At 60.7% G+C, this 60818-nt stretch overlaps 1 protein-coding gene across 1 annotated transcript; it reads right to left on the bottom strand.

The window, feature by feature from the left end:
• Positions 1–47465: 47465 nt before the first annotated feature.
• On the bottom strand, positions 47466–58632 carry SLC17A9 (solute carrier family 17 member 9). Its single transcript, XM_077756812.1, has 14 exons — positions 58510–58632; positions 56959–57106; positions 55708–56146; positions 55201–55340; positions 53559–53658; positions 52409–52539; positions 51747–51843; positions 51461–51557; positions 50791–50878; positions 49883–49917; positions 49430–49545; positions 49152–49207; positions 48970–48999; positions 47466–48437 (listed from the first exon to the last, which is right to left on the bottom strand). Exons 1-14 carry the CDS (start codon positions 58630–58632, stop codon positions 48274–48276), a joined length of 1764 nt encoding a protein of 587 aa, XP_077612938.1. The 3' UTR covers positions 47466–48273.
• Positions 58633–60818: the final 2186 nt, after the last annotated feature.

The raw sequence follows: 60818 nt of genomic DNA, 5'->3' as shown, positions 1-60818 counted from the left end.
CGCACACAGCCCCACCCAGCACCACACAGCCCCACACAGCCCCACCCAGCCTCCACCCAGCCTGTTCCCAGCCCCACCCAGCCTCCACCCAGCCTCCACCCAGCCTCCACCCAGCCTGCTCCCAGCCTGCTGGATACTTGGCAGTTTGCGATTTCCCTTAAGAGGATGAAGAAAACAAGACATCGGAAGGCAGGACACTCTCTCTGGCGGGAAGCCCGCACTTAATTGAGGACGTAGCTATTTATTTTCTTCCCTCTCTGGTCCAGACCATGAAATATTTATTTTTCCTCATTGAGCCTCTGTGCTCAAACAGCCTCGGACAGGCTCCCTGTGGGACCAAAGAGAAAATTGTTAGTCGATAACCTCAAACAAGGGAGCCGAGGCGATGCGAGCTGCCGGCTCCCGCAGAACCCCAGGCGGGGGGGGGGGGCCACACAGCCCCACCTCCCCAGGCCTGGGCAGCCCTACGCACAAAGCACTAGGGGCACTGCCCTTCAGGGTTCCGTGTCCAGGGGGCGCATCCGCAGCCAGGTGCAGCCACAGGGATGTGCGGCTGGGGAGGGGTCGGGGTGCGTCGTGCAGGTGAGGCGCCCGGACGGTGCAGGGGTGCGTGCAGGTGCATCTGTGGTCTCGGACTGGCAAAAGCAGAGGTGAAGGCCCGGGGGTGGGAAGCATTGGAGCCTGCACCCAAGGGGAAGGAAATCATCACAGAGGCACCAGCATGTCTGTGTAAGCAGGGGCAGCTTCTTACTGGCGGGAACCCACCTCCCCACTTACTCTGAGAATCAAGCTTCTTTAAAATGCGGGAGCAGGAGCCCCTTCCCTGGAGCGGCACACGCAGGCGGGAAGCACCTGCTCAGGGAGAGCCGGCCAGGTGTCACCTCTCCTGCAGCATCACGTGTCACACCTGTCAGGGCCCGGCCCAGCCACAGGGACCCCACCCACACTCCCGCGGCCCAGGACCCCATGCCTGCCAGGTGGCCGAGGCCCTTGGAGAAGGGGGCGCCCCAGAGCAGGAAGTGTGGGGCGCCCAACCCCAACACCCCCATGCTCCGAGCCAGGCAGGTGGACGGAAGCGTGGGCTTTCCAGGGCGCAGGGCGGAGGGAAGGAGGGGAGGGGCGAGGAGGCTGGACTCTGCCCAAAGCTCTCCCCACACAGGACTTCATCACAAGGAGACAGGAAGGAGAAGAAAATGGAGATTCTGCTACCGAGTAAGATCCCGCTTTAATTTCATGCCACATTAGGGCAATCTGGCAGGCGGAGCCCCCGGAGAGAGGGTGCACGTGCGTCGTCCCCCAGGCCACCAGCACCCTCTCTCATTGTGAACCTGATTCAACAGCGTTGGATTAATTCCATCTATCTCCACGGCCAGACCAGGACTGCGCACAGCCCCTTTCGGGGCTCTTCGTCTCTCTTGAGAGGGAAGGGGTGACACCCACGCGCCCAACCACACACCCTGAAACTAGGAACACGGCTTCTCCCCAAAGAAATGACCCTCTGCCCGGAGGTGGGGGTGCACACCGCGTGGCGTGTGGGCTTCGCCAGGCGGTCAGCGGATAAATTACCACACCAATAAGCTGCCGCCTGGGATTCACCGTCCTGGGCCTGATTTCGGTCGTGTGGCCTTAGGTGAAACTGTTGCGTCTGCTCAAAAGCTACGCCACGTGGAGACCAAAGGTCCCATATTTGTGCCATTTCACTTACAGGAAGTGCCCAAAGCAGGCAGGTCCACTGTCGGGAAGTGGGTAAGTGGGTGTCAGGGGCTGGGGAGGGGCTGCTGACGGAGACGGGCTTCCTTCTGGGGTGCGGGAAGGTCTGGAACCACGTAGTGAGGGCCGCACAATATTGAAAGTGTACTAAACGCCAGCAAATGGTCGAATCGCACAGAACGTGCCCACAGTACGTTCACTAACACCGTAACGAAACGAGACGCACAGCGCAGGCAGGGGTGAGGGTGAGGGGCTCCCCGATGGGCAGCATCCCCCCAGGTGGGCTCAGGTGGGCTGGCGGCTCCCGGGCTCCACTCAGGACGGCGCCGCTGTGTGGTCACACAGCGTGGGTGCTGAAGAAGGGCATCTGACAAAGCCCCCTGCTTGACCAACCCTAGGCTTCTGGGTCCTTCCCTGTACCATCCACTTCCAGCAAGAACCCCCAGCTGGCCTCACAGGCAGGGTCCTGGGCCATCGCTCCACATTCAGTCACTGGGTGCTCCGAAGTTTGGATGCTTTAATTCTCCGCAGTCGCGGTCAGGAAATTCTTCACAATCTTTGAACAAAGGCCCCGCATTTCTATTTTGCACTGGGCCCCGCAAGTTCTGAGCTGGCCCTGCCTCCGTGGGGGGAGAGACAAAGGCTGACCTCTCTCCCGGCCTTCTGGGGGGTCTGGAAGTGAAGCCCCGCGGATTCCTGGCCCTGCCAGCCTCTAGCAAGGCACGCCCGCCCAGAGAGGCAGCTCTGGGGACCAGGGGCTCAGGGCCAGCGACTATGCAGGCGCAGGACCCCCCCAGGTTTCCTGGGCCCTGGCCGCCCGGCCCTGCCCTCCACCGCTCTCAGCTCTGTGAGCCGCAACAGCCAGCAGGGGGCCAGCACGGGGTGGGCCAGGGGAATGGCGCCTGCAGGATGAATGAATGAACAATGGGGCCGTGCGCACAGTGAATGAATAAAGGGGATGGTGCACACAGAATGAATGAATGAAGGGGCCTGATCGTGTGGCTTGAATGAATGAGGGGGGGGACTGTGTATGAGGCATGAATGAATGAATCAGTGAATGAATGAAGGGAACCACACATGCAGCATGAATGAATGAATGAATGAATGAATAGAACTGTACATGTGGTGTGAATGAATACATGAAGGGGACTGTACATGCAGCATAAATGAATAAATGAATGAACGGATATCAGCACCTGACATGAATGAATGAATGAAGAGAACTGGACCTGATGCATGAATGAACTGATGAATGAATAAATGAATGGGACCACACACACACACACACACAGCATGAATGAATGAATGAATGAATGAACGAAGGAGACTGTGCATGAGGCATGAATGAGCGAATGAATGACTGCTCTAGAAGCTGCATGGGGAGCCGGGCAGGGGTGGCAGGCGGGACCAGAGCATCAAGGGGCCCCATCTCTGCCCGTCGCAGCTTGGCTCCCCCTTATGAGTGAAACTGTGTCCCCAAAGTTCGTCTGTTGAGGTCCGAGCCCCAGGACCTCCGAACGTGAGCTCACTGGGAAGCAGGGCGGCCGCAGAGGGTCTCACCGGCCTCTGTCCTCTAGGACGGGGACGTTGGGACACAGACGCACAGACAAGGCCACGCGCTGCCGTGCGCGGAGGCGGAGACCCGCCCACAGCCCCCCAAGGACTCAGACTCGGCCCAGCGCGCACCTTCCTCACGGACGTCCGGCCTCCGGAGCCGAGACAGGACCCACGCCCCGGGCTGCCCACACGCCGGCCCCACTGGGCGCGCTGGCAACACGCACGCAGCCACAGCAAACCTGTGGCAGCAGATCACACTGGGCCCCACCTGGCACCTGGGTCCATGCGCTTCCTCCCCTGGCCCCCCGTCCACTGGGTTCAGTGGCTGGCAGCCTGGCTGGGCTGAGAGCGAGATTTAGTGACCAGAGGATCGCAGCCCGAGGAGGGCACGCGGCAAGCCGGCCGGCGGTCTCCCTCGAGGCCCCACGTCTGCACACGTGCTGGGCCCGCAGGTGTCCCTTCCCGGCCCTGCAGGGAAGCCCGTGCCGTGGGTGGTTCTTCCTGCTCCCCGGCCCCTCAGCTCTGCGCAGCACTCTCGAGGCCCCTGGGGCTCTGGAACGTTCTTTCCAGAGCCACACAGCGCGTGAGCACCCTGGGACAAAGGTGGAGAACGGACAGCCTCAGGGGGTGCCCGAGTCCCTGCGCGGAGGGCTCAGCCCCGGGAGGTGGCTTCCGGTCTGAGCACCTTCACTTCCCGAGCAGATGCCCCGCCCTGTTCTGAGGGGGTGACGTTGCACGGTCTCCGCAGAGTGTGACGCGGCCTCCAGGGGTGAGCGCGGGCAGGACCGCCGGCCGCGGGTCCCAGGAGCTGACGGGCCTGATGAGCGTCTGGGGGCCTGAGGCGCTGAGGGGTACCCAACACAGGGCCTGGGGCGCTTCCGAGCCCCACGTTTTCCCCATTGGCTACTTTCGTGGCCAAAATATTTCAAATGGTTACTCCAGTTTTAACTCATCTTAAAAATTTTAAATTTCTCCAAGGCCACTTTGTGTTGTGCTCAGTCCTCAGTCTCTTACATGAGAGCGTGGTCCCCGTGACCCCTAGCAGCCCCTCCCTCCCACCGCAGCCCTACCTGAGGACCGCAGCCGGTCCCCTGCCGGCCACACAGAATCTGCTGGAAAATAAGGGGCCTCTGGAAGGAAAATGGAGTCGAGGATCGTAAGGTCACAGCCTCCACTCCCTGCGGTGGCTCACAGCCTCCGGGCAGGACCCCTGCCCCGGGCGACAGTGTGAGAGTGTGACATGGCCACCATCCCAGCCGTGGGCGAGCAGCGACACGCAGGAGTCAGCCGTCCTGCCCCATGAGGTGTGCAGGGAACAGCCCGGTGGCAGTCAGGTGGGCCCCGGCCAGGAACACAGCACGAGGGTCGTGGGCCCAGGGGGTCTCGGCTCACAGGGCCCCCCGGAGAGGAGCAAGGGGCAGAGGACACAAAGGAGGACATTGCAGACACCGGAGCTTCGTGGTCACAGCGTTCAGCTGAACACACGCATCAGCACGGAGTTCTGGCCGCGAGCGCGGAGCAGACAGCTTTCATCAGCTGTGCTGCCTCTGCGTCAGTGCACATCGGCATCAGATACAACCCAGTGCAGCCTCCTCCAGGAAGTCTTCCTGAGACTAGCACAGCTAAGTGGCTCTGCTTTGCAGACGGGGGCAGGCCTGCAGGGCACCCACAGGGGCTGCTCCGTCTAGATGGGGGTGGTCCCAGGACGGGACCAGGTGCTGGTGCTCGCTGGGCTGCACCCAGCTGCCTCTCCTGCGGGAGGGGGAGGTTCTGAGGGTGCTCATCTCTTGGGTGGGGGTGGGGTCAGCCAACCAAACCACAAGGACCAAGGGTCGGCAATGACACTCAGGACGCAGCGTCCCGGCCAGGAGAGAGCAGGTGCCGGCAGGGACGTGAAGGCTGCGGTGCCGCCCTGGGGCTGCCCGCCGGAGAGCAGGGCAGAGCCGAGAGTGCAGGAGAGCCCCCTGCCCGCGTCAGACACCTAGATCCAGCGGTGCCTGAAGCCGTCCTTTCGTACAACTGAAAACCCAGAGGTCCCTTTTTTCCTTAAACCAGTTTGGATTAGTCAAGATTCCTTCACTTGCAAGTGCTGGGGCCCCAGCTCCAAGGAAGGTCAGAGCTGGAAGAGACGCCAGACGGGTGTGGGGTTGATACTGGAGGCCACCCCCGAGTCTGCCCTGCACACGGGCCTCCCAGACCCCCAGCCGGCTCTCCCTCTGCTGCTCGGACGCCCTCCCCACCCCACAGAAATGGGGGAGGGGCTGTGGGCAATGTCAGAAGTGTTGCTCATGCTCGTGGGTCTGGCAGGAGCAGAGATCCCCCCCCCCGTCAATCTCACCTTCATAAACAGCAAATGCACTCACGGAGAAAGCGGGCTGGGCCATAGGGTCCTGCAGGCCCCTCGCATATCATTCATTTGTCATAAGCGATTGTTTAGGGGCCTGGAATACCTCATTTTTTAATTTCTATGTATTAATATTTAATCTTAGCCAAATACAAAATCATTTGAGCAATAACGTGGGAGCCATGGGAGTAAGCATCAGTGACAGACACGCTCCATCTGCTCTCAGTGTGTCTCGAGGGTCCCTGCCTGCTCGAGGCGTTCACGCCTTCTCGGACACGCAGGCCGCCCAGGACACCGCGGCCGGGGCGGTGTCACGGGCTCAGGGCAGGTCGAGGCCAGCCCCCCGGGCCAGCTGTGAGATGCGGAAGGGGCAGCTGAGGTGTGACGGCCCCTCTCCTCCACGGGCCCAGGCCCCCAGGTCTCTACAGACCCCGTGCCCAGCAGGACCCCCACAACGGCTGGAGCTCTGACACAAAGCTGTCACCACATCCATCCGGAGAGTCGGGTCACAGGGATGGGGGTGGGGGCGGGAGAGCCAGGTGCCCTCGCGGCCCCCAGGTAAGAGTGCAGCCCCCCCAGCCCAGGACTCTGGACCCTGGGGCCCCAGGTCCCAAGCCTGGGGCTGGACTTTATCCCGCCTGCCTCGAGACAGATGCAGCATGTCCCTGGCTCTGCCCCCAGGGCCACGTGACCCTGGACAAGAGGACCCTCTGGGGGAGGGGAACAAGGTCACCGAGTGCCTGGCAAAGCTCTCAGAGCGGGTGCCTCCCCCGTTCAGTAAAAGTGACAGACTCGGAAGCCCCAGCTCCTGGGCAGCGGGCTGGGGGAGCAGACATGGCAGAAAGACCCGAGAGGACCCGGACCACACGGGACTGTGACCTTTGAGGGAGAGAAGCCCGTCTCAGGGCCCTTGGCTACCAGCTCGCTGGCGGGGACAGTCCCCAGGCTGCGGCTCAGGACGGGCCACGGACCCAGACGCCTCTCTGAGCCGAGGAGACAGAGGCCAGAATCAAGGAGGCCAAGGCAGTGGGAAACCCAGGGCCAAGGACCCGAGTGCCATCCGGGGGAGCCCAGAGATCTGCACAGGGGCCCTGAGCTGGAGCGGATGTGGGTCTGCACACGCAGGGCGCGGCGCCCCCAGATGAGGACACGGCGAGACTCAGGCGGCGCCGGGGCAACGTGCACCTCCAGCAAGGGGCACCGGGCGGCGCCCCGAGGGCCTCTCTGGGGTACGTGCCCCAGGGCTCCCTGTCAACATGAAAGCCGGCCGGGAAAGGGCTGACCTGACCCCTACGGACTTAGCTGTGCAGCACAGCCACCTCCCCCAAGCGCCATGGCAAACCCCGCACCAGCAGCCCAGGACCCCCAGAGTCAGGGGCCCAGCCAGGTGCCCAGGGGCAGGAAGAGGGGAAGCCTGCCCCGCAGCAGGAGGAAAATGGGCGGCGGCCGCAGGCCCCGAACGGCAGAGGGACTCGGAGCGTCAGGAGGAACATCACTGCGGGGGCAACGTGACTCCCACACGTGAGAAATGCCGCTTCCAACGTGACAAACACAAGGGACAAGATGAACAGCAAATCGCACGTCGCAAAGGAAAAAAAGGAAGCGTGAAGACAGAGCTTCCGAAGGGAAGCTCAGAGGGGGATAAATGGACTCAACAAAGAGTATCAGTGACACGTCGGCCACCACAACAGTGGAGGGACAGAAAAATATGCCCTAAAAATAATGGTGAAGTTTTCCAAATCTGCCGAAAATCCAGAGCTGGAGGGAGTGTCCCGCAGAGTGAACCCTGCCCAGAACCGCGTGCGGCGGCGCCCCTGAAACTGTCGGAAACCGGCCATAAAGGGAAGCGCAAGCGCCAGGAAGACAGACAAATCACACACCGCGGGACAACAGGCTGCTCGGTGACACCGTACGGGCCACACACAGTGAGGGGACGGCTCTAAAGTACCAGCGAGAAGGAAGATCTGTCCCGCTAAACCTGACTTCGCACAAAAATATCTTCACAGATAAAACATTTTTAAACAAATAAAGTCAGGATTTATCACCCGCAGCTTTCAGGGAAAATCCGTCAAAGTTCTCCAGGCACAGCGAGCGACACCAGGCTGTTCTACACAGACGAACACGGTGGCCAGACACGGAAAACACGTGGGTATATAAAATACTGTTTTATTTTTCATTTTTGGGAGGTAATCGAGCATTGGAAGCAGACTGATTAACGATGTGCCGTGGGCTCCTCCCGCACAACGTGGGCCCTGCGGCGGTGGCTCGGTGGCTGGGGCGCGAGCCCACAGCTCCGCCCCNNACCTCGGCCCCGGGACAGAGCCACCGCTAGCGGGCGAAACGCAGCCGCATCTGATATGCTAATAGTAAAGATAAAGATGGCATCGCTGTAAACACCCAGCGCTCAGCGACACGGGAACGGGAGAAAGCAGCTGCCGTGTGGGGGGCGCGTGCCCGGGAAACCACGTGACCTGGAGACAGGAGACGCGTCAGGGGAGGCCCGGACACCTTGTCCAGGGCCAGAGGCTAGTGGATCCGTGTGTGGATCCGGGAGGACGTCCCCTCGCCAGCGATGACAAAGGGACATGCCCGCAGGACTCCACAGGCTGGGGGCAGTGAGGCTCATGGGACACGGCCAGACAGACGTCCCTCGAACCCCGGCCAACCGGCCACAGCCCAGCTGGGGCCACGAGCCTCCAGTGGGCGTCCACACAGGGGACTTCACGCAAACACAGCAGCAGTTGTCGGTGGGCCCTGGGCCAGGATGTGGCCCGTCATCCAGACCGGCCGGTGACCCAGGGCTGTGTCTTGTTGGCCGTGAGGGGACCAGTGGGAGACAGGCTCCTGTCTGCTGCCCTGGGGACAGTGGGCAGCCAGGGCGCAGAACGGCCACACCATCTGACTCAGTGCCACGGTGGCGGGCCTCAGAATCAGGTCCAAAGTGCTGCGGGCTGAGCGACCAAGGAGACGGGACACCCACGTGGGAGGCCAACCTGCCATCGTCCCTGCAGGAGCCCTCGGCCTGGCTAACCCATTTCACAGATGGGGAAGACTGAGGAAGGCCTTCCTGGACGGCTGGGCAGGCCCCGGGTCCACACTGCCATCATCCCAATAAGGTGACCCACTGAAGTGTGTGAGTTGCATGGCACCCACGGGTCCCGTCTGTACACACGGGCCCCGTCCCCACTCACAGGCCCTGTCCACACACACGGGTCCCGTCCGCACATTTACCTAAAGTGCACAGCACCTGGGAGTCAGGTGCCATGGCTGGGCCTTGCCCGGGTGAGAAGAGAGTTGGGGGTCTGGCGTCGGCTGCCAAAGGCCTGGCCTCAGGGACCTGGGCCCTGAGCGCTGTCCGCCAAAGCCGTTTTCTCCTGCGTCTGGGGCCATCCTCAGCCTCCTGGGCCCGGATCCCCCCCGCAGTGAGAGCCCACCGTCCTCGGGCACCGGGCTGGACCCTCAGCATTGCACGGACGCCCCTGCACCCCCCCGCAGCCCTTCCCTGTCCCTGGTGCTCCCTCCCGGGCCCAGAACAGCTGCTGGTGCCTGCAGCCCCCGTGCCCGCTGGACCTCACCTTGACGCAGGGCTGCGGGGGGCAGGGTAAGGGGTCCGGCGCTGTGTCCTGGTTAGTCCAGAGGGCCCAGGGCCTGAGGTCTGCACTTGGACTCCATGCTTCTGCCGCCCCCAAACCTGCCTTGGAAGTGGCTGCTGGACCCACAAACCCAGGGGCTTGCTGCCCCCTGGAGGCCAGAAGTAGAACTGCCCCTAAGGGGCCACCTCCTCACCCCTAGTCACTGGAGGTGTGGCGGGGGTGCTGAGCCACACCCATGCGGAGCCCTCACTCCCGCCCACACTCTGCAGGTGTGCCCAGAGGCCCAGGGCACAGTGACCTCAGGCAACCTCAGCAAGTGATGGGCAGCCAGTGCCTGATCTCTGATCACCAGCAGAGAACACGAGCGACAGGGCAGCAGCTGAGCTGGGGCCAGCACCAGTAAGCTGGTTAGCAGGGGAGGAGTGGGCCGGGGGCACAGAGGACAGAAGTTGAAGCAGGACTTGGGCAGGCCCCCTGGGAGGGGTGCAGGGGGCGGAGGGAGTGGTCCCCCCGCAGGGGTGCAGGGGGTGGAGGGGAATGGCCCCCCAGGGAGGCGTGGGGGGGAGGAAGGTCAGGCCCCCAGGGAGGGGTGCAGGGGGCGGAGGGAGTGGCATGGCTCTTGCAGGGAAAGTTCTGCCGACAGGTGTTGGGGGCCGGGGGCGGGGGGATGAGGCTGCTCTTCTCCCCAGCTCCGAGCCGCAGCCAGGGGCCCTGGCGAAGGGCCACGTAGGCCACAGTCTTACTCTGAGTGCGGGCGCGTCAGGAGGGACGTGCCTGACGTTCTTCACCAGGATCTGCCTCGTCACCTGGGGGAGAACAAACATGGGAGCCCACGCGGCCGCGGGAGATGCAGGGGGCTCTCAGGTTCTCCTGCTGCGCGGTCCCGAGTGCTGGGAATCGGAGCAGGCGCCACAGAACAGCCCGTCTGCTCCACATGCCGTGGGCTGGGCGGGGCCAGGGGGTCCAAGGAGGGCCGCCAACTCCCTGGGCCCTCGCTGCAAGCAGGTGCCAGGCACGTCTCTCTCCCAAGGACAATGTGTCCAGGGGCCAGAGGCAGCGAGGGAGCCGAGGCAGAAGCACCACACACACGCACGCACGCACGCACGCACGCACGGAGCTGATGCAGCCCCCTCTGCGGCACTGCTGGAGACCCATGGGGGGGTGGGGGTAGCTACAGAAACCTCGCCTCAGTGAACGCTGAGGCCAACGGGCTGGACGGGGTGGGGAGTGGTGGCAGTGAGCAAAGAAAGGGGTGACTCCAAGCGCCTGCATGAGCAGCAGAAGGAAGGAGCGAGGTCTGTCTGTGCTTCCACAAGCTTCCGAGAGCGGTGCCTGACCAGGACTGGAGGAGCTGGCTCGGATCCCCCTCCCCTCACAGGTGGGCCAGAGCACAGCCCTCCCCATGGAAAAGGAAAGAAATTGGGAGAACTCTCAGGACGTTCCGTCCTAGCGCCCCTGGTGAAGACAGAAAGGTGCCCAGGAGCCCTAGGTGGCATTTCCACACTGCCCCACGTTGGTATTACAGAGACGCCTCTGCCGAGGGAAACCTGGGGCCCACCAGCCTCTGATCTAGTTTCTAACCTCTGCAGGCTCTGCCTCCAGGATGCCAGCCCTGTCATTGGGGTGCTCACGGCCCTCCCCTGCCACCCTCCCTGTCAACTTCAGTCAGCATGAGTGTGACTGCTCAAAGCCAGGGATGGGACATTAGAGGCCTCACTAAGCTTGGGCCCCAGAGTGAATCATCTGCCAGCAGCAGGGAGCACAGTCCAGCTTCCATTTCCTCAAGAGTCTGAGGCCAAGGCTCTGCCCACTTGTTAATCAGTTTGTGTTTTTTGCTAATGAGTTGTATGAGTTCTTTACATACTTTGGATATTACCCCCTTATCACAAATATGATTTGCAAATATTTTCTCCCATTCTGTAGGATATACTTTCATTTTGTTGAAAGTTTTCTTTGCTGAGCAGAAGCTTTTTGGTTTGATGTAGTCCCAGTAGTTTGTTTTTGCCTTTATTTTTGGTGTCAAATCTAAAACAAATCGTCACCAAGACCAATATCAGGGAGGTTACTGTCTGTGTTTTCTTCTAGCAGTTTTATGTTCAAGTCTTTAATGTTTAATGTTCAAGGTCTTATGTTCAAGTCTTTAATCCATTTTGAGTTGATTTTTGTGGATGGTTTAAGATAGGGGACCAGTTTCATTCTTTTGCATGAGGCTTTCCAGATTTCTCAACACCATCTGTTGTGAGACTGTCCTTCCCTCATTAAATACTCCTGGCTCTTTTTGCCATAAATTAATTGGCCATATTTGTGTAGATTTATTTCTGGGATCTGTGTTCTGTTTCACTGGTCCATTTTTCTGTTTTTATGCAAAAGCCACATTCTTTTGATTACTACAGCTTTGTACCATGGTTTTAAAGAAGGAAGCATGATGCCTTCAGCTTTGGTCCTCTTTCTCAATGCTGTCTTGGCTACTCAGGGTATTTTGTGACTCCATACAGATTTTAGGATTGCTTTTTTTTTTTTTCTATTTCATAAAAAAAAACCATGCCATTGGAATCTTGATAAGGATTGCATCAAACCTATAGATGGCCTTAGACAGTATAGACATTTTAACAATATTAAATTCAATCCATGGGCACAGAATGTTTCTCCATTTATTTGTGTCATCTTCAATGTCTGTCATCAATGTCATGGTTTTCAGAGAATAGGTCTGTCACCTCCATGGCTAAATTTATTCCTGGTTATTTTATTCTTTTTGATGCAATTGTAAGTGGGATTATTTTCTTAATTCCTCTTCTGATGGTTTATTGTCAGCATACAGAAACAACTGATTTTTGTATATTAATTTTGTATCTTGCAACTTTCCTGAATTATTTTATTAGTTGTGACAGTTTTTTTCATGGAGTCTTTAAAAAGGGTTAGAGGTTTCTATACAGACAATCCCCTACTTGTGATTATTTGACTTTACAATGGTGTGAGAGCAATACACACTTAGTAGAAACCATACTTTGATATTTGATCTTTCTCCCAGCTAAAATAATGCAGTCCAATCCTGCCTTGTGATGCTCCCAGGCAGCCACGTGATCAGGAAGGTCAACAACAAATACACTTACAGTGATTCTGCATCCAGTCAACCATTCTATTTTCACTTTCCATACAGTATTCAATAAATCAAATATTCAACACTTTATTATAAAACGGGCTTTACGTTAGATGACTCTGCCCAACTTGTAGGCTCATGGCAATGTTCTGAGCACATTTAAGGTCAGCGAGGCTAAGGGGTGCCTGGGTGGTTTAGTCAGTTAAGCGTCCGACTTTCGCTTAGGTCATGATCTCGCGGTTCGTGGGTTCGGGCCCCGCGTCGGGCTCTGTGCTGACTGCCAGCTCAGAGCCTGGAGCCTGTTTCAGTCTGTGACCCCCTCTCTCTCTGACCCTCCCCTGCTCACGCTGTCTCTCCCTCTCTCTCCTAGAAATAAATAAGAAAACATTAAAAAAAAAAAAAAAAGGTCAGCGAGGCTAAGATGTGATGTGTGGCAGGTGAAGTGTATTAAGTGCATTTCCTACTTGTGATAGTTTCAATTTATGATGTGTCTATCAGGATGTGACCCTCTCCTAAGTCCAGGAAGATCTCTGTGTAACACCACATTATCTTCACACAGAGACAAGTTTACTTCTTCCTTTCCGGTCTGAATGCCTTTTATTTCCTTCTTATCTTGATATTGGCCTGTAATTTTCTTTTCCTGCAGTGTAATTGCTTGGTTTTGGTATCAGGGTAATGCTGGACTCAAAAAATGATTTTGGAACTGTTTCCTCCTGTTCAATTTTTTGGAAGATTCTGAGAGGATCCATGTTAATTCTTCCTTAAATGTCTGATAGAATCTACCCATGAAGAAGCCATCTGGTCCTGGGCTTCTCTTTGTCGGGAGGTTCTTAATTACGGACTCAATCTCCTTACTAGTCATTAGTCTGCTCAGGCTTTCTCTCCCTTCATGACTCAGTCACACCGGCTTATGTTTCCAGGGATTTGCCCATTTCTTCAGGCCGTCCGACTTGTTGGTGTCCAACCGTTCACAACAGTCTCATGATCTTTTGTATTTCTGTGGTGTCAGTTATAAGCACACGGGTGTTTATAGCAAGTTCCTTCATAATTGCCAACAACTAACAGAAGAAACAGAGATATTTGTAACCATGTAGACATTTTTAATGATACGGTGAATTTGACCAAATGAACTTATATAAAACACTACATACAACAACATACTTTCACACACACAAAAATTAAGCACATGAGATGGTTATAGCAATTTAGGGAAAGGGAGGGAGGGAGAGACAGCTAGCGGGGCAGCGGAGAGGGGGTTTTTAAGGCATTGTAACTGTTCTGTGTGATGCATACGTGTCACTACACATCTGCGCGAAGCCACAGAACCCACAGCACAAGGCGACAAGGCTGATGTGAACTACGGACTCTAGTTAATCATAATGTATCAGCATCGGACGTCAACCGTAACGCCTGCAGCTCCACCTGCGCAGCTAATAACGGAGGACTGGGGAGGGGGGAGGGTGTAAGAGGAAACACTTTCCCATCAGTTTTCTATAAACTTTAAAACTGTTCTTTTAAAAGAAACTAAGGGATGCATTAATGTCTTTAGAGAACATATTTTTCAGAGCAATCTTGACGCACCAGCAGAATGGCTTCACGGACGGTTGTCTGCTCTCCTCTGATACAGTCCAGTTACACGGGGAGAGGCCTGTCACATCTCAGCAGCTACCAAATACACGAAAAATAGGAATAGGAAGGATTTGAACAACACAATACATACACTTGACTGAATTTAGGTAAATGTATATATATGATTTCAACTGTGTCCAATAAAATTCCCATCTTTTACATGAGCCATGTTTACCAACCACAATGTAATAAAATTAGAAATCAACAAAAAAGGAAAACAAAAAAGGTATTCATATATCTAAATATTTTTTTAATGTTTATTTACTTCTAGGAGACAGAACACAAGCAGGGGAGGGGCAGAGAGAGGGACACACAGAATCTGAATCAGCTCCAGCCTCTGAGCTGTCAGCACAGAGCCTGATGTAGGGCTCGAACCCACAAACTGTGAGATCATGACCTGAGCTGAAGTCAGATACTTAACCGACTGAGCCACCCGGGTGCCCCACTTCAAAGAAATGTAAAGGCTTCTTACCTAAATGTTGGGGATGAAGACTGTGTTCCCAGAGGGAAATGCTGAGCCTTGATTGAATGTCCAGAAATCTCTTGGCCAAGCTCATAGCTCCTAATGAAGTACAAAAGATGGACACCTTGTCCACCTAGGGGCTGGGGAGAGGGTGTCAGGAAGGCTTCCTGGAGGAGGAAGTGCATTCAGCCTGAAGGGATGGGCAGGGGTGTTCCAAATGGGAAGATGTCTAAAGCCAAAGCACTGAAACCAGGAACACCCCACATCACACATCCCTGGCACCAGCACCAGGGGCACCGGGGGTGGGGCTCAGCATGGGGTGCAAGGTGTGAAAGGCCTGGAGGACCTCCAGGTGGCAGGGACTCTATCTTGTAGGTGAGTGACAGCTACTGGGCATTGTAGGTGGAAAGAGATGAAACTGGCCAGGAATCTGTCTGGTGATGGAGAAGAGGGAGCCGGGTGGCGAGGGTGAGCACGCACCGAGACCCTGCCCAGGCTGCTACACTGACTCACTCTGTTTTTGCTCTAGGTCAGTGGCTGGGCCACAAACCAAGGAGACAATTTGAGGAGATGAATTCATACTGATGCATGCTGCACCTGCCTCCAAGACATCCTTCCCGAACACCCAGCGGGTGCCCCCTCTGCGGGCGATCTGAAGGTCCCACTGATGCGACAGGATCTGAGAGTCGTGAAAAACATTCAGGAGGCAGTCGGGAACTGGCTTATATGTACCCTATCAAGGGGCCACAGGCCACTAGTTCACGCTGCATTAAAACCTCCTCTCCCACGATGGGGCAGAGCCTGAGAGCAGCATCTCAGTGAGAGAAGCCAGTCGGAAAGCCCACAAGGTATGATTGCAGTCACACGAAATGTCCAGAAGAGACAAATCCATAGACACAGAAAGGAGATGGGTGGTTGCCAGGGGCTGGGGGAGGGGAGGAACGGGGAGTGGGTGGGTGAATACAGGATCTCTTTTGTGGTGTGATAAACGTATCTTAAAATAGATTGTGATGAGAGACACATAACACCGTGGACATACAGAGAACCTCTGAAATGTGCACTTTCAGTGGGTGATCTGTGTCGTATGTGAATTATGCCTCAGTGAAGCTGTTCTCATCCGCCTGGCTCAGTGCCTGCTGAGGGGTCAGGGGGGTCCTTTGTAAATTTCCCAGTGCCGTAAAAATATCAAAGGTGGTAATTCTGCAAAGCTTCTAACAACACCTAGACCAAAAACAGCTTCTTGGGGGCGCCTGGGCGGCTCAGTCAGTTGAGCTTCCAACTCTCAGTTTTGGCCCAGGTCGTGAGCTCACAGTTCATGGGACTGAGCCCCATGGATCTCCATGGGATCGAGCGCTGACGGTGCAAAGCCTGCTTGAAATTCTCTCTCTCCCTCTCTCTCCGCCCCTCCCTCTCTCATGCTTACTCTTTCTAAATTTAAAAAAAAAAAAAAATTAAAAAAAAAACCCAGCTTCTTGTAAGCAGACCAGGGCCAGTCTATCTCCTCTCCCCAAGGAGGGTGCAGCGACACGGGGCAGAGATAGGTAGATGCCAATCGCAACCCTTGGCACTGCAGCACAGACCCTGAGGCTTTGAGGGCGTATACTAAGCACTAAGCACTGCCTGCCTGGGACACTTGGTAAGAGGCGCACACAGCCATGTGCCACTCTAAGCTGAGCTAAGCAGCACTCCCTCCATCACCAGAGGCCCAGAAAGACAATGGGGGCTGAGGTCAGGGTCCCACTTGAAATCCCGGAGGAAGCACCCGGCCTCCTCCCCGTCTGGGCGAGCCGGAGGTGGGCCGAGGAGTCATCCACACAAAACAGCAAAGAGCTGCAACCTCGTTTGGCCTCTCGGACTGGAGAAATATCACAGAAAAAGAGGCACAATCGGAAAACAGGTACAGAGATGTAAAAGAAAACCAATAAAAACATTCAGAGATGTGAAATAAACATGCGTTCGGCATCTTTCAGAGAACGTCTGTGTGTAAACCCCCCACGCCCCCATCACGGCCGGCGCGGCTTCCCACGTGAAAGATGCTATTCGTTAGTGGTGTTTGACAAGAAACAGCCGAAACGTCACGACTGATGTAGCAGTGAGGAGGACCCTGCGCTAGGAGACAGGGACCTCACCGCGCAGGCTCCTTTCCAACACTGACGGGGGGGGGCTTCCGCCCCTGAGGCTGGGAATCCCCCAGGAGGCCCACACAGTGTGTCCACAGCAGCCACGGCCGCTCCTTGGCCTGTCTCCACGCCGCTCCATCTGCAGATGCGGAAGTGGGGCCTCCAAGGCCACGCAGCGGCCAGCTCCTCTCCCCCCGCCCCGGCCTGCCCGCCGGTCCCCCGGTGACGGTGCTCTGCGTGGGCGCCCACCTGCCCCGCTGCCCCCCCTTCCCAAGCCCCAGCGAGTCCAGCCAGGTGCAGGAGCGGCCAGCGCCATCCCTGCGGCATCTGACTGTCCCAACTCAGCTGCGGCAGAAGGGCCGGCCTTGCACGGGACCATGGCTGCACCCAGAGTGGCTGCCTGGAGGGGGAGGAGCCACTGTTCAGAACAACCTTCAGTTACAAACAGTCCCGCTTTACCGATGGGGAGACAGGCCCAGGGAGGCCACGTAGCCCCCGCAAGCAGCCGAGTCTGTGCAGCCCTGCCTCCCCCTCTGCCGTCCCTTCCTGCAAGGATACAGGGCCCAGAGCTGGGGAAAGCTGGGCCGAGGACGGACCTGCGACGCCAGGGCGCGCCTCGAGCCACCGAACCGGGGCCAGCAAGCCAGGGACCAGCGTGACAGACAGCAGGAAGCTGGGAAGCAGCCTGGGCCACCGGGGAGCAGGCGCTGGTCAGGGGAGAGCAGGAGCCCAGAGAGGGGGAAGAAGGAGCCCGGGAGGGAGGGGAGGGGCTGGAGCCCAGAGGGCGGGAGATGGGCACCGGCCGCCCCCACCTCCGAGGAGCCAGCGAGCCCGGCGGCCGAGCGCAGTCTCCTGGTGGCCAGCAGGTGGCGGCGTCTGACTGAAAAAAGGTGGCGCCTTGCAGGGATTTGCGGCTGCTTTTCCATCCATGGGGGGGCAAACCCCGTAAAGGCCGTTTCAGGGTCCTGGGCTCCACATGTGGGCCCACCCCTGCCTCCAGTCTTTCTCGGAGCTGTTGAAGGTGCTTGCTTACGGGGCCATTCAGAAAACAGCCTGCAGTTTAGACATCCCAACCTCCGTGCCCACCAGCGCCCCCTCCCTGGGCTGCGCCATAGAAACCAGCTTAACCTAATCTCCGGGGTGACGCCGACCTGCAACCATGGCTGGGACTCTGCTCCAGGATGTTTTCTTCAGGGTTAAATCTTTCATTTCCATTTTTTAAAGTTTTTATTNGGAGCTCAGGAGTCTGTTTCGAGGCTTGTCTCTCGCTCTTTCTTTTTCCTTTTCTTGTTTGTTTCTTAAATTCCGCATGTGAATGAAATCACATGGTCTTTGTCTTTGATTTCATTTGTTCAGCATGAAACTTTTTAGCTCCATCCACATCAGGCAAGATTTCATTCTCTGTGATGACTGAGTAATACCCATTGCTTATCTATATCTATCTATACCTATGCCTGTATCTATATCTACGTGTTTATATATCGAGGAAGAGAAATCAAGGTCATGTCTGGAACGTCAGCCTCACCCATACCTGCACAGTTCCTATGCTGGTTTCCATAGCGTTGCGCTGACACACCCCCAGGTGATTCAAACGCTCCCGCTGAGTCTGTAGCATCTTGTCCCCTCAACCCCGTCGTCTCCAGTCGGTCCTGAGCCCCAGAGGCAGGACGTCATCTGACACACTTTTCCTGCGGCCTCAGGGCCCCTGTGGACTTGGCCCACCTCTCCGTGTCCGTCACCCCCTTGCCCGCAGCTCTGCTGGGCCTGGAGGGACACCCAGGAGGAAGTACCTCGGGGTCCCCAGCCCCCAGTGGCCAGTCAAGAGCGTCTCCCCGAGCACATTCAGCGAGTGTTGTTCTTCCAGCCAAGACCAGACTCCCCCGTGTGGTCAGTTCCCCAGCCCTGGAGCCCCTGGCCCCCCCACGCTGGCCCCCGCTGCTGCCCCCCAACGTGCCACACTCCTGTGGCAGCCTGTATGCGCCCACCCCAGCCCCCTGGTCGCCCCCCAGCTGGGAGAAAGTCTGGGGTCCTGGCCTCCACCCCCTACTGGAAGAACTGAAAAGGTGGGTGCCGAGGCTGGCGGGACCTCCACCCACTGGGCTGGACCCGAGACTCCTGAAAGGCCCCGGAAGCCAGCGTGCACTCACTACCTTGGTAGTTTTCCGTCTGGCGGCGCATGGCCACGTGCCGTGCCACTCCCGCTGCGCATTCTGCAAACAGGGACCTGGCGTTTGCGGAGGGAACCGTGATGCCCTCAGCTCCTTACCCTCCCCCGTCTGAACAGCTCCGGGGCTTTTCCAGCCGTGAGAAACTCCATGGTTACTCCCACCCCCTCAGACCTTCAGACAGCTCTGGCATTAGACCCCACCCCTCCCCTCAGCCACCAGCCCTTTCCTGGGGGGGGGGGGGAGGCTCCCAGCTCCGCCCACCCCTCTCCCCGAGGAAGCTGAGCCCAGTGACCAGCACAGCCCCCGCCCCACTGCAGGCTGCTGGGGGGCTGCAGAACAGAGAACCCTACGTCACAGCACCCGGCCCCCAGGCCACCACCCGGGTCTGGCGCCCACGGGGGATGCCACCACGGCCTTGGCTGAGACACAGTCCACCCTCCCCATCTCCACCACGGAGGTCGCACCCTGGCAAGAAGAAATGAGAAGACCCCCTCTGCCCCTGGACAAGTGTGAGAAACGCTTACACCTGACATACCAGCGAATCGAAACAAGACGTGTGTCCTAAACAAGTTTTGTCCCCAAAGTCCAATCCCTGCTTTAAATCACTATGACTTGTGGGATCGTGGAAAAGGACGCACTTATCCTGGGAAAGTGCGGGACCGCAGGCCCAGGGACGGCCAGATGGTGCCCCCCCGCCTGGCACCACAGGGCGGACGGCCAGAATGATTGGTGTGCAAACTTGTAACGCAGCTGTGCGTGAGCTGAGCGTGGGCTCCCCGAGGGCACCTGCCCCCACCCCCAAGACCCCAGAGGAGGCCCAGGCCAGCGGGGCAAGGCGTCCCGGGCTGCGCTGTGCGCTCCGGCTCCTGCCAGAGGAACGGACTCAGCCGCGGGCGTTTCGGGGCGGGAGCCCCCGCAGCCCCCGGGTGGCAGAAGGGCACGGCCAGACCCGCGGAGAAGCAGGTAGAGCCGCCGCCAGACCGTCCCCACGCAGACCTCCGGCTCCCTGCGTCCAGCGGCCCCGCCCCCGCCGGCCGTCGGCAGGCGCAGCCGGTCACCAAGTCCCCCTGATTGGACGGCCGCGAAGTCCCAGCAGGCGCTCCGCACCTTAAAACGGGCGCGGAGCGCGTGGGANGGCTCACCCCGGGGACAAGCTGGGCGGCGGCGGCTTCAAGTCATCCTCGTCCAGCACGTCGTCGTCCACGTCGTCGGCGGCCGCGTCGTCCACCAAGAAGGACAAGAAGCAGATGACGGAGCCCGAGCTGCAGCAGCTACGCCTCAAGATCAACAGCCGCGAGCGCAAGCGCATGCACGACCTCAACATCGCCATGGACGGGCTGCGCGAGGTCATGCCTTACGCGCACGGCCCGTCGGTGCGCAAGCTCTCCAAGATCGCCACGCTGCTGCTCGCCAAGAACTACATCCTCATGCAGGCGCAGGCCCTGGACGAGATGCGGCGCCTCGTGGCCTACCTCAACCAGGGCCAGGGCCTGGCGGGCCCCGTGGCCGCCGCGCCCCTGACGCCCTTCGGCCAAGCCGCCGTGTACCCGTTCTCCGCGGGCGCCTCGCTGCCCTGCCCCGACAAGTGCACCGCCTTCTCCGGGACGCCCTCGGCGCTTTGCAAACACTGTAATGAGAAGCCGTGAGGGCCCGGCCGCCCCTCCTCCCGCCGCCTCTGCGCTCTGCCCTCCCCCGCGATCGTGTCACCCTGCCCGGACTGGCCCCTGCCCACCCGGGGACGGCGCCCCAAGTCACTTCCAACCTGTGCACGCAGAACCGTGCAGCGCGGGAGGAGCTCAGAGCACGTCTGGGCATAGGATGGAGGCGCCGAGCGGAGGACACCGGGCTCCGCGCTGGAGCGCACCCACCGGCAATCTCCTGACCTCCTGCCCCAAGCCCTGGACGACCCGGCGCCGCCACCGCACCCTGAGCAGAAAACCAGGACTCCAGCTGGAGCTGGGGCGCTGGCGTGACCCGGGAGCGGTCCTGCTTGCCGCCAGCCCAGTTCTCACCCGGCGCAGGGAAAGCGATCAGCCCGCTGGGCGGCTGGGGCGCAGCCTCCCAAGGCGTCTGCTCCTGTGGGCGTTTTCCCGAGGCCGTGGCGCCTGTCCGAGGACCTCGGGCTTTCAGGCTCCACGACCCCAAGCGGCCCCGTTCGCCCGGACCCAGACCCAGCCGGCAACTCGTTTGAAAGGAGGCGTTGTAAGAAGACAGGCCAGCAGCTTTGGGGCTCCCTGGAGTCCGAGTGTGTTATGTTTGGATCCCTGCCTGCCTAGAGGCGCTCCCCTCCAGACGTGAGCCGTCGCCTACCCCGGCGGTCTCCAAGTCTGTGGAATTTGTGGCCCGAACAGCCCCTGGGCTCCCCAGCCACCCGGCCACCGTAGCTCTCATCAGATGGTCCCCGCTGTGGCCCCCGGGGAGTCGGATGGAGACGGCAGGGCGCCCTCGCTGACAGGCAGCCCCGTGGAGGAGGGTGCTCACTGCTCATGACCGCACTTGACCTGGAGTGTCAGGGAAGGGCCCGGTCTAGCTCCGGTGACTGGTGACCGGCAAAGCCCCCTCTGCACCAACCCCCACTCGTTTCCAGGGGAGGAGGCCCGGCCAGGGGTGAGTAGGCTGGTGCCAGGGGCTGGGCCTGACCTGTGGAGAGGTGTGGGGGGTCTGCCTCTTTGATGTCAAGGGCACAGCGCAGAATTCTGCCGCCACAGGGGTCCCTGCGCCCGGCTCAGCCGGCAGCCGCCCTGCGGTCCTGGCTGTCCGGTCCCATTTCACCCCAGCTTTATTAACCCAATTTCCTTGGCTGTCCTTAATGCTATGCTAATGAGGTGAGGACCGCGGCCCTACAAAGCGGCCTGTCTGAAGCATTTAACTTTAATTAATACATTTCAAAAGGCCCTTTTGTATTTGCAAAATGAAGTGTGTGATTAAGCCTTATTCATAAAGACATATGCTTAATACTGGTTTTTGCTAATTTCCATATTTATTTCTTCACTGTGTTTTCTTCTCCCTAACACACTACTTTATCAGTTTTGCACATTCAAAAAGGGGAGTCTTAGAAATGTTTCCAGTCCCTTTTAGGTAAGGAGGGCAGGACAGGACCAGTGCGCGCGACTTACCCCCAGGGTCGTTTCAAAGGGAGCGTAAATTAACTTTGTAAATGACTTATCCTAATCTGAAACAGAGTTGCTGATTCTGGTTAAAACCAGACATGTTTAGCACGACTTTTCTATTCAGAACAAAGTATTTGATTTCAAGATTTTAGAAAAATTATACAGTTAAATTTTAATATCAAATTAAATATGTTCATTTGTGACTGAACTCAATTTCAACTTTCAGATAATTGTGTCAACCTGGGTCACACGCTTCTAAATCACAGAGGCTAAAAAGTCCCTGACGTGCAGCCGGTCTGTAAGCCGTCACTCAGCGAATATATGACATACTAAGAAAAAAGTGAAGGAAAAAAAATCCCTCGGCCTCATCTTGGATGAAAAACAATTTTTTAAAAAGACCGTTTAAGTAATCTTGAGTTCTTCCAGTTACTTGGTTTCAAAAACATTAAATTGAATGGGTGTTTTTAGACGCAAAAGCTGTGTATCCACTGTTCTGGAAAAGATCAGCCCGTCTCACTCCTGGGCTGAAGTGGAGTCGTTTTTCAAAGCGAAATTAGGCTGGCTTTTCAGCTCCGCTAATGAAGAAGTCTGGTGTATCGAGTGCATGTCATTTGACCTCCCCATTCTTCTATTTTTTTTTAATGTTTATTTATTTTTGAGAGAGAGAGACAGAGTGAGAGCAGGGGAGGGACAGAGAGAGAGGGAGACACAGAATCTGAAGCAGGCTCCAGGCTCTGAGCTGTCAGCACAGAGCCCAACGCGGGGCTCGAACCCACAAACCGTGAGATCATGACCTGAGCCGAAGTCGGAGGTTCAACTGACTGAGCCCCCCAGGCGCCCCAGAAGTCCCCATTCTAAGACAGCCTAGACACTGGGAGAACTCCCAGCACGGCCCATGTGCCCCACATGCGGGGCCCCAGGGTGCTGCTGGCGCCGCCCGCTAGCAAGCCCGCCACCCCCTGGAAACAGGTCGGGAGCTCGGGCTGCCTTCTCCTAGGGGCCGCGCTCCCACAGTCACCGGGTGGACCCCCAGAGCCCTTCATGACCTAACCACCTGCGCCCTCACTTCTGCAGCACTGGGGACGACTTAAATGGGAAACAGCCTTTTTCCCAGACTCTCATTTTCAGATCCGCCTCAGGGTAGGGGAGCACGTACGCGCTGTGACGGGGTGCGAGGAGGGAGCGTCCCTTTAAAGCCGGGTGCCCCGCTCAGCGCCGGCCACACGTGAAACTGTAGCTTTTCTAGTGTCTATATGAAAAGAGCAAATAGATGAATTTAAGTCTAATGACTTAAGTCTTAATGTACTTATCCCGGCAAATGCAAAATAGCATCATTTCAATGGAAATCAGTATATTTAAATTAGTAGGGGGATATTTCACATTCCTTCTTTTTTGTACTGAGTCTTCAAAACCCAGTGTGTTTTGCACTTAGAGACGCTCTCAGTTCAGACCAGCCTCGTTTCAAGTACTTGGTGGCCACACGTGGCTCGTGACCGCCATGGTGGCCACTGCAGCTCTTGATTGTACGGATGCAAAGCATGTGAGGCGACTTTGTTTCCTTCACCTTCATAATAAACAGGAAGCACCCACTGATCGAGGAAGAAATTCTAGAGCTAGACAAAGGGCAAATGCCCTGTTACTCTTCAGGCTGGTTCACTGAGTCTGGCTGAGCCTGGACAGGGGGCAGGGACCATCTACGGAGTCACCGGTTGCACCTGCCGTCGGCTTGTGCAGGCCGCCCGTGCCTGCGGTGAGGGGGTGACACTGCGGCGGAGGGGGCGTCTTGAAGCCAGCACTGCCTGCTTCCTCTGCTAAGCACCCAGCTGGAGGTCTGTGCCGCGCTGGCCGCTGCTGGAGCCGCTCGAGGACCCAGCTTCATTCAAACTCAGTGATGAGCCCATGGAGCCTGCTCGCGGGGGCCTGGGTCCCTGAGCCCAGGGGCTCCGCAGGGGTCGCTTGCTGGGGTCGGGAGAGGCGAGTTGCCTGGCTGAGGTCCGGCACCCCATCTGCATCCACTGACGGGAGCATGCGTGGCCGGTGCGGGTGCGTTAGCATGGCACCCCCAGCTTAGTGCAAAGAGGGGGCACACGGGCTGGCAAACAAAAGTGGGGGGTCCTTCTGGTGAAGCTAATGACTGAGCATTCCAGGGCAGACAGACCGTCCCCTCTCCCGTCTTTGATTGAAACAGCTGACAGCGGACATATCTGTCCTTCTGCTTCGGGTGTTTTGATGAGAGTGTTTCCACCTACTTGGTGAGGCACCGTGGTCCCAACACTTCCTGTTTTCATGGTGCCCGGGAGATTTGACCCCCGGGGTCTCGTTTTCCCCCAGTTAGGAAATTCGCCTGCCTGAAACCATATCCCTGGTTTTCGGTTATAGGTAACGGCGTCTGAACCACGGGAGCAGAGCCCCATCCTAGCCCAGCTGTGCCCCAGGGTCCCGGAGCCCGTGGCGCGTCCCTGGCGCGCGAGTTCGTCCGCAGAGCTTCCTGCGTGAGGCGCACTGGCTTCCGACCGTTTCCTTTCATTGGTTTCGTCCCGGAGATGGGACCTTCTCTCCCTTCGTGCGGATGTCACTAGGTTCCTCGGGGAGCTTTGTGTCCCTCACAAGCAAGCCAGTGCGCGTCCCCGTGCAGACACGCGCTTTGCCAAACACCCGCGCCCGCTTCCCTGGCAGGTTGGCAGCAACGTCCACAGACGGGCGCCTGCTCATGGAACACGTCACGAAACGCACAACCGCCATCGGCCTCGGCCGCAGGCATCTGCGAGGAGTCTGACCCACCTCCCGGCCGAGGCTGCGGAGGCTCCAGCGGGAGCGGCTGCAGCAACTTCACCATGTGAACGTGCCTGTGATCTGTCCCCAGTCTTTCATTGCTCTTGGTGTCCTGCTTTAAGAGATGGAAATAGAGAGATTTACAATGTATTAAATCATTTCTCCAACAATTAATTACCTCTTTGGTTCATAACCCTGGACGTTATGTTCCATACCCCAACAAAAGTCAGCTCCATAAAATTAGAAAATTAATACACATTTGCAAATCTAACCCCAAAGGGGCAAAACCCACGTTACCATAAATCCAGAAAGGCTCCGATCGTTAACAAAATTACCTTTGATGTCAGTGTTATCCCTGCTTTGCAAAATGATTTGTGCAGGCTTTCCCCGGTCTGAAGTGCCCAAGGCGTCCGCAGTGATGTAAAGGTAGAAAAGCTGTTTGTGAGGGAGGCTCTCTGAGTGGGGAGACAGCCAGATTGATCCCACAGTCAGCGTGGACGGGAGCACACGTGGAGAGGGGTCTCTGAATAAACCGACGTTTCTGTTCTTCCGTGGCTGGCTCTGTGGGTGTCCTGGCTGTGGCCTGGGGGGGAAGCAGAGGGGTGACGCTCTGGCTCCAGTGGCCGCTGCAGTCTGCATTTCCGGGAGACACAGCGGTCGGGATGCAAACCAGAGCTGTGCACGGGCCTGGCGGGTGGCCTCTGAGCCCCAGACGCTCAGGCCCTACAGGGTGCCAGCCTGACGGGAGGCGGGGAGGCAGCGGGGGCGGCGGCACCTGGGACAGGATCCTAGCTCGGCGGTTTCTTAGGAGCCGCTCGCCTGTGCGTCAGACACGGAGATCCTTCCCAGCCAGTCTGTTCTCGCCTCCAAGCCCCATTTTGTCTAAAGGGATGAGCCCACCGTCCGTTGCACCCCTGGGGGCCCTGATTCGTCCTGACAGGACCCAACCTACCAGCCCTGTTCAGACTTTGCTTGTTGTGCTAATGAGGCTGCAGCCGGGCTGGGAACTGGCCACAAACCCGAGGCACAAAAGGGACCTGCAACCCTCTCTCATGGCCACAAGGCATCTGACAAGGCGCACTTCACTCCGCAGCCGGCGCTCGGCCTCAAGCTGTGTCCCCGGCCCTCCCTGCCCCTCCCTGCTTCCACCACGGAGGCAGCGAGGCTACAGAATATCCCAGGGAACCATCTCTAAGTCTCTCGCACGGGGACAGAGCCGCCTTTTACTGCCCCGGCGAACCGGGGGCAGAATCCAGTCCCAGCCTCCTCTGCCCAGGGGTCCGGAGCCGGCCAGGCGGGGCTCGCGGGGCAGGCGGAAGCCAGGTGTCCTCTGCTGAGGGCCTCGGCCTGGACGCCGTCCACTGAGGGCAAACCTGTGGGGGAGTAGCTCATCACTGAGGCCGTGGCTACACCCGCATTGTTGGTAACTGAGATCCAGAAACCCCACATCTGGGAGTCAGGTGATGCCCATGGCAGGCCCACGGCAACCAGACGGCTGATGGAAAAAACGCCTGAGCAAGATGATTTCAGTGTAAAGATCCTTTCATGTCAAGAGCGCATCACTAACCTACCCCATTGGGCCGGACCAGCTTGGGTGCCGGCAGACAGAGGACCCAGATCTGTGCAGGCAGCACCTGCATTGCGAACAGCACATACAGCTGGGAGCGTGTGTCTTTTGTATTCGGGAATCTGGGTTTCCAGAATAAACCAAAAGCCTTTGACCTACAAAGAGCTGCCGCCCACCTCCACGGGGCCCTCCTGCGGGCTGTGGGTCAGTGACGTTTCCGCCCCCTCCTTCTCCACCTTCAGGACGTCGGGGTACCAGATGGGGTGAGGGCTTCGCCCCAGAATGCCCAAGGGCTATTTCCAGAAACGCCTGTGTCCAGGGGGCAGAACGTGGCCCTGGGCTCCTTCCCAGCACACACGTCCTGGCTCATTCCGTCCGTCTGTCTGTCGCTCACTCTCCTGTAGCTTCTTTAGGGAAAACAGAAGAGCCCGGAGCTCTCTCCCTCCGTCTGGTCCTGCTCCCTAAGCGGCACACGTGCTCCTTAGCATACTGCACGTGTTTTCTGCTGGCTCCAGACCCTGGCAGAACTGCGGGCTTAGGGGAAGCCTGGCCGGTCTGGAAACTAGGAACTGATCCAGAAGACCCGCTGAGGGGCCGTCACCAGCCGGGGCCTGGCCAACGACGGGTGGGAGCAGGCCGGGGCCGCCACTATTCCCCGCGCCCACGAGCGTCTCCTGAACTCACGCGGGTGCGTGTTGGTCACACTGCATACAGTTTGGTCTCCCACCCGGGTCCCCGGGTCCTCGACTGCGGCCGGAAGAGCACACCGGGATGCTCGGAGCCCCTCGCGGCGCCCCTCCTGACGCCCCGCCTGCCCGCGGAGGCCTCTGCCGCCCCCCCATTGTCTAGACAGTCTGGCCTCCAGTGTCCCTGGAGGCCGAGGTTAGCGGGGTCGCCCCCTTCCTGCTTCTCCGGACGGAGTTTCCCAAGATACAGGCCTGACTTTTTCAACACTGGAAAGAAATGGCTGCGCTGGTGCCCCAGGGGTTGGGTCCTCAAAGCCTTTCTGGAAACAGGAGAGCGTCAGCTTCATGAATAAAAACGGAAAGAGGCTCCCCTCCTCCACCAGCACCTCCTGTGGGCGTCTCCACGCTCCCGGGGACCCCCTGAACCCCCCGCCAACACCAAACTGCTCGAGACCGTGGCCTGGAGTACACAAGGGTCTGCCCACGTGGCTGCTCTGCACAGACAGCGGGCGGTACCCAAGGGAGAAGTGGTTCCGTTTGGTCGGAGGGACATCCTCTCCGCAAGAGCCCCAGGGAGCCAGGGCGGCTGGATGTGCCCAGTCAGGAGCGACTCTGTAGAGATGGGTCAAGGTCAGGCCTGCTTCTCCCCTCGGGGGCCTGCACCCAGCCTGGCCGGCCCCAGCACCGTCCCCACTCAGCCCAGAGCGCATCCGGCTTTTAGGGGGGGTGCCGGGTCCCTGCGGGAGAGACAGCGGCTCCAGAAGGCGCAGGAGCTGTGGCCAGAGACGGAGGGCAGCCAGCGGCGGCTAAAGTGAAGCTGCAGAAACAGAACGGACGGGAATCAGCGTCTAATGAGCACGTTGTCGGGATGATTTTGCTCTAATTTTTTGCTTAATAAGGCTGATTTAAAAAGTAATTTTTGAGGAGCCATGCCTCCCCCAAACCTCTTCGTTATCCTGACGGGCCTCTCTCTCCGGCACTGCAGGGGACGTGGTGGTTAATTAATATCGTGTTGCAAAGTGGCTGCGCTGACAGATGAGGGACATGGATGGACTTTCAAGGATACTGACTTCATTAAGCAGCCTCATTACCGCCGTGGAGCCGCTAAACATGTCATTTAAAAGGGGGTGCTCAGCTTTCGTCTGCCCCCCTTCGCCTCTCCGCCACCACCTAAGTGAGCCAGGAATGTTTCCAAAATAATGACAAATGGGCAAACAAGGGCAGAGCCCCGACGGGTGCCCACCTGGCACGCTGAGCCGGGTGCAGAGAGCCGCTCCAGGGGCAGCAGCTGGACAGGCAGGCTAGGGAGAGCTGTGGCAGAGCCCTGAGCCATCCCCAGGGCCGGGTGGGGGCCCTGCACTCCGGCTTCGCGATCTCTGGGCCCTCGCGGGGCCTGCCCGAAGCTCTTCTGGCCAGACGAGGTCACCTGTCCCCTTAGAGGCAGAGGGGAGGCAGGGGTGGCCTGTAAAGGGGCTGTTCGTTCTTTCACAGCTGCCTGTGTCTTCTCTCTTTTTATTGTGGCTTTTTATTACATAAAGCTGATGTTTTAACCATTTTATTGATTAAATACTTATTTTTTAATGTTTTTTGTTGAGAGAGAGAAAGAGAGACAGTGTGAGTGGGGGAGGGGCAGAGAGAGAGGGAGACACAGAATCCAAAGCAGCTCCAGGCTCCGAGCTGTCAGCACAGAGCCTGACGCGGGGCTCGAACTCACAAACTGTGAGATCACGTCCTGAGCCGAAGTCAGACGCTGAACCGACAGAGCCACCCAGGCGCCCCTGTTTTAGCCATTTTAAAGTGTATAGTTCGGCCGCGTTGTGCAGCCACCACACCATCTATTCCCAGAACTCTGTTATCATCTATAATTTGATTTTTCTCAAGTTGGGCTTATTAAGACTTAATTTACATCCAGTAAAATGCGCCGGCTCAGACACACAGTTCAGTGAACATGGGAGATGTGCACCACGTAGACACCACCACCAGGATACACGAGACAGAGCACCCCACCATCACCTTCTCGTGCTGGCCTTACCCCCACGACCACCAGCGGATAAGGGAGCCTTGCCTTTTCCAAAACATCTTCCAAATGGCTTCCAAAGGTGAGGCCTCTTTCGCTCAGCATCATGCAGCTGAGGTTCACCAAGGTCCGCCTCTGTGTCTCAGTCTTACTGTCTGTAAAGTGGGATGATAATCAGCAGCACATGAGGTTTCAGGAGAGGAGTAAGAGTTGTTTGTTTCCAGAATTCCCAGCCCCACGCCTGCCCCATCTTTTTTTTTTTTAATATTTTTTTATTTCTAGGAGAGAGAGAGAGAGAGAGAGAGCGTGAGCAGGGGAGGGTCAGAAAGAGAGGGAGTCACAGACTCTGAAATAGGCTCCAGGCTCTGAGCTGTCAGCACAGAGCCCGACGCGGGGCTCGAACCCATGAACCGCGAGATCATGACCTGAGCCGAAGTCGGATACTTAACCGACTAAGCCACCCAGGCGCCCCACGCCTGCCCCATCTTGACTTTTGCGGAAGTAGCTGCATTTGAGCCTCTGTGACTGGAAGAGACTTTCGGGGGTGAAATGAGCAGAGGCTTTATGGGAAGGCCCAACAGGAGTCTGCTGAGATTTCCAAAGATGGTTCCTGCCTGCGATTCTGGGTGAGCTCCGTGGCGAGCGGGGGCCAGGACAGCCTGCCTGTCCCCCACGTTTCTTCTCCATCCCAAAAACATGTCTTCGGGGTTAAAACTCACACAGCACACCCGGCTGCTGCTGACGGTCTCCATGACAGGTGACAGGGATCGAGAGTTTGGGCCTGGGGCCCTTCGGTGGCCCGCACTCGGGAAAGCAAACGGAGGCCGAGCTCGGCTGGCCTCCCGAGCTGGCCTCACTGCCAAATCCTCCCTCCTTACGGGGCGGTGGGCGTGGGCCTTCAGTGTGTGCCCCGTCCGCACTGATTAAATAGAAATGCCTGGCGGTCAGGGAGGGGCGGCGGAGAGCGCCAGACCGGCGGGGTCGTGATCTCACTTTCTACAACTCAGCATCCGGGGCCACCAAGCCACTTGCTGGGGACGTGAGCCTGGTCACACCCCAGAGCCTCCCTGGGCCTCGGCTCAGGACACGTGGAATCTGAAGCCGTTGTGCCAAATCCGTGAGACCCTCGTCGGAAACATTTCCTGTTTGTGGCAAATGAGCCGCGAGTCTCGCTGGGGAAAGAAACTGCAAACCGGGCTGTGAGAGGCTCCATGCTCCCCAGACCTGGTCCCAAACTCCTCCGGTGGTACTTTCTAGATAGAGAAACATGGAGGCGCCTTTACCAAGCGAGTGAGCTGGACGTCATGAGGGTAAGTCNCGGGGCCGGTGCCCGGGGGGGCCGCGCGCTTGGCCCCCGGCCGGACCTCCGCGGGCCCGGGCCATGGACGTCAGCGGGGAGCTATCTCCATAAACAGGACGTATTCATAATCCCCCGCGTGGCAGCTCAATTATCTGTCCAGCAGCGAGGGATGGTTACAGATGAGGCTATGATTAAATTTCCTCATGTAACGACTCTAAGTAAATCTTTGCAATTTTCATTTTATGGAGATTTAATATAGATCGGTGCCCTGTTGTTGGCTCCCATTTTAATCCAAAGTCATTCATTAAATGGAGACCAGCAGACGTCGGTGGGCAAGGCCTGTGGGCTGAGCCGCGGACTGGACGAGCCAGCGCCTGCTCCAGATGGACGGCGCTGTCCTCGTTCCAGGACGGGCGCTAATCTGAAACCTTGACCTGCTTCTCTGCACATTACGCATATTACACGCAGCCTGGACACGCAGGAATGGGCCATCGTGTGGCCACAGACAGGAACTAGAGACTGCCACACCCACGGGCACCAACGGTTCCCAAGATTGACCGGGTGAACAGTAGCGGGAAGTGCTATTTACAACAGGCTATGGCGCCTGTGTTAAAGGAAGGACAATGTAGGCAGCTATCAAATCCTCGTGGAGGGATTCGAGACACTGCCCGCTGTGGGGCTTCTGGGGAAGAGGCTCAGGGCCCGGCGGCAGGAGGAGAGGGAACGCGGCCCCCGTGGCAGGTCTACACTGAGCCGGCTCCACACACTGTGGATATTGTCTAGGAAACCCAGACTAGCAGCTGTGGGCTGAGTGGTGGCTCCCAGGTGCGTCCGCATCCTGGGCCCTGACCTTGTGGACATCACCGTGCAGAGCAAAGTGTGTGAGCAGGTTAAGGATCTTGAGAAGAGGCACCTGTCCTCTCCTGGATCCCCCGCTGGCCCCGAAGGCGCTCACCTACATCCACGTGAGCAAAGGCAGAGGGAGTGGGGAGAAGCTGCAGGGGAGGCGGCGGCAAGGCGGCGGGAAGCCAATGGACGGCGGCCACCAGGGTGGGGGGGCCTCAGGCGGGAGCACAGCCGCTGCTGACTCAGAGACGGCCCGGATCCGTGGGAGAGCTTGGTTCGGACCCGCAGGCAGAGGGGAAGAGGGCCAGCCTTGGTGGCTACACGTGTCCAAGTGCACCGCCTGCGCCTCCTGCCCAATTTCCATTTCCTCTCTGGGGCCTCAAGTCTCCTATGGGATTTTATTCTTCCAGAGGAACGAAAGGAGGGGAGTGGAAGGAGCTGCCCCAGGCCCCTTGCCTCGCTGCGAGTGAGCCTCCAGCATGGGGTGCACTTACTCTATTTTACAGCCAAGCCGGTGGGGTCCCCAGAACTGAGCAGCAGAGCACTCAGATGGCCGGACAGGCCTTCCTGCCCTGCCCGCCCAGGAGCCCACGTAGGGGCTCAGGTACTCACTCACTCACTCAGCAGACGTAACCACGGGGCCTTCTTGAGAAAACATGTTAGTCCTGACTGGCAGGTGGCGTGACGGATGGAGGAGACGAAGTGGTCAGTCTCGGTGACTCGGTGGTGGCCAGTTTGGGCAGGGGGGGGCGGGAGAACCCAAGCCAGGGTGTCTCTGCCTCGTTTCTGTCCTGTCTTCAACAAGCATCCCACCCTGGAATCGTGGGATGTGGGTGATTTCCCTCGGAAGGGACTCAGCAGGCGCCCGAGCCCTCCTGAGGGCAGGTGAGCCCAGCCTGTGCCTCTGAGCGACCGGGTCACAGGAGCCCCGGCTACAGCTGGTGGGGAAGACCGGCGGCCGAGGGCCACACCCCAAGTCTGGGTCCTACATAGAGACCTCCACACTTCCCTCCCACCTGGGCTCCTGAGTGGCCCTCCCCACGCGCATGAAGGTCTGTTGCTGCGAAATGAACCTGCCCCCAAACTCTGCAGCCTCAGACAAGTCTCTGTCACTTCCGTTTTGACAGCCAGAACTCAGGGGCGGCCAAGCTGGCGGCCTGGCTCAGGGTCTTCGTGAGGCCATGGTTGAGCCATGTGCCGAGGCTCTGGTCACCAGAAGGGACCGTGGGATCTCCTTCCAGGAGGCCCCCTCACTCGCCCCATGGCCCAAGGCTTCAGGTCCTCGCCATGGGGACTCTCCCATGGCTGCGTGAACCCCACCCCCACCCCCGCATGGTGGCGGGTCCCCCAGCCGTGACTTGCACCCTCCTCCGGGGACTCCCAACAGCCTCTCCCACCACTCTGCATCCAGGAGAAGCGCGTGACCGAGTCCAGGGTTTTTGGGGAGTGAGGCCGTAGGTTAAAACCACACACTAGGCTAGTTCCCCCTTCCTCCATGTGAAACGGCCCCCCAGCAAGCACAGGGCCTGAGTTCCAGCTTCCGGTGCTGAGTTAGGGTGTGAGGTGCCTGTGGAGGTCCGAGGGGCCTCGAGTGAGGAGGCTCCTTTATCAATCTGGTTTTTTTGTTTGTTTTAGACTCTTTCTTTCTTTCTTTCGTTCGTTCGTTCGTTCGTTCTTTCTTTCGTGTTTTGTTTATTATTTTGAGAGAGAGCACGCACATGTGCTGGTGTAAGCAGGGGAGGGGCAGAGAAAGAGGGAGAGAGAGAAGCCCAGGCAGGCTCTGCTCTGCGGGCACAGAGCCCTACGTGGGGCTCGAACTCAACAACGGTGAGATCATGGCCCGAGCAGAAACCAAGAGTGGGACACATAACGAGCTGAGCCATCAGGCGCCCCTATCAATCTTTCCCAAGAGCACGTTGCCGTCCTCTGTCCAGGGGTCTTTGCTGACAGCCCTTGCAGACAGGGACCTGTGTCCTCTGGGCCACACCCGTCCCCTGGGCCCATCTGCACCGCTGGGTCATGCCTGGACAAGCAGATACAGTTGCACTTTCCAGACTTCAGCAGGATGCCTCACCTCGGACCCCACAGCGTCCCCCAGCCGTCTCTGCGAGTCCCTCTGTCCCCCAGCGCCCTGCCCCAGCGACTGCAGGCTGGGGAGACATCCAGACACTCTGGCTCCATGGATCCCCTTGTCTTTTATTGGTGGTGATAAGCGCCCGCGCTAATTAGCAGAATGGGTTGAACCGCAGTAATGACTGTATCACAGGCGTGGCCCTTCTGGGTCTTACATAAAACCCTCAACGTTAACATTTCCTCTGCTGCATTTTCATTAAGTTTCCATTGTTCTGAAATGAAGCACAGGTGGTTCTAGAACATTCTTAAGGGGCTGCTGGAGCCTCACACCCATTCTCCACTTGGGAAAGGGGGTGGGGGTGCGGTGCTTGGATCCTGGGGTCTGGAACCTGCCACCAGAATGATCTCCCCCCGCGCTGTGGCCAGGCCGGGTGGGCTGACTGCACACGGGACTCTGACAGGGCAGGGCCAGAGGCCTGGACAACCGCTGCCCGCCGAGCCTCAGTGTCCTGGTCCAGGGGGGCTCAGGGGTGGGAGACCCTCTCTAGGCTGGGGGGAGGGGCGTGCCTGCCTCGCTTGGGCTCAGCAGACAGACTTCTTACAAATGACCCGCTTGCGGTCCCCGGGCAACACACGAGGAACTGTATCCCCAGAACCCAACTTGTGCGATGCTTCCGGAGAGACCAGCTTGCTCTCAAGAGCCTAGAACATTTTCTCTCCCGTGCGGATCAGCTCCCGGGATTCATCGGACTGGCACCTGGTCCCCAGTGCCCGGGGCTAACTGTGCCCTCTGCGCCCTTGCAGCCGCCAGGGAGGAGCCGTGGGCAGCCACCCTTCTCAGACGTGGGTGCTCCTAGACGGTGCGAGGAAGCCAGAGCAAGGCCCCGCAGGCCAGGCCCTGAGCCAGAGCCCGGCCCGCCAGCAGCCCGCGCCCTGTCCCTGTAAGGTGGAAGCGCCCCTGACTGGCGGGTCTACAGGGATTAGGAGCTGACTTGGGGGGTACGGATGGGGACACAGTGGACACGAGTTTCCACCATCGCTGTGATCACAGACAGATGGGTACCCGTGTCAGCAAAGCCACCTGGTCACCACCTCCGTCCTTCCAGACCTGCACATGGCAACACTGGGAGAGTAATGTTGGAAGTCAAGCCCCTGGATTAAAAAAAAGNCCCCCATTGTTTCCCATCCCCCACTCCCCACTTCCCACCCCCCAGGCCCTCTCCTCAGGCCTGGCCCCGTCTTTCTCTCCTCCCAGGAGAGGACTGTGACCTCTGAGGGCCCCTGTCTGTCCCCTGGACGCTTCCGCAGAACCGGGCAGCGGAGTTTGCCAGGAAGCAGTCACTCTTTGTCAACTGAAGGCAACGCCAAGGCCACAGAGCAGCACCCGCCCCCAGCTGCTGCTGTCCTTTCTGTAAACCCCCGGCCGCGGGGCCCAGCTCGGGCCCTCCCAGGGCCACCACCAGGCCCAGCCATGAATATTGATGGCTCTGCCTTTGTGACAAGCGTCCCACACGGGCCCCGCTGCAGAGCGGCCGCTGCTCTGAGATCTATCCGGCTTTGTTGAGTGTCAGGATGCGCGGTGGCGACAGATGGACACTCGCCTCCAAACCTCATGCGCCCGGGCCCTGCACAAAGGGGCCCAGGATGTTTTTAATATCACACACTTGCCTCAGGGCTTGTTTTCAATCCCATTTACCAAGGGCTTGGGCTTTTTATCAGTCAAATGCCTTAAGCACTTTGTCAACTTGGACATCTGGCCGCACGCTTAAAATTTTTTTATTTGCTAAAATATTTAATAGTGTGGCAGGGGTTTCACTGGAGACTTGGGCCGCCGTGGCACGTGCGGGCACCAGCCATGCCAGCAAAGCACCACAGGAGCCCCGTGGGAGCGGCTCTTCCCTGGTGGACAAGTGAGAGTTCTCTCCTCCTGGGGCCTGGCGGACTCCTCCCTCTAAACGGGAGGATCTCGACCGACAGCCATGGTTGAAACGGCTCCGACCCACCCTGTACGCACAGCGTGTCTGGTACCAGAGCACAGCGGGGCTGGCGTCAGCCCAGGGCCCAGCAGCCGGTGAGCGGATGGACTAAACGCGGCCCGTCCAGGCTCCGCTATGCCGTGTGAGGGGTGAGGTGCCCGTGGGCCTGGAGAACGTGACGCAGGTGGAGGAGGCCAGTCACAAAGGCCACACGGTGTGAGAGTCCACTGCCACGAATTGCCCACGACAGGCAAACCCGGCGGACAGGAAATGGAGAGTGGTTGGCAGGAGCCGGGTGTGGGGGAGGGGCGGGTGTGGGGTGTCTTTCTGGGGTGATGAAAAGGTTCTGGAACCATATAGCGATAAGATGATTGTACAAATTAAAAATGGTTAAAATGGTATATTCATAAAAGAGAGTCGCAAAGATGAGGTAATGCTCGTACTGATTGTAATGGCTTTAACCCTGATTATCAGAGGTCATCAGTGATTAAGGGTCCCCTGTGTGCTCAGCACGGCTGTCTGCTGAGGCCACATTAATGAGCAAGAACAGCTGGCCGTGGCCCTGGCAGAATCCACAGTTGAGAACAGGCATGGACAGCAGCCAGGTAAGTTAGTCTGAGATGAAGGAAGGCTTCCTGGAGGAGGTGATATTGGGCTGAGCTCAGGAGAATGGGGAGGGGCCCCAGGCAGGGGAACGACAGGGGCGGGGAGACACTGAGGCAGCAGGTGGCTCCGGGGGTGAGAGAAGCATGACTTGGGTAGAGAACCAAGAGGTGGAGAGGGCAGCGCCAGGGACATGCTCCTGCCCCGGAGCAGTGGGTCGCCCGTGTGGAAAGAAGGTGCATCAGAGGGCAGTGTGCCTGCCCTGAGCCCCCCTTCCCAGGTAAGGACGCTGAGGCTTAGAGAGGGAGGGTCACTGCGAGCCCCATGCTGCTCCAGGCAAGGCCTCAAGCCTGAGTCTGGAGCTCCTCTCCGGCCCCTCCCAGCACCAGCAGAGGGAGGTGGCGGCAGTGAGCACCCTGAGGGACAGACTCCTGAGAAGCCCCCAGAAACTGGCCCCAAGCCTGTGGTCCTACAGCCTGGCCCCCGGGAAACCGAGGTCCCCAGCGTCAGGCAAAGTCCTCAGTCCTGGTGAGGCCCGCTCTCCACCCCTCACCCTCTCCTGGGCCACCGTAGAGGCCACTAGCAGGCACGCCGCCGCCTCACAGGAGCCACCGGACTGAGCTGTGCCTTCTGCCTCAGACCAGCCTCCTATGACTCGCCAGCGGGGGGCCCGGGGCTGCACGCAGTCCGAGGACCCCACCCCCAGCTGCCTGTGCACAGAGGATGACAGTGGTGCCGGCCGCTCTGCCCACAGCACTGGACGTCCCCGGCCAGGGCCGGGCCCACAGGAGACACCACGCAGGACAGTGTGGAGGGACAGACCCCGGACGCCAGGGGGAAGCCGAGGCCTCCCCAGCCTGGGGTGTCTGCCTGGCTGCAGGAAGGACGATCTTGGGAAGAGGTACAGAGGCCGGGGTAGGGGTGCTGTGGGAGGGTTCTGGAGGATGCTCAGGGCCACCGTGGGTCACAGTTCTGTCCCCAGACAGGCTGGCGGTCATTGAGCAGGGTCCCTGCACCCAGGGCCCCCCACTGACCTCAGATGGGCCCACCCCACCCTCACCTGTCCCATGGCCCCTCTCAGCCCGCTCTCCTGCTGTGCCAGCCCCGCTTGGCTCACTGCCTCCTATCCACTCCCCTGCCTCCTGCCTGCCCCCACTGCCTGAGGACAGAGACAGACCCCCTGCACCCACAGCAGGTTGGCCAAGGTACCTCTGCATTCCTGGATCCATCCTCAACCCTAGTGCCCGGACTTTCTGGGGAGCTGGAGGAGTGAGAAAGATTCCAGAATCTTCCACACAGTCAGCATGCCCAAGCTTGGACCAGTTCGCTGACATGGCCCAGCACAGTGCTGACCTGCAGCCTTCCACACCCACCTGCCCTTTGGGCCCTGTTGTCAGAGCCTGGAGTGCCCCCCATCTCCTCCCCGTCACACCCCCCAGACACTGGCAGGATGCCACCAGGGAAGCCACCCAGACTTCCCAGCCCAAGCCAGCCCGTGTCCCCGTCCCACAAGTCATCCAGGCCTTTTGCCTGAGCTGGGCAGGACCCCGCCCCTGGCTCCTGGAGTCAGCACCTAGGACAGGGCCGAGTCCCGGCGGGAGCAGAAGGGGCTCGCGCTGTTACCATCCGACTCCCCCCCGGGGGGACACGGCAGCGAGACAGCACTCACCTGCGAAGGAGGGGCAGAGGGGCTGGGCCCGTGTGGCTGGCGCCGGAGGGGAGGGAAGGGCATCAGCCCATTCAAGACGCAGCGTCCTCCATCAGCTTCTTCAAAAAGGACATTTGTTCTCTCAAGGAGACCGGCTCCTCCCCCGCCCTCCTCGGACGAGCTTTCACGTCCTCACAAGGGCGTCGGTAGACACGCCTGCTGAGCCCACCCTCATGTGGCTGAGCGTCTTGGGCTGACCGTGGGTCACCTGCACCTACCCGCCTGTCTGTCCCTCCCAGCTCCGTGGCTCCGTCCCCACGAGTCTGGGAGCGCAGCCCCCTCCGCCAGCACCGCCAGGACCCAGCCGGCGCGTTCAGGTTCTGCTGCATCTTTACCTTCAGATGTTCAGCAGCATGAATATTCTTGTTTTTTATTTAAAACTAATTTGGAGTTCTCACTCTCTAAGGGGCTTCTAATCACCAAAAATCGCCTACGGCAAGAGCTGATTGACAGGCCAACGTGGCCACTTCTGAAGAACAAATTGGCCATCGGCAGAGCCACATACAAAGGGAAATGCCAGGGGCTTGTATTTATGAGCTATTAGCATCTGCTTCCCACGTGGGCAAAAACACCTGTCAGACATCAGGAGACCATAAAACAGCACACGTTTAATAGTTACTTTGTTTAAAAAGTCATTAAAATTGAATGTCAGCTAAAATTTAGGAAAACATTTATTCTTCAAATCCCTTTGAATCTTGCAAGCGAGCACACACAGGACTCTTTCTGCCCAGGACAAAGACACAAGTTTGTAAACAGAGCAGTTTCGGTGACAGAGCGAGCTTGAGGGAGGAAAAGTGTCTGTCGGGACCCCCGATGAGGTCCTGGGGCGTGGTGGGTGGAGGTCCCTGCCCCCACCCCGTGGGACAGCTGGCTGGACAGGGCTGCACCCTCCCCAAGGCCCCACCATTATGTCTGCAGAGTGGCCCATCTGAAGGCCTCCGTGCTGACTGTCCCCACTTGCCCTTGGCCCTCCCCAGGCAGGGTCCTCCCCAAGCAGGGCGCTCCCCAGGCAGGGTCCTCCCCAAGCAGGGTCCTCCCCAGGCAGAGTGCTCCCCAAGCAGGGCGCTCCCCAGGCAGGGTCCTCCCCAGGCAGAGTGCTCCCCAGGCAGGGTCTTCCCCAAGCAGGGTCCTCCCCAAGCAGGGTCCTCCCCAGACAGAGTGCTCCCCAAGCAGGGTCCTCCCCAGGCAGGGTCTTCCCCAAGCAGGGTCCTCCCCAAGCAGGGTCCTCCCCAGGCAGGGTCCTCCCCAGGCAGGGTCCTCCCCAGGCAGGGGCCGCAGGTGAGGTGGGCTCTCCAGCCACAAGGAGGCAGGTGCAGAATCCCCGAGAGCCAGTTCTGCAGACGACGTGTGACGGGACCTCATGGGCCCAAGCCCAGGGCGGGTGGGGCTGGGGGCTGCTAACCCGGCAGCCAGAGCAGGGCCAGGCCAGCTCCCGGGGGGGTCTCCGCCCCGGAAGGTGGAGGCAGTGCCCGCTTCCCGAGCCCCACTGCTCGCAAACAACAGCGGGTCCCGGGGACGGACACTGGCCTGCGGCCCTCACTGCTCAGTCACTACGCAATGTGGGTCAAATACTGGAGACGGGCAAGAGGTTGGCAGGGAGGGAGCCCCGGTACGGGCGAGGCCCACCATCGCCTCAGCCCCACTGCGCAGAGGGGAAGGGAGGTGGGCCGGCCCAGGTCACATCCCTGACCATCAGCACACGGAGGGAAGGCCTGAGACGCCGGAGCCACGTCCCTGATTGTCACTGGACGGAGGGGAAGCAGGAGGCCAGGCACAGGCCGACGCAAGCGGCGCTGGGGACTTTGGCCCCAAGAACACTGTTCTTTCGGAGGTTCTCGGCCCGTCGTTGCCCGGGGCTGCACGTCAACCCAAGGCTGATGGAAGAGAAAGTTCCGCTCGGTGATGTCAGGGCTTCCGTCCAGGATAGCTGGACGGGTGGGCATAGGGGCCCCAAGAGAGACCGGACACTTTACTTGGTCAGTTTTGACGGTGTGACCGGTGCTACAATGGCCCGGGAAGCCCAGCCTTGTACATTTTCCACGTGGACGAATTAACCCTGGTGACACCACTTCAGCAGAAGAGGCGTGGAACGTGGTGTGTGTGGCCACGTGGAATGATGGCGGAGCACGTCAGCAGGCTCAGCGAGGAAACCCCGGAGAATGTTCTCCAGGAAGCACATCCTGTGATGGAAGCTGTGTGGGGTCTGTGGCTCCGACATCCTCACGGGTGGCCCACTCGGGTCCATGTATGCTCGGGTCATCCATCTGGGGCCAAGTCCTGGGGACAGGACAGAGCCATCTGAACGGTGGAACACCTCTCCTTCCCCAAAAAGCCATCCTCCTGGAGAGAAAACGGCACGAGATGATGACGCCAAGGTCCGTGGGGCCACCGCAGCTCAGCCCCGGGGCCTCAGGGACTCCTGCGGAATGACAGTTGGGGAAGACCAGGAGTGGTGAGCAGCACCGAGGTTGCGTCTTCCTGTCCCTGTCCCTGTGCTGGAGGGAGGGGCAGGGGAGGGGATTCCCCAGCCCCAAATTCCAAATGACTTTGAGGAAAGCTTTTGGACTGTGCTGTGGAACACACTCTAAGCCCAGCTGTGAGACGGGCCGCTGCCCTGCGGGAAGGGAGGAGGGAGGACCAGGGGCTGGACCCCGGGCCGGGCAGGCGGGAGCCGCCCCCGGGGAGCGTCAGGGACCAGGGATGGAGGTGAGCGACCCCGGAAAACACCGTCAGCGCCCTGGACAGAGGCCCACACGGCCCGGTCGGGGACTGAATGTCCTCACAGAGGGCGCAGAGGGGCCCACCCTGGACAGAGGCACGTGCACAGGACAGTGGCCTGAAGCCCTGTCACCAAGTATCAGCGGCCCCCTCTGGGGGGCATTTATTCCCACTCACTCGTACTCTGCTTTCCCAGCAGAGTGTGTCACTGCCAAGTCCATCAAGGCAGAGCCTCCAGACTGGAAAGAAGAAGAGCAAGTGTGGGCCCGGGGGGGCGATGGTGGTGCCCCCGCGTGCTGCCCATGGGCTGAGACACTCCAGGCAGGCTCACTGCCCCTGCCTCGCTGCGGATGGGGTGCCAACCCAACACCCTCCCCCTACTGTTCGCAGACGCCCGACAGGCTCCATGACCCGCCATGGCCTCTGTCCCTGCAGACCCGAGGAGGCCGGCCTACCCCGTGCACTCGACGTTTGTAACTGAGGCGAAATTTGCAGGACATTGAACCAGACACTTTTTCTTAATGTTTATTTATTTCGAGAGCGAGTGCGCGCACCTGTGCATGGAGCAGAGGCAGAGGGGGAGAGAGAGAATCCGGAGCAGGCCCCGAGCTGTCAGCACAGAGCCCGCCGTGGGGCTCGAACTTAAGAACTGTGAGATCCTGACCTGGGATGAAACCGAGAGCCAGACGGTCAACTGACTGAGCCCCCAGGCACCCCACTAAACCAGACACGGTCAGCGGCAGTTAGCACATTCAGTGCTGTGCAGGCACCACCTCTGGTTCCAGAACATTCCTTTGCCCCAAAAGGAGGCCCGCCACAGGTAGCAGTGACTCCCTGCCCGCCCCAGCCCCTGGCGACCACCGACCTGTCTCTGTCCCTGTGGATTTTCCTACGACGTGTGTCCTCCCGGGTGGGGCCCTCCTCACTCTGCCCTGTGTTTTCAAGGCTCATCCACGCGGCAGCGTCCACGCTTCACTCCTTGCTGAGACCGAGTGACGCTCCGCCAGGAGGGTGGGGGATGGACCACGCTTGGTGGACCCGTCAGCGGGTGTTGGGTCGTCTGCAGCTTCTGGCTTCTGGCCTGCCGCGTGCGGCCGTGTGCGGGTTCCGTGTGCGGGAAACCTGAGGATCTGCTGAGCGGCTTTGCCCGGGGGCTGCACCCTGTACCCCCGCCCGTCGTGAGTGGGGGCTCCGCTTCCCCACCACGTTCGCACCAACACTCCCTACCGTCTGTCTGCTGCTTCCAGCCGCCTCCTGAGTGTGCGCTGGCGCTCGCCGAGGTGGATTTGCACGTCAGCGGATGATGGTGTCGCGCGTCTTCCCACGGGCTGTGCTGGGCGCCAGGGCTGGCGGGCTGGCGGCTTCTTTGTGGCGAGCAGGACTGAGCTGTTCGTTTCTACTGGACGCCGGTCGCTGGGATGTTGTGTTTTGTCTACGCTGCAGTCTCCTGAGCCTGCCCTGGCGTTTCTGTTTTGGCGAGAGCCTCAGACACGGAGGATGTGGGTGTCCCCCCGGCCAGGAGGCCGCCTTAGAGGCCGGGCGGAGGTTTGATCTGCCGCAGGGGGGGTCTCGGCGCCACCCTGTGGGGAGGGACAGAGCGGAAACCTGGGGTGTGTTGCAGCCACAGTGGGGTCTCCATGATGCCACGGGAAGCTCTGGACTGTGACAGCCTCGCTGTGGTCCAGCGGAGGCCGGGGGAGGGGCAGCAGGCCGACCCTGGGGGGGTGGTCAGCCCTGGGAAGGGGCTGGGCTGTCAGCTGTCGGCAGTCCCCACCCCCATCCCAAGTGGGGTCTGGGTGACCCACAGCATTTTCTACAGCCTCCCGGGCAGCCTCACCTGCCTTCTACAGCCCTGGGGTCAGGGCAGCTGGAGACAGAGAAGCCACACTGCATGGGCTGAATTGTGTCCCCCAAATCCATATGTTGAAGCTCTAACCCCCCCCATGTCAGGTTGTGACTGTCTTTGGAAAGGGGTCTTCAGAGTTCACAGAGGTGTTAGGTCACATGAGGTCAGTAGGGGGCGCCCTACTCTGATCCGTGTCCTTGTAAGAAGAGATCTGGAGGCCCTCCCCTGCATGTGCGCCCAGGAGAGGCCTGGGGGGCTTCTGGTCGGAGCCCCTAGCACGAGCACTTGGCTCTCGCAGCTCCGGGGCACTGTGACACCGACACACCCATCCCGCCAGCCCTGGGCTGGTCCCTGCGGAGGTGCCTAATCCTGGGAATACAAACCTGCATCCGGGCAGGCACAGAGGTAGAAGTCAGGAGGCAGGGCCAGCAGAATACGAGATGTGCCTGCTGAGCGCAGCAGGTGTGGGGGGCAGGGGGACGCGGGCTCGTACACGGGGAGCCTGTTCCCAGGCCTCCTCTCATGAGGAACAGGAGGAGATGGGAAAATCCATCCCCGCCTGAGCGCCTGAAGCCTCTCTGAGCCAGAGGAAGAGGGAAAACCACTCACAGGTCTGCAGGATGGCAGTTAATGCTACGGCGTTGAATGATTTAACTGGACAGAGCGCTCTTCGTGTCCCGTGCCCCTGGCATCTTCAGTGGCATCTCCTTTGGTCTGTTCTTGGCACAGGCACCTTCCCGGCTCCTTCCTAAAGCAGCTCCCGAGTCCTCTGCCCACCTGAAAAGGCAGGCATTGCTTTTGTGAGCAGGAGCACGTGGGCATCGGTCAAATTCTCCCTGAACAGCGATCGTGAGCGAAGACTGGACAGCCAAAGGGTGGCTGGGGACCAGGGCTGGACGCCCTGAAACCCCCAGGACCCCCGCCTTCTCCCCGAGAGAACAAGCTCCGCTCCCCCTACAAGCCGGACCCACAGCTCAAATGCCTCTGGGCCCCCCAGCACCCACCTGAACGGGCACACCCCCCACTCCCTCCTCAGGGAGACCTAACCCACCACCCGAGATCCAGGCTACTTTCTATCTGTTGTGTTCCCTCTGGCAGCCGCTGTGGCTGGGGCACTGCAGGGGGCTCATCTAGGCCATTCTGCGGGGGCTCCTCGTGCACACCAGGGGCCTCCCGTGTCTCCCTCACAGCATGGCAGGGCCGCAGGCCCAGTGCCCCAGGGAGGCCTTCCGTGACCTAGTCCAGAAGTCACCTTCTGGTCTTTTTTTTTTTTTTTTTTTTAAATTTATTTCTAGGAGAGAGAGAGAGAGAGACAGCGTGAGCAGGGGAGGGTCAGAGAGAGGGAATCACAGAATGAAACAGGCTCCAGGCTCTGAGCTGGCAGTCAGCACAGAGCCCGACGCGGGGCTCGAACCCACGAACCGCGAGATCATGACCTAAGCGAAAGTCGGACGCTTAACCGACTAAGCCACCCAGACGCCCCATGGTCTTTGAACCTACCCAGATTCAAGGTGCTCAGAGGAAAGGATTTGGGGGCCTGCTTTTAAAATAGCAGATCGACTTCTCGAGGCAGAAGGGCCTCCCTCCCCTGAGGCTGCCTCCCCCCGAGGCGGGCGCCAAGCTGCCCAATTGATGCCAAGGCAGCAGACGCGGGACCCCTGCCCCAGTGTCCCAGGGCCTCTTGGGCCGCGTATCTCTGCCAGGCAGAGCAGAGGGCACAGGTTACACAGTGCCCTCCCGCAAGGGCCACTGAGGCCAGGCCCCAGGCTGGGGGCACGAAGGAGCACTGTTCATGAGCCCTGCCCTCCGAGACCCTGTCTACTGGGGAACCCCTGCCACAGCAGCACTGTGTGTGCCTGTGTGTGCCTGTGTGTGCATGCGTGTGCATGGACACGTGTGTATGTGTGCCTGTGTGTGCATGCACATGTGCATGGACATGTGTGCGTGCACATGTACACTGTGTGCCAGCATGTGTACACGAGTGTCTGCATGGGTGTGTGTGTCTGTGTGGACACGTGGGTGTGTGTTGGATGGCGGGGTGGGGTGATCCAGGCAGAGACAGGCCAGGCCAAGGTCTGCAGTGGAAAATACAGGCAGGGCAGAGGGCAGCCGCATCCCAGTGACCACGGGCACCAGGTGTGAGGGCTGGAGGGACACGGGCCTGGGCTCAGAGACGGCAGAGGAGCCCCGGGGTCAGGTCAGCTGTCTCACTGACTGGCGAGAGTCATTTTAGTAGGTGGTCAGGGTGAGGGGCATAGGACCCCGCGGGGGGACAGAGGCAGAGACAGAGATGCAGACAGAGGGACGGAGACAGGGAGAGCAGGAAAGGCGTGTGGGTCTCCAGCTGGCTCTTTACATCTCTGCTGGCAGGATGGGAGCCTGAGGTCTCTGCAAGCGACAGCACAGTGGCCCCCGGCCTCCCCGCTGCCCACTGACGACAGGCAGAGGGGCAGCACCCAGGGCAGGCGGAGGGTGCGGGGACAGCACCCACCCCGAGGCGCCTTCTCCCGGCTTCCAGTCCCTGCTCGCAGGGCTCAGAGACAGCGGGGCTGCTGGGCATGACGCTGCTGGCCTGTTACCCCACATGGCCACCACTTCGGGCTCAGGAAGGGCGTCAGCTAGACTCCAAGGAGGACCGGCCAGGGCCCACCGCCCCACAAGGGGCTGGAGGGCAAACGGGTCAGCGACAGGCCTGCCGCCTGCACCAGCCTCCCCACCAGCTTCTCTCAAAGTTGGGAGTGTCTTTTGTATTCCGAAGGCCAAAGGGCCACACTTGCCTTTAATTAAAATGCACGTCCTTTAATTAAAGGCCCCATAACACATGAAGGGCATCCACTGAAATAGGACGTGTGACACAGTCATTTCCCTGCTGTTAATTACTAATTAATGAAGCTATTTCAATTAATAGCTTCCCCACCTCCCCCCCCCCACCATAGGCCCCGTGCTGGGGCGCGTCCTAGAATCAGACACCAGCTCCCGTGCCAGCAGCCACCGTGCTGAATATTCATGCCACGACCTCAAAGCTTTTCAATTAACCATAATAAAATAAATCCCAGTCCAAGTGCACACCAACGTGTAGCTCATCTCTCCTCCCTCGGGTGCCCGAAGAGGGGGACGGACGGCCTGCTGCAGACAGTCGGGACAGAGCATGGCCAGTGGCCCCTGCACATCCGCCCTGCTTGTGAGGTCCGACCCACCCAGGGGGACGGGTGTCCAGGAGTCCCCGAGGGGGCAAGTGGGGACCCCCAGGGTGCTGCAGTCCTGAGTGAAAAGACAAAACCAGAAATGCAGGGCCCAGGAGGGCGGCCCAGAGAGGTGGGGGCCTTAACATGTTCATTACGAATTGTAAATGGCCATTAAAGATCCTGCTTTAAAGAAACGAGGGGAAAGTGTCACTTGTGGTGACCGCATGTGGGTGGGAGCTGGAGGGAGGGTACCTGGGAGCCTGCGTAGGGCTGGGGGGGTCTGTGGACAGGACCTCAGGGAAGCCTGCGTCCCCCCTGAAGGGACATCCAGGGTCTGAGCCCCCACAGCCCCTGCTGCCTGCTTGCTCAGGTGGAGGACAGCCCCGCCCCAAGGCCCCCGCCTCCCCTCCAGGGAAGGAATGGAGGGGAGGACCCTGCTCCCCAAAAGGGGTGGATGTGAGGACCCTGCCCCCCAAAGGGGTGGAGGGGACCACCCCCACCCTGTTGCTGGTTAAACCCCAGTGTCACGTCACCGGCAGCACGCCCCAGGCCCTCCCACGGTCTGGGTCCTGCTGCCTGTCCAGCCTCCTCCCGGCCCTCGCCCGCCCTCGCCGCAGGCTCCCCTGCACCTGGAACATCCTTCCAACTCGTTTTCTCCAACGGAGCAGCCCGCCCGCGGCCCCTCCTGCGGCTGCAAAAGGCGGCTGGATGGGCGGACGCAGCCCTGTCAGATGGCGCCCTCTGTTGGCCAGCTGTGGGTGACGGCAGCCTGGGCCTTGGAGGTGCCTCCAGGCAGGGCCGCAGGGGTGCGCGGTACCCCCAGCGAGGGAGCGCCAAGCGCGGTTGTGTGTGCGGTGCAGGAGGCCGGCTGAACCCAGCGCTCCTGCCTCAGCTGCTCCCGCCCTTGTGGCTGCCGGACCTGGGTGCCCGTCAGCACTGGGCCTGCCCTGGTGTCGACAGTGTAGGGTCACATTCCAGCCTGCGAGCGGCAGATAACACAGGGCTGGGCTCCCACCCGGCTGCACGCCCTCTGCCAGCAGCACCCTCCCTGCCAGCAGCCGTTTCCCCCAGACCCTGCAGCCCTGACCGAGCTCCACCCTGGCCTTGNGGGGCGGGGGGGTGGGGATGGGGGCGGGCCTGTCTGCTGGGCACACGGCTCTGTCCCCCACTCGCCAGCCTCTCTTCTCCGACTCGGCGGAGGGACCGAGTGGGACTCGATATGGTGTCCGGGGGGCCGGGGGCCCCAGTTCACACATGTGTAAATTGGCTTTCCTTCCGAGCAATCCCACCATCGCCTCCTGTATCCCGTGTTCCTTCAGGGACTCAGGGTCCCAGACCCTCAAGGGCCACCTCCCTGCTTACACTCCCGGAGAGCTCCCCGCTTGCTGTGGGTTACAAACACAGGTGTCAAAGGCATTATCCCAACAGCCAAAGGCAGAAACAAGCAGGAGCCCCCCCACCCCCCAGACGAGTGGATGGGCACCCGTGGTCCCTGCACACCCTGGGCTGTTACCCAACCGTAAAAAGGAAGGACACGCTGACACTGGCTACAACGTGGGTGAGGACGCTACGCTGAGCGACATAAGCCAGTCCCTGAAGGACAGATACTGCCTGACTCCACTTATGTGAGGGACCTGGGGCGTCACACCCATAGGGACAGGATGTGGATGGTGGACGCAGGGGCTGGGCGTGGGGTGTTGTTTAATGAAGACAGACTTCCCGTCTGGGAAGGTGAAAGAGTCTGGAAATGGTGGGCGGGGGCCGCCGCGCGGCAGTGTGAACGCGCGAACATCCTGTGCTGCACGCTGGCGGCGGTCGCGAGGGCAGACCTCGGCTTCGACGTCCCGGGAACTTCACCGTGTTCGGTGCTGGGGGCGCCCGCCGCGGGGGGCGCCTCCTGCACCGGGGCTCGCTCGGGGAAAGCCTCCAGCAGGGCAAACGTGAAGGCCTTTGTGGTAAGTTAACATGCCCAGCGCTTTTCCACCTCCTCCATCGCGGTCCCTGCACATCCGCCTCCACCTTCGTTCCTGCAAACGTGTCTGCTCGCGGGCCGCCCCTGACCGTCATCTGTAACACTCTGCTGGCTTCCTCGGGGGTGAGCTCAACAAGGCTTTAACACCTGTTTATTCTTCTTCAAAAAGGAAGATTGGGGGCCTGGGGGGCTCAGTCGGTTGAGTGTCCAACTCTTGATTTAGGTTCAGGTCATGATCTCACAGTTCGTGGGATCAAGCCTCACATCAGGCTCTGTGTTGACGGCACAGACCGTGCTTGTGATTCTCTCTCCCCCACCTCTCCACCCCTCCCCTGCTCACTGGGAAACTCTCTCTCAAAATGAATAAAAAACTTTAGAATAAATAAATAAAGGAGGTTAATATAATCACAGTCTTCCTTTCCCAGTTTAATAGCCATCATTTAAATAAGTCTGGTGTGATCTCTCCACATTCTTAGTTTTTCTACATATACATCTTGCAAAATCTACTACAAACTCATGAGACGACCAGTTCCTCATTATGAGAGAGAGAAGGACAAGGTGGGAGGGCTCCCTGGTCTCCAGAACCCTCCGTGGCAGAGAGGGGCCCACAGGGGGTGCCGGGGGGGCCCCAAAGACGGGCAAGGGCATCTAGTCCAAAACCCCCAACAGACTCCATCAGAGCCGCCATTATGGCCCAGGACACGGTCCCTGAGGACACAGGGTGAAGCCTGGTTGTCATGACTGGGGGGTCACCTAGTAGGTGGGGGCCAGCTGCTAAACACCCCACAGTGAACAGGACAGCACCCCCCCCCAGGAAGAATGACCTGGCTCCAAGGGCCAAGAAGCAAAGCAGAGCAGGTCTGAGGGGAACAGTCCGATTGCGTGGTGCCCGCACCCCTGTGATGACAGGCAGCACTCCCTCTCAGTGACCATGTGGGCACGAGGACCTACGGGGAACAGACTGTAATAACGCAGCAGCGACTAAAAATACCGACCGCACTCACCCCTGCCAGCCCACGCACCCTGGGGGGAGGGCACGATCACCTCTCTGGCAGGTGGAGAACCTGAGGCCCGCCCAGGCTTGCCCAGGCTCTGCTGGGGCACGGCCCCCTCTGCTCACACACCCAGGATCAGGAGCGGGAGGCCCTTCAACAGAGCCTGTCGCCCCGAGGTGGGCGGCACTGGGTCCTCGGGGAGCCGCCAAGCCGCACAGCTAGAGGTCCTCGTGGGTGGGGCTCAGGTCCACCCGCTGGGCCTCTCCAAACAGCAGAAACGTGCACAGCCCCAGGCCGCTGATGGCAGCCACCAGGTTGAACATGGACGTCCAGGAGCCCGTGGTCTCGATGAGGTAGCCTCCCAGGCACACGCCAACAACACCTGCACAGACAGGGGCGGGCAGGGCGGTCCTGGGGGGCCCGGGGCAGGGACTGGGGCTGGGCTACCAGGAGGGGGCGGTCCTGGGGGGGCCCGGGGGGCCTGAGGGACAGAAGCAGAACTCAGGTGTCCAAGCCGCCGGGCCCAGGGAGGGCTGGCCTCAGAGGGCCTCAGAGGGCCAGAGACCTCACGGGCCGGCCAGGAAATGGCCACTCACAGGTCCTCCGTGGGGAGCGAGCCCCAGCGTCATCATCCAGCCGCTCAACCCCTGGAAACCCGGACCCTGAGGATTTGACTCACGTCTGTGGGTCACGTGGGGGCTGGGGCGCCCGCCAGCAGAAGAGTGAGCACTGTGGGAAGCGGCTGTCTCCCCCCCAGGCCAGCTCCGGGGCCCGCCTCTCCCCGCCACCGCTGCTCTGACACTGTGGGACCCTGGGTGGCGCCGTGCCCCCCACCCCCCCGCAGGGCTAAGGGGCTGGAGAAGAGGGAAGGCTCAGGGGCCGGGCAGCCAGGAGACACCCCAGCCGCCTCTCACCTGCCAAGGCCCCTGCTGTGTTGGCCACACCTGTGAGTGAGACAGAGCAAGAAGGAGGATGGGTCACGGGAGGCCCTCGGCCGGGGGAGCCCCTGGGGGCCCGGAGCGGGGAGAGGCTGGGGCAAGCAACGCCTGGCTGGGGAGCAGCCCCTTCCTGTTCAAACAGGGCGAGCGGCTCTCACCGAACAGAAAGCCGGCACAGGACGGCGCCAGGTCCTGGATGTTGACGGAAATGCCGCTGTGGGAAAGAGAAGGGGAGGTGGGAAGGTGACCGCAGGGCGGCCTCCACCCCATGGAGTCGGGGGCTGGTCCTCTGAGCACCCGAGGGCTAGAAACTGCCATGTGGGCCCTCGGAACCGGCCCAGCCAAGCCCTGCCCACCCCAGCAGGGCACTCAGCCACGCCAGGGCGCACCCATCATGCCAGGGTGGCCGCTGGTGGGTGGGGCGCCCGGCCCTCACCTGTGGTTGAAGGTCTGCAGGCCAATGGAGGCTGATGCGAACACCACAGATTTACAGAAGCTCGAGGTGTGACCCAAACACAGGGCAAACACACTGGACAGGCCAAGGCCCATGACCTGCGGGAGAGAGGGCTGGAGCTGGTCGACAGGGCCACTCCCGGGCCACCTGGCGCGCACTGAGCAAAGTCAGTGGGGAAAGCCCCTCCCGGCCTGCCCAGGAGGGCATGAGACCCCCGCCTGTTGGGCCCAAGGGGAATGGGAGCGGCCCAGGCCCAGAGATGTGTGCCGGGGCCTGACGGGCACAGCGGGGAGGAGGCCCTCAGGTCAGCCAAACCGGCCCCCAGCACGGACCCAGGGCACCTCCGAATGTTTTCTGGGTCAGGAGACTGGGGGTCACAACACTCAGGTCCCAGGGACAAAACAGGGGTGTCCAGAGAGCATTCCCCCTCCCTACCTGCATGAACTTCCGCACAGTGATGGTTCTGTAACCTGAGCAGAGGGGAGAGGTTCCCGTTGGCCCGTTTGCGCTGAGCTCCGGCAGCACCCGCGTGGGGTCCCAGCCCTCACGGCTGCAGAGAGGGAGCAGGGAGGGGAGGGACAGGCCCTGGGCTCAAGGAGGGGGTGTCCCGGGTCGTGCGTGAGACGTGTGCAAATGCGTGTGAGCCCACATGTCTGCACTGGGCATCCTGTGTGCTGGGTGTGCGTGCACACGTGTGCAAGTGGGGGGTGCATGTGCAAGTGTGTGTGAGTGCATGTGCCCTGTCTGGGTGTCCTGCGTGCTGGGTGTGCGTGCACACAGGTGCAAGTGCATGTGAGCATGTGTGTGTGTGAGCATGTTTGCCCTGCCCTGGGTGTGCATCTAGAGGATTCTCCTCAAGCACACACACAGAAGGAAGGCCACTGGGATGGTTACACACGTGTTTCTCCATGTTTCTCCAAAGTCTCTACTTTTCCCACGATGAGTGTGCAGCATCCGTAACTAGGGAAGGACTAACATCTAAGAATGCGTGTGCGTGCGTGTGCAGCGTGCGTGTCTGTGAGATCCTCGTCCTCAGGCGTGTTTGCTGGGGTCCTGGGCTCGCACACACAGCCCCCCCTGACCTACAACCGCTGACCCCTCTGAAGACCAAGGAGGAGCTCCATGGTCCCCACAGGACTCGGGTCCTCTCCCTGTGCCCCACCTCCCTGTGCCCCACCCCCTGGGGGAAACTGAGGCTGCGGTGGTCGGGGCCTCACTCTCAAAGCGAGGTCCGGGGGCATGAGGCCCCCTCCAATCACTGTAGCACCCCCTGTAGGGGGGGCCGTCCCCCACAGTGCGGCAAGGCTGGGTTGGTTCCTGGTGGCCCCTCCCCCAGGGCTCACCCTGATTGATGAGATGGTCAGAGAGGAACCCGCTGAACAGGCTGGCAGGGATGGCCACCAGCCAGGGCACCACGTTGAAGACCCAGCCCTGCAGGGAAGAGGGAGGCCTCAGAGGGGAGACACCTGGCCACCCGGGAGAGGTTGCACAGGCCGGTGGTCACCCACGTCCCCTGATGCCCAGGAAGTCTCTTCCCGCCCACAGGCTGGGCTCCCAGGCTCCAGGGCCTCCCTGACCCTGACCTCTCCCCAGCTGGCCGAGCTCCAGGGCCGCTAGTGCCACCTCCCTGCAGGCTGAGTCTCCCTCATGGCCCCCGCACCGTGACAGGGCCCAGCAGGCGGGACACAGGCCCACCATGCGGAGGTGCATGGGGTCCTGGTCACCAGACGGCGAGGGTGGCTGGACGGCGGGGTGGAGTGAGCGAGGCTGACTGGCAGGCCACACCCCCACTTGGCTCGCTCTGGTAATGACCATGTGCAGACGGTCCACTGCGCCCTAGGGCAGGGCTCTGCAGGGGCAGCCGCACTGGTCCATCCTGGGAGCGGGCGTGCACCAGACCAGAGGAGTCTACCCTGAGCGGGGGTGAGGTCATCACAAGGCCGACAGCCCGAGGGGGGCCAGAAGCAACACCGTGTCTCCCATACCCCACAAGCGCCAGGGCGGCCCACCCACCTTGGAGCTGGGGAACGTCTCCTTAAAGAAGGTGGGCAGCCAGGAGAGGAGGATGAAGAAGGCGCAGGCAGATGACAGCTGGGAGGAGACTGCGGCCCTGCGGGGGCGGAGGGGGGACCGGGCTCAGGGTCCACGCGCCCCAGCCCCGCGCCCCAGGGCCTGAGGGCATGGAGCCCAGAAGCCAGGGGTGGACCCACACCCGTGTAGGCTCAGGGAGCTCCCCAGATCCTCCGGTCTCGACCCCGTGCCGCCCCACCCCAGCTGCGGCCCCAAGGTGGCTGCTCACCAGACAGAGGGCTTCCGGAAGAGCTGTCTCCAGGGAACTCTGGTGTGCCTGGGCACCCGCAGGCCTCGCGCCAGGACACCCACGGCCGGCAGGAGATCTGAGGGGGCGGGCAGTTCCCGCATGAAAGCTACTCAGAGTCGGGGGACAGTGTCTACTCACCGCAGACCGGCTCCTGGGGGGCAGCTCCCGGGGCCAGTGCCCCCACAGCCCTGCGGCCCGCCCGGCTGCCCTGGCACCGCCGCACCGTCCCTGCCCGCACCCGGGCTGCCAGCGTTGGAGGGATTTGAACAGACTTCCTCAGTCCTTCTCCCGCCCTCGGGTCCCCCAAGCCCCCCTTCCTGCCATATTTAGACCGATGGCCCCTGCCAGCTGGCTGTGCCCGATGGGCACCTGTCCCTGCATACTCGCTTCTTCCTTGGGCACAGCTCTCAGGCCTGAACCGGGCAGAGCCGGCCCGAGAACTGGCATTTTCCTCAGGCTGTAGTCTAGAGGATGCTTTTCCAGATGGGGCTGAGCCACAGCTCAGGGCCCCGCTGAGCGGGCGCTGCTCCGAGGGTTAGTTGGGTGGATGTTTAGTAGCCGCTAGCAGGGCCGGGCGCCAGGCCCTCGCCCCTCCCTGGGCGGCCGCATTTGCCGGCAATCGCCCACCCGGCCGCGGTTACCTTTTTCACTCAGCAGGTACCTGTACACGTAACACACCCACAGCAGGGTGAGCCCGCCAGAGAAGTAGAAGACGCTTGGCCAGCCGTACCAGTCCAGGAGCAGGGAGCCCACGGCCCCCGTCACCAGCGTCCTGGAAGACAGACAGCAGCGCAGCCGTGACCCTGGGCTTCACTCGGGCAAGGCGGCACCTCTGAGCATGACCCAGACGGAGCTCATCGCCAGGAAAGCAGCTGCCCTGGTCGGAGCATATTTTGTGAAGCGTTCGGAGCATTCAGGGAGACTTCCGGATGCCTGGGCACAGCCGTGCAGCCGTGACAGGGCATGGGGGCCCTCTGCTGCTTTAATTTCTTGCTCCCAGGCCTGCAAGTTGGCCTCCAAGATGTCTAAATGCAAAAGCTGGAGAAGCAAGCACAGAGCCCGACGTCCTGGGGATCCTCCCTGCAGGCCTGGCCTGGCCCCTGCCGAGCCTCAGCCGGTGACGGAGACGTTAAAGGAGAAAACAGAGGGCCAGCAGGCCTGGGGGCTGGTGCCTTCCCCACGGAGCCTCCATTTCCCCACCTGTGCAGTGGGCAGACTGGCTCCCGTGCCTCTCAGCCGGAGACACAGGCCCCGGACGCCCAGGTGGAGCAGGATTTCAGAAAAATTGCACACCCTTCCCTGTGCGGGTCCGTCCCACACGGCGGATCCAGAAGGCCTGTTCCCCCGGGCACTCGGGCTGCTACCCGGGCTGCTCCTGCCCCTCATCTCTTACCTGCTTCTGGCAGCAGGGAAGTGAGGGACCTGAGCCCCAGGTGGCGGAGCCCCTCAGGACAGCAGCGCGTCCCTTCCCCAGAGCGCGGCCTCCACGCCGGAGCGCGGGGACACAGCTTTCATGTCTGGACCGTGTCACCCCCACCCAGGGCAGCACAGGTCGCCTCCCCCATCGGGACGGCACCCTCAGTCTCCCCCAGCACTGATGAGAGGGAACTCCGTGTCCCAGGAGCCAGAGCCTCAGCCGCACCACCTGCCCTGGGGACGAACATGCACAGGGGCCCCCCGCAGGACAGAAGCACCGGTGCTCGTCACCCGGAGCTGCCAGCGTGCCCACGTGGCCTGTCCCCATCCGGGCCCACACCCTCTGTGCCCTGGGTGCCCAGGGCCTGGACTTACCCACATTGGGAGCCGGCCCCCACAGCACTGTAGGTGAAGGCTCGTTCGCTCTCTCGCACCTTCTGGGACAGCAGGCTGGTCAGCGCCGGGAAGTAGACCCCTAAACAAGCAGAGAGCTGGGGCCAGGGTGGGGGCCAGACTGGGAGCCGCTCTGGGAGGCTCCGGGCGCCAGCAGGCCTGGGCTCTGAGCACCTGTCAGCTGAAGACTCTCGGCTGGGGGACAGGTGTGCTCAGGGTCGTGCCGCAGGGCGGCTGTGGGGACAACCGGGTCTGAGCTGGGACTCCTGCCACGGCGGCTCGAGTCCTGGTGTGCACACACATGCTCACCCACGCTCACAAGGCTCGCACACACACCTACACATGGATATGCACACACTTGTGCATGCATGCTCACAATGCTTGCACACACACGTACACGCACGCTCACGTGCTCGCACATGCACACCCACACACTGGCGCACATGCACGCTCACACACACACATGCTTGCACATGCTCACAATGCTCACACGTGCACACTTGCTGGCACGCTTGTGCACACGTTCGCACACATGGTGCACATACCGCCAGCGAGACCCAAGCAGGCCCATGGCGCCACAGTGCCTGGTGTGTCACTGTCCTGCAGCCACATGGGGTGTCACCGCAGGAAGGTGGGAGGGACCTTGGGACCTCTCTCTGTTTCTTTGCAACTTCCTGTGAATCTACAATTATTGTAAAACCTAATTTTTCAAAAAGGGATGGCGGCTCTCGCCTGTTGTGCTGTGCTCTTCTCTCAGAGTCAAGGAAAAGTTAAGAGAGGGTGAGACAGGGCTCGGCCTTCCCGTTGGGGCCTGGCCCCCAGCCCACACCTACCCCAGTCACCCAGGCTGATGGCTGCCCCTCGAGCCCTCATAACGGGCCACAGACTAGCCTCCCAGCTCCCTGCCAGATGGGGAAACGGCCTGACTGAGGGCCACCTGGCCCCAGCCACGGGACCAGCCACAGGCCACATGTGCAGCACTGGGGTGAATTCATGGGAGCTCAGGAGCCAGACTGCCCGGGGCGGGGGGGGGTTGCAGGGCAGACCGGTGGGGCTGGCCAGGAAGTAGCGAGAGGCCACGTCCAGACGTGGGTCCTGGAGGCTGCGGCCAGGGGCAGCCTCTGCGCAGCAGCATGCAGGAGCTCAGCACGTCCCCACTGCGCCTGCACCCAGGGGCACTAGCCATCACCGGGTGGCAAGCAGGCCGCCACCCACGTCCCTGGAGTAGACTTTTTGGCAGAGGAGGGCATCTGACATCAGAACATGCCAGACTTTGAAGTGTTTCTAGAACATAGACAGTGCTTCAGCGTAAGGCGTTGTGTGGTATAACCAACCGGCCCCCGCAAGGAAGCGCAGCCAAGAGCTGGGGGCTGCGGGGGGCCGGTCCTCGCGGCTCCCTGCCCACCATGCGGGAGGCCCCAGGGACCTCCTCTGATTTAAGGCACACCGCACGCGGGAGCACGCTTGAGTACACGTGTGTGCACACACATGCGCCCACTCGCAGGGACACATCCACATGTCCACATGTCCACACGCACATGCATGCACGCGCATATCGCACATGGGCACTCGCTTTGCTCTAGCGAGGCTGGGGCCGTGGAGGGGAGCCACGAGACGGCCGTACCTTGGAGCAAGCCCGTGAGGATGCGCGAGAAGGTCATGAAGAGCAGGTGGGCGCTGCCGAGGCGGGCGAGCAGCGGGGTTGCGGCGGTGATGCAGCCCCAGGCGGAGGCGGACAGCAGGATGACCTTGTCACCCCCGATCCTGCGGGAGGTCAAGAGGACAGTGACGCGTGGCAGGCAGGGAGACGGGGTCCCGCTGCAGGACCCAGGCTGGTGCCTGCTCCACGCCCGGCTCTGAGCGGCTGCCAGGCTGGGCGCTGCTGCCTCGCCCTCCTCTGCAGAAGGGGCGGAGGGTGAGGGCGCAGGCCCGTCCTCTCTGTCCCCAGCAAGCTGCCCCCCAGGTAAGCACCCCAAGGGGAGCCGTGCGCCTGCCCCACCACCACCTCTGCCATGCACCTCGGTTCCCCCAGCTGACGCCTTACTCTGTGCCAGGCCTGAACCCACATTCATTCTTCAGGAGCCCCCCCCACCCCGGGCAGCCCAGCCTCGCACGGGGATGGGGTGGTTACCGGTCCCCCAGGTGTCCGCCCACCACCTGAGTCAGGCAGTAGCCCCAGAAGAAGCTGCTGAGCACGACGCCAGCTTCCTTCTTGTTCCAGCCAAAGTCCTGGCTCATGGACACGGCGCACACGGGCGCGCTGACGCGGGCGCAGTACAGCAGGCACGTGCCCAGCAGCAGCGTCCCCGTCCATGCCTGGCACTCGGGCCTGCGGGACAGGAGGGGCTGAGTCAGGTCCAGGAGGGGCAGTGTGGCCGCCTCTCGAGCACCTAAACGCCCTGTCTGTTGGCGCGGGGCACAGGCAGGTACTAGGGACGAGCCGCTCACCGCGGCGGGGGCGGGGCAGCAGGGCAGGCGAGACAACGCACAGCTGGGGGCGCTTGGCCAGGCCCGGCAGCCCGGATCCGTGCCCCCCACTGCCCCCAAGGCCAGGGGGCCCAGGAAGGCAGCTGGGAGGGAGCAGACGGCTTAGGACCCGCCCGGGGGGCCCTGGCTGAGGCCGAAAGGGGGGGCTCTCACGGCGGGGGTGGGGCGCCACAGGGCAGGAGCAGGACAGCGGGCCCCCGAAGCCCCCCAGGAAAGCGGCGTCCGCCCAGCAGAAGGGGGCGGCCAGCAAGGGGACACAGTGCCGCGGGGGTGGTGGGCCCTTCCAGAAACCCAGGCAGAGGTGAGGCAGCCCTGGCTGCTGAGGAAGTCGCCAGACAGGTGTCTGGAGGGGACGGTCCTGGAGACCCCTGGCTGTGCTTCCCAATGGCCCCCGAGGCCAAGGGAAGTGAGAAACTGCCACCGCCAGGGGAGGGCCCCCCTGCTGTGGGCCCAGGGTGGGGCCCCGGGGTCCAAGCAAACGGCAGAAATCTGAACAAGCTCGGCTTCTGTTTGTAGTTCTGTGTGGACGTGGATTCGCAGGTGGGACAAGCGCGGGACGCGGACAGATGTGGGGGGCGAGGGGACCCCAGACTCCCTTCACGCGGCTGTGAGCCAGGAACTGTCCCCAGAGACAAAGCTTACTTGTAAACAATGAGAGACAGGGGGCCGTGGGCGCCGGCTGTGAGGACAGGAGGCCGGGGGAGGGGCGCCGCTGGTGACCTGTGGTGTCCGGCGCCGGGAGCGGGGTATGAGAGCGGGGGGGCGGTGGCCAGAGACCGCGGGGGCCCCGCAGCAGGTCCGCAGGGAGCTCAGGGGCCCTGCCTGCGTGGGCCCCCTCCCGAGCGGGACACACAGCAGGCACCCCGTCGGCGGCTGGGAGGAGACGGCCCGTTACCGCAGACGCCCGGACCGGGAGCAGGGCCCGCCTCGCCGGGCGGAGCCAGGGCTGTGGTCCTCCCAGCAGGAGGCACCGCCGGCCACAGGAGCTGTCCCGGGGGCTGCGCAGGGCAGCGTGGCTCTGCACCTGCCCTCCACGTGCTCAGCTGCGGGTGGGTGTGTGGACACAGAACGAGAGGCCCAGCCTCTTCAGCCTCCGTTTCCTTAGTGAAGAAGGGCTCGAGCCCATGACGTTGCCTCCTTCATGGGTGAGTAAACAGCAGAGTGACTAGCAAGTTCCCAGTGTCCCAACAAGGAGCCATTGTGACCAGGAGGGAGAGAGGCGAGGCCACCGTGTCCACCTCCTCCGGCCCGTGTTCCCACGTGGGTCCGCTCCCCATCCACAAACCACAGGGGACTTTTCCACAGGCAGGGAGGAGGCAGCCCTCCCGTGTCCCCAGCCTGCTGAGTGGCCCCACGGTGGGCCCCCCACAGCCAAGGAGCCACTGCCCCCGAGAGGCTGAGGGGTCCTGCGGTCCTACCAGCAGAGACGGCTGATTTGAGGTTCGACACTATCACTCGGGGGTTTGGGGGTGAACGAGTCCGACTTCCAGCAGCCCAGCCTCTGGCCCTGACAAACCCCTGTCTGTAGGCCAGGGCTCCCTCTGGGGCTTGGGGATTCCAGTTCCAAAGTGCCATCCAGCTCCACATGGGGCGTGTGGTGTGGACAGTAGGGAAGTCTCCGTCTGGGCCCTGGCACGACACAGGGAACCCCGTCCCTTCCCTGGGCTGGTTTCCCCAGGTGTGCAGAAGAGAGGATGCTCTGGACCACGGACTTCAAGCTGGGCCTCTGGATGCTGGAGGGGGGGGAGCGCACGGGACTCCAGGGCGCCCTTCTGTGCCCACCGGCTTCTGTATACCGGAGCCAGTGGGAAATCAGGTCCCGTGCTAAAAATATTCCACTTGTGTTAATTCCAGAAGCCAGACACTAGACCTGCTTTGGCAGAGGCCCGGGGGGGACGGGGGTGCTCCACTCGGAAACTGCCCTGTGACCCTTGTCATCACGCCCCCACCCCCACTTCGGTTCCTAAAACGTTACTGGAACGGTTCAGGAGTCGGGACGACGGGGGCAGCAGCCCAGACGGGAGGTCTGGATGGTTTCCCCTGCTTGGGAGGTGGGGTCCTGGGCAGCTCAGCGGCTGTCCCTCTGGGCCCGGGGGGGCCCCAAACGCTAGTTTTCTTTCCAGAACTGAAGACCACGGGGCGGAGGCAGGGGCAGGCATCCGCGAGGCTGATGAGCCCGCAGGTGGCACCGGACCAGTGACCCCCGACCCAGGACACGGAGCCCCTGGCGGGCAGACCACTGCAGGCTCAGGCACCCCTCCCCTCTGGGGTTCCAAACCTGAAGGTGACATCCCCAGTGTCTCCGCGACCTCACCCCTGGGGCTTGACAGCAGGTGCCCTGTGAGCACTCACACGGTCCTCCCTCCCGCCCCAGCTTTCCAGCCCAGGGGCAGCGGGCATCTTGGGAACACTGCTCCTTCTGAGCAAACAGTCCCACTGGCCTTACTGGGGAGGCACAGAGCAAACAGTCCAAACTGCCCATCAGAGTCAGGGCAGCTGGCCTGGACCAGCCGGCGGCAGCCCGCAGACCACCTGGGGGCACCATCGCCACGGCCTCCGGGTGCCCCATTCCGGGGGAGCCCACGGTGCCACGGTGTCCCCACACCCCTGCAAGCGTGTGTGCGTGCTGCCTGGGCGCACCAGGAGAACGTGGGCATGGGAGCAAAACTTTCAATGCCCCACAGACAGCCACGGTCCAAAGCCGCCCTTGCGACGCAGCCTTATTCCTTTCTGTGGTCAGAGCGGTGGAGGGCCACCTGCATCGAGTGGACTGCGTCCAGCAGGCCCACCTCACTGGTGACCCCGAGAGCCTGGCTGTGTTTGCCCGCTGGCTGAGAAGTCCGGTTGGAAACGGGAAGGCCAGCTGAGGCTGACTCATGCTGGGAGGCTGGCGGGCACCTAGAATACGGTGCTGCCCCGGGGCCTCCTTAGGAGCCCGGGAAGCCAAGAAAGGCCCATGGGCATCCAACCAGCAGCCTGCTCTGAGCTTGTGGGGGCAAGGCGCCGTCTGCTTCCTCCCTGAGCCCCAGAGGCCCCCGCGGCCCCGTCCCTGAGCTGGAGGCAATGCCAGCTGGGCAGGCAGAGATACTTCCTCTCCAGCGGCTGGGGACACAGAACAAGGAAGTCTGGCTGGACTCGGCGGCCCAGACACGGACTCCTTGATCTTGAGGATGGCCTGTCTGGGAACACAGAAGGCTATGGCAGGAGTGGACAGGAAAGCTTCATCCTTCCCACTGTGACCAGCCCTGAGCCTCAGGCCCGTGCCTCCAGCTCATCAGAATGCTTCCTATGACCCTTTCAGAACCTTCTGCTTCCTGTCAATGGCCCCTGTGCATGAGAAGCATCTATGGCTGAGCAAATATACGGTCACGTGGCCCCTCGATTCAGAAAAGGGAAATGCACTGGTGCTGCAGGCCCAGGGTCCAAGGCCACTAGCTGCCCCCACCCCTGCCTCCCAGGGCCCACAAGGGCAGACACGTGGCTGTCAGTGCAGAGGGCACACAGGGTGGGCAGCAAGAAACAGCCACACTTACTATGATGGATTGATTACAAGTGCCCACTCGGGTGGACTTGTCCCTGGAACCCAGTGCCACCCAGGACCCCACAGACCCCCCCAGAACTTCAGGGTGCTTTGCATGCCAATGGCCTGGGGAGCTGCTGCAAGTACCCTTCCAAGGTGAGCACAGAGGAAGGTAGTTAAGGCTGAGCCAGCGAGAGCCGCTGAAACATAACTGGAGAAGGAAGTTTGCAGAACATTCTATAGCCCTGGGCCACAACCCTCTGCCACCTGAATCAGTACCTGGACAAGCACCTCGGTAACCAGGGCAGCGGAGAGGGAAGACGCAGGTGCGGCAGCCCCCGGGGCGCCCCGGGACCTGGGCGGACGCCAGTCCCAGTCCCCAGCTGGAGCAGGTGCTGGTGCAGGGGCCGGGCTCTGGGGCGCACACGCTCACTGCAGCCTTCCCACACCACCCTGCTCACCCTGTCCTGCGGGAAGCTTCCAGCTTCTGAGTGTCAGCTTCTCTCCATCCTCCCCACTAGCTTTGCCTTCATCTTGCCCCAACCTCGGAGACACTGCCTCTTGGGGCCCTTCCTGTGACCCTGTGCTGGGCAGCAGCGGCGGGTCCCGAGGCCAGGCTCCCTGGGCACTCAGAGCCGGACGAGAACTGGCCTCGGAATCCCAGGGCCTGACGTGGGCCTGGAGTCCACAGAACCAGAGGGAGGGCTGTGGCACCGGTGGCCTGGGGACTCTGAGTTCCTGGTTGCTGCGTGTGTCACGGTCGTGAGCAGAGCCCCTGCCCTGGGGCCTTCTGCACGTGGCGGTAGATGTGGAAACAGAATGTTTCCCAGAATGCGGGCCCTGGCCCCCGAGACTCCCCCCCCCATCCCACGTGGAGACCTGTCCACACAGCTGGCGGGTGGGGGCAGGACAGCCACCTGCCATGTCAGCTGAGCTGCTCCCAGGTGTGTGCTCACCATAGGGGCTCGGCTGTGAATGGGCGGGGTCCCACCTGGCAGGGTCACGTCTAGGACTCGCAGCTGTGCCTGTGAGCTCCCTCTTCACCAGGCAGGACTCCTGGGATAGCTCCTGCCTGCACAATCCCCAGGAGCCTGGACAGCTCAAGGGGTCCCGCTGGCCTTGGGGCTCGCGGCAAGGAAGGGGTCCCAGGCTGGGTACTGGTTTGTGGACGTGGGAAGTGCTCGGCCCACAGGGGAAGAAGGTGGCCTGGCCCCTCCCCCAGCTGCCAACCCCCC

The sequence above is a fragment of the Crocuta crocuta genome, unplaced genomic scaffold (assembly GCF_008692635.1).
Source record: "Crocuta crocuta isolate KB4526 unplaced genomic scaffold, BGI_CrCroc_1.0 scaffold613, whole genome shotgun sequence".
Taxonomy (NCBI): domain Eukaryota; kingdom Metazoa; phylum Chordata; class Mammalia; order Carnivora; family Hyaenidae; genus Crocuta; species Crocuta crocuta.
Note: the sequence above shows the minus strand (reverse complement) of the source record. Positions and strands in the feature narration are given on the sequence as shown.

What these genes read in the sequence shown, in the direction of transcription:
- SLC17A9 (XM_077756812.1), bottom strand. Translation starts at nt 58,632, where the DNA reads ATGGGGCACCCGGAGGCCGTGGCGATGGTGCCCCCAGGTGGTCTGCGG. An exon ending in CTGTGCGGAAGTTCATGCAG is followed by an intron (nt 49,546 to 49,882) that starts GTAGGGAGGGGG and finishes TCTCTCCCGCAG; the next exon opens with GTCATGGGCCTTGGCCTGTC. An exon ending in CTGCAGACCTTCAACCACAG is followed by an intron (nt 49,208 to 49,429) that starts GTGAGGGCCGGG and finishes TCTTTCCCACAG; the next exon opens with CGGCATTTCCGTCAACATCC.